Source organism: Phyllobates terribilis, unplaced genomic scaffold (assembly GCF_046119375.1).
Source record: "Phyllobates terribilis strain yellow unplaced genomic scaffold, ASM4611937v1 Scaffold_10__3_contigs__length_209671492, whole genome shotgun sequence".
In the NCBI taxonomy this organism is placed as follows: Eukaryota; Metazoa; Chordata; class Amphibia; order Anura; family Dendrobatidae; genus Phyllobates; species Phyllobates terribilis.
In genome coordinates, this window is record NW_027362770.1 from 19,630,035 (window position 1) to 19,701,812 (window position 71,778).

Consider the following 71,778-nt stretch of genomic DNA (forward strand, 5'->3'; position numbering starts at 1 on the left):
ACTAGGGTTAGCGTCAGGACAACTAGGGTTAGCGTCAGGACAACTAGGGTTAGCGTCAGGACAACTAGGGTTAGCGTCAGGACAAGTAGGGTTAGCGTCAGGACAACTAGGGTTAGCGTCAGGAAAACTAGGGTTAGCGTCAGGACAAGTAGAGTAAGCGTCAGGACAAGTAGGGTTAGCGTCAGGACAACTAGGGTTAGCGTCAGGACAAGTAGGGTTAGCGTCAGGACAACTAGGGTTAGCGTCAGGACAAGTAGGGTTAGCGTCAGGACAAGTTGGGTTAGCGTCAGGACAAGTAGGGTTAGCGTCAGGACAACTAGGGTTAGCGTCAGGACAACTAGGGTTAGCATCAGGACAACTAGGGTTAGCGTCAGGACAGCTAGGGTTAGCGTAAGGACAACTAGGGTTAGCGTCAGGACAACTAGGGTTAGCGTCAGGACAACTAGGGTTAGCGTCAGGACAAGTAGGGTTAGAGTCAGGACAACTAGGGTTAGGATCAGGACAACTAGGGTTAGCGTCAGGACAAGTAGGGTTAGCGTCAGGACAACTAGGGTTAGCGTCAGGACAACTAGGGTTAGCGTCAGGACAACTAGGGTTACCATCATGACAACTAGGGTTAGCGTCAGGACAACTAGGGTTAGCGTCAGGACAAGTAGGGTTAGCGTCAGGACAACCAGGGTTAGCGTCAGGACAAGTAGGGTTAGCGTCAGGACATCTAGGGTTAGCATCAGGACAACTAGGGTTAGCGTCAGGACAACTAGGGTTAGCGTCAGGACAACTAGGGTTAGCGTCAGGACAACTAGGGTTAGCGTCAGGATAACTAGGGTTAGCGTCAGGACAACTAGGGTTAGGATCAGGACAACTAGGGTTAGCGTCAGGACAAGTAGGGTTAGCGTCAGGACAACTAGGGTTAGCGTCAGGACAACTAGGGTTAGCGTCAGGATAAGTAGGGTTAGCGTCAGGACAACTAGGGTTAGCGTCAGGACAAGTAGGGTTAGCGTCAGGACAACTAGGGTTAGCGTCAGGACAAGTAGGGTTAGCGTCAGGACAACTAGGGTTAGCGTCAGGACAACTAGGGTTAGCGTCAGGACAACTAGGGTTAGCGTCAGGACAACTAGGGTTAGCGTCAGGACAAATAGGGTTAGCGTCAGGACAACTAGGGTTAGCATCAGGACAACTAGGGTTAGCGTCAGGACAAGTAGGGTTAGCATCAGGACAAGTAGGGTTAGCGTCAGGACAAGTAGGGTTAGCGTCAGGACAACTTTGGTTAGCGTCAGGACAACTAGGGTTAGCGTCAGGACAACTAGGGTTAGCGTCAGGACAACTAGGGTTAGCGTCAGGACAAGTAGGGTTAGCGTCAGGACAACTAGGGTTATCGTCAGGACAACTAGGGTTAGCGTCAGGACAACTAGGGTTATCGTCAGGACAACTAGGGTTAGCGTCAGGACAAGTAGGGTTAGCGTCAGGACAACTAGGGTTAGGGTCAGGACAACTAGGATTAGCGTAAGGACAACTAGGGTTAGCGTCAGGGCAACTAGGGTTAGCGTCAGGACAAGTAGGGTTAGCGTCAGGACAACTAGGGTTAGCGTCAGGACAACTAGGGTTAGCGTCAGGACAACTAGGGTTAGCGTCAGGACAAGTAGGGTTAGCGTCAGGACAACTAGGGTTAGCGTCAGGACAAGTAGGGTTAGCGTCAGGACAAGTAGGGTTAGCGTCAGGACAACTAGGGTTAGCGTCAGGACAACTAGGGTTAGCGTCAGGACAACTAGGGTTAGCGTCAGGACAAGTAGGGTTAGCGTCAGGACAACTATGGTTAGCGTCAGGACAAGTAGAGTAAGCGTCAGGACAACTAGGGTTAGCGTCAGGACAACTAGGGTTAGCGTCAGGACAACTAGGGTTAGCGTCAGGACAACTAGGGTTAGCGTCAGGACAAGTAGGTTTAGCGTCAGGACAAGTAGGGTTAGCGTCAGGACAACTAGGGTTAGCGTCAGGACAACTAGGGTTAGCGTCAGGACAACTAGGGTTAGCGTCAGGACAGCTAGGGTTAGCGTCAGGACAACTAGGGTTAGCGTCAGGACAACTAGGGTTAGCGTCAGGACAAGTAGGGTTAGCGTCAGGACAACTAGGGTTAGCGTCAGGACAAGTAGGTTTAGCGTCAGGACAACTAGGGTTAGCGTCAGGACAACTAGGGTTAGCGTCAGGACAACTAGGGTTAGCATCAGGACAACTAGGGTTAGCGTCAGGACAGCTAGGGTTAGCGTCAGGACAACTAGGGTTAGCATCAGGACAAGTAGGGTTAGCGTCAGGACAACTAGGGTTAGCGTCAGGACAACTAGGGTTAGCATCAGGACAAGTAGGGTTAGCGTCAGGACAAGTAGGGTTAGCGTCAGGACAAGTAGGGTTAGCATCAGGACAACTAGGGTTAGCGTCAGGACAACTAGGGTTAGCGTCAGGACAACTAGGGTTAGCGTCAGGACAACTATGGTTAGCGTCAGGACAACTAGGGTTAGCGTCAGGACAACTAGGGTTAGCATCAGGACAACTAGGGTTAGAATCAGGACAACTAGGGTTAGCATCAGGACAACTAGGGTTAGCGTCAGGACAACTAGGGTTAGCGTCAGGACAACTAGGGTTAGCGTCAGGACAACTAGGGTTAGCGTCAGGACAAGTAGGGTTAGCGTCAGGACAAGCAGGGTTAGCGTCAGGACAAGTAGGGTTAGCGTCAGGACAACTAGGGTTAGCGTCAGGACAAGTAGGGTTAGCGTCAGGACAACTAGGGTTAGCGTCAGGACATGTAGGGTTAGGGCAGGACAACTAGAGTTAGCGTCAGGACAACTAGGGTTAGCGTCAGGACAACTAGAGTTAGCGTCAGGACAAGTAGGGTTAGCGTCAGGACAAGTAGGGTTAGCGTCAGGACAACTAGGGTTAGCGTCAGGACAACTAGGGTTAGCGTCAGGACAAGTAGGGTTAGCGTCAGGACAACTAGGGTTAGCGTCAGGACAACTAGGGTTAGCGTCAGGACAACTAGGGTTAGCGTCAGGACAACTAGGGTTAGCATCAGGACAACTAGGGTTAGAGTCAGGACAACTAGGGTTAGCATCAGGACAACTAGGGTTAGCGTCAGGACAACTAGGGTTAGCGTCAGGACAACTAGGGTTAGCGTCAGGACAACTAGGGTTAGCGTCAGGACAAGTAGGGTTACCGTCAGGACAAGCAGGGTTAGCGTCAGGATAAGTAGTGTTAGAGTCAGGACAACTAGGGTTAGCGTCAGGACAAGTAGGGTTAGCGTCAGGACAACTAGGGTTAGCGTCAGGACATGTAGGGTTAGGGCAGGACAACTAGAGTTAGCGTCAGGACAACTAGGGTTAGCGTCAGGACAACTAGAGTTAGCGTCAGGACAAGTAGGGTTAGCGTCAGGACAAGTAGGGTTAGCGTCAGGACAACTAGGGTTAGCGTCAGGACAACTAGGGTTAGCGTCAGGACAAGTAGGGTTAGCGTCAGGACAACTAGGGTTAGCGTCAGGACAACTAGGGTTAGCGTCAGGACAAGTAGGGTTAGCGTCAGGACAACTAGGGTTAGCGTCAGGACAACAAGGGTTAGCGTCAGGACAACTAGGGTTAGCGTCAGGACAACTAGGGTTGGCGTCAGGACAACTAGGGTTAGCGTCAAGACAACTAGGGTTGGCGTCAGGACAACTAGGGTTGGCGTCAGGACAACTAGGGTTGGCGTCAGGACAACTAGGGTAGGCGTCAGGACAACTAGGGTTAGCGTCAGGACAACTAGGGTTAACGTCAGGACAACTAGGGTTAGCGTCAGGACAACTAGGGATAGCGTCAGGACAACTAGGGTTGGCGTCAGGACAACTAGGGTTAGCGTCAGGACAACTAGGGTTAGCGTCAAGACAACTAGGGTTGGCGTCAGAACAACTAGGGTAGGCGTCAGGACAACTAGGGTTGGCGTCAGGACAAGTAGGGTTAGCGTCAGGACAAGTAGGGTTAGCGTCAGGACAACTAGGGTTAGCGTCAGGACAAGTAGGGTTAGCGTCAGGACAACTAGGGTTAGCGTCAGGACAACTAGGGTTAGCGTCAGGACAACTAGGGTTAGCGTCAGGACAACTAGGGTTAGCATCAGGACAACTAGGGTTAGCGTCAGGACAACTAGGGTTAGCGTCAGGACAAATAGGGTTAGCGTCAGGACAACTAGGGTTAGCATCAGGACAACTAGGGTTAGCGTCAGGACAAGTAGGGTTAGCGTCAGGACAAGTAGGGTTAGCGTCAGGACAAGTAGGGTTAGCGTCAGGACAACTTTGGTTAGCGTCAGGACAACTAGGGTTAGCGTCAGGACAACTAGGGTTAGCGTCAGGACAACTAGGGTTAGCGTCAGGACAACTAGGGTTAGCGTCAGGACAAGTAGGGTTAGCGTCAGGACAACTAGGGTTAGCGTCAGGACAACTAGGGTTAGCGTCAGGACAACTAGGGTTAGCGTCAGGATAACTAGGGTTAGCGTCAGGACAACTAGGGTTAGCATCAGGACAACTAGGGTTAGCGTCAGGACAACTAGGGTTAGCGTCAGGATAAGTAGGGTTAGCGTCAGGACAACTAGGGTTAGCGTCAGGACAAGTAGGGTTAGCGTCAGGACAACTAGGGTTAGCGTCAGGACAAGTAGGGTTAGCATCAGGACAACTAGGGTTAGCGTCAGGACAAGTAGGGTTAGCGTCAGGACAAGTAGGGTTAGCGTCAGGACAACTTTGGTTAGCGTCAGGACAACTAGGGTTAGCGTCAGGACAACTAGGGTTAGCGTCAGGACAACTAGGGTTAGCGTCAGGACAACTAGGGTTAGCGTCAGGACAACTAGGGTTAGCGTCAGGACAACTATGGTTATCGTCAGGACAACTAGGGTTAGCGTCAGGACAACTAGGGTTAGCGTCAGGACAAGTAGGGTTAGCGTCAGGACAACTAGGGTTATCGTCAGGACAACTAGGGTTAGCGTCAGGACAAGTAGGGTTAGCGTCAGGACAACTAGGGTTAGGGTCAGGACAACTAGGATTAGCGTCAGGACAAATAGGGTTAGCGTCAGGGCAACTAGGTTTAGCGTCAGGACAAGTAGGGTTAGCTTCAGGACAACTAGGGTTAGCGTCAGGACAACTAGGGTTAGCATCAGGACAAGTAGGGTTAGCGTCAGGACAAGTAGGGTTAGCGTCAGGACAAGTAGGGTTAGCGTCATTATAAGTAGGGTTAACGTCAGGACAAGTAGGGTTAGCGTCAGGACAACTAGGGTTAGCGTCAGGACAACTAGGGTTAGCGTCAGGACCACTAGGGTTAGCGTCAGGACAACTAGGGTTAGCGTCAGGACAACTAGGGTTAGCGTCAGGACAACTAGGGTTAGCGTCAGGACAACTAGGGTTAGCGTCAGGACAACTAGGGTTAGCGTCAGGACAAGTAGGGTTAGCGTCAGGACAAGTAGGGTTAGCATCAGGACAACTAGGGTTACTAGGGTTAGCGTCAGGACAACTAGGGTTAGCGTCAGGACAACTAGGGTTAGCGTCAGGACAACTAGGGTTAGCGTCAGGACAAGTAGGGTTAGCGTCAGGACAACTAGGGTTAGCGTCAGGACAACTAGGGTTAGCGTCAGGACAAGTAGGGTTAGCGTCAGGACAAGTAGGGTTAGAGTCAGGACAACTAGGGTTAGCATCAGGACAACTAGGGTTAGCGTCAGGACAAGTAGGGTTAGCGTCAGGACAACTAGGGTTAGCGTCAGGACAACTAGGGTTAGCGTCAGGACAACTAGGGTTAGCGTCAGGACAACTAGGGTTAGCGTCAGGACAACTAGGGTTAGCGTCAGGACAACTAGGGTTAGCATCAGGACAACTAGGGTTAGCGTCAGGACAAGTAGGGTTAGCGTCAGGACAACTAGGGTTAGCGTCAGGACAACTAGGGTTAGCGTCAGGACAAGTAGGGTTAGCGTCAGGACAACTAGGGTTAGCGTCAGGACAACTAGGGTTAGCATCAGGACAACTAGGGTTAGCGTCAGGACAACTAGGGTTAGCGTCAGGACAAGTAGGGTTAGCGTCAGGACAACTAGGGTTAGCGTCAGGAAAACTAGGGTTAGCGTCAGGACAAGTAGAGTAAGCGTCAGGACAAGTAGGGTTAGCGTCAGGACAACTAGGGTTAGCGTCAGGACAAGTAGGGTTAGCGTCAGGACAACTAGGGTTAGCGTCAGGACAAGTAGGGTTAGCGTCAGGACAAGTTGGGTTAGCGTCAGGACAAGTAGGGTTAGCGTCAGGACAACTAGGGTTAGCGTCAGGACAACTAGGGTTAGCATCAGGACAACTAGGGTTAGCGTCAGGACAGCTAGGGTTAGCGTAAGGACAACTAGGGTTAGCGTCAGGACAACTAGGGTTAGCGTCAGGACAACTAGGGTTAGCGTCAGGACAAGTAGGGTTAGAGTCAGGACAACTAGGGTTAGGATCAGGACAACTAGGGTTAGCGTCAGGACAAGTAGGGTTAGCGTCAGGACAACTAGGGTTAGCGTCAGGACAACTAGGGTTACCATCATGACAACTAGGGTTAGCGTCAGGACAACTAGGGTTAGCGTCAGGACAAGTAGGGTTAGCGTCAGGACAACCAGGGTTAGCGTCAGGACAAGTAGGGTTAGCGTCAGGACATCTAGGGTTAGCGTCAGGACAACTAGGGTTAGCGTCAGGACAACTAGGGTTAGCGTCAGGACAACTAGGGTTAGCGTCAGGATAACTAGGGTTAGCGTCAGGACAACTAGGGTTAGGATCAGGACAACTAGGGTTAGCGTCAGGACAAGTAGGGTTAGCGTCAGGACAACTAGGGTTAGCGTCAGGACAACTAGGGTTAGCGTCAGGATAAGTAGGGTTAGCGTCAGGACAACTAGGGTTAGCATCAGGACAAGTAGGGTTAGCGTCAGGACAACTAGGGTTAGCGTCAGGACAAGTAGGGTTAGCGTCAGGACAACTAGGGTTAGCGTCAGGACAACTAGGGTTAGCGTCAGGACAACTAGGGTTAGCGTCAGGACAACTAGGGTTAGCGTCAGGACAACTAGGGTTAGCGTCAGGACAAATAGGGTTAGCGTCAGGACAACTAGGGTTAGCATCAGGACAACTAGGGTTAGCGTCAGGACAAGTAGGGTTAGCATCAGGACAAGTAGGGTTAGCGTCAGGACAAGTAGGGTTAGCGTCAGGACAACTTTGGTTAGCGTCAGGACAACTAGGGTTAGCATCAGGACAACTAGGGTTAGCGTCAGGACAACTAGGGTTAGCGTCAGGACATGTAGGGTTAGCGTCAGGACAACTAGGGTTATCGTCAGGACAACTAGGGTTAGCGTCAGGAGAACTAGGGTTATCGTCAGGACAACTAGGGTTAGCGTCAGGACAAGTAGGGTTAGCGTCAGGACAACTAGGGTTAGGGTCAGGACAACTAGGATTAGCGTCAGGGCAACTAGGGTTAGCGTCAGGGCAACTAGGGTTAGCGTCAGGACAAGTAGGGTTAGCGTCAGGACAACTAGGGTTAGCGTCAGGGCAACTAGGGTTAGCGTCAGGACAAGTAGGGTTAGCGTCAGGACAACTAGGGTTAGCGTCAGGACAACTAGGGTTAGCGTCAGGACAAGTAGGGTTAGCGTCAGGACAACTAGGGTTAGCGTCAGGACAAGTAGGGTTAGCGTCAGGACAAGTAGGGTTAGCGTCAGGACAACTAGGGTTAGCGTCAGGACAACTAGGGTTAGCGTCAGGACAACTAGGGTTAGCGTCAGGACAACTAGGGTTAGCGTCAGGACAAGTAGGGTTAGCGTCAGGACAACTATGGTTAGCGTCAGGACAAGTAGAGTAAGCGTCAGGACAAGTAGGGTTAGCGTCAGGACAACTAGGGTTAGCGTCAGGACAACTAGGGTTAGCGTCAGGACAACTAGGGTTAGCGTCAGGACAACTAGGGTTAGCGTCAGGACAAGTAGGTTTAGCGTCAGGACAAGTAGGGTTAGCGTCAGGACAACTAGGGTTAGCGTCAGGACAACTAGGGTTAGCGTCAGGACAACTAGGGTTAGCGTCAGGACAGCTAGGGTTAGCGTCAGGACAACTAGGGTTAGCGTCAGGACAACTAGGGTTAGCGTCAGGACAAGTAGGGTTAGCGTCAGGACAACTAGGGTTAGCGTCAGGACAAGTAGGTTTAGCGTCAGGACAACTAGGGTTAGCGTCAGGACAACTAGGGTTAGCGTCAGGACAACTAGGGTTAGCATCAGGACAACTAGGGTTAGCGTCAGGACAGCTAGGGTTAGCGTCAGGACAACTAGGGTTAGCATCAGGACAAGTAGGGTTAGCGTCAGGACAACTAGGGTTAGCGTCAGGACAACTAGGGTTAGCATCAGGACAAGTAGGGTTAGCGTCAGGACAAGTAGGGTTAGCGTCAGGACAAGTAGGGTTAGCATCAGGACAACTAGGGTTAGCGTCAGGACAACTAGGGTTAGCGTCAGGACAACTAGGGTTAGCGTCAGGACAACTATGGTTAGCGTCAGGACAACTAGGGTTAGCGTCAGGACAACTAGGGTTAGCATCAGGACAACTAGGGTTAGAATCAGGACAACTAGGGTTAGCGTCAGGACAACTAGGGTTAGCGTCAGGACAACTAGGGTTAGCGTCAGGACAACTAGGGTTAGCGTCAGGACAAGTAGGGTTAGCGTCAGGACAAGCAGGGTTAGCGTCAGGATAAGCAGGGTTAGCGTCAGGACAAGTAGGGTTAGCGTCAGGACAACTAGGGTTAGCGTCAGGACAACTAGGGTTAGCGTCAGGACAACTAGGGTTAGCATCAGGACAACTAGGGTTAGAGTCAGGACAACTAGGGTTAGCATCAGGACAACTAGGGTTAGCGTCAGGACAACTAGGGTTAGCGTCAGGACAACTAGGGTTAGCGTCAGGACAACTAGGGTTAGCGTCAGGACAACTAGGGTTAGCGTCAGGACAACTAGGGTTATCGTCAGGACAAGCAGGGTTAGCGTCAGGACAAGTAGGGTTAGCGTCAGGACAACTAGGGTTAGCGTCAGGACAAGTAGGGTTAGCGTCAGGACAAGTAGGGTTAGAGTCAGGGCAACTAGGGTTAGCATCAGGACAAGTAGGGTTAGGGCAGGACAACTAGAGTTAGCGTCAGGACAACTAGGGTTAGCGTCAGGACAACTAGGGTTAGCGTCAGGACAACTAGGGTTAGCGTCAGGACAAGTAGGGTTAGCGTCAGGACAAGCAGGGTTAGCGTCAGGACAACTAGGGTTAGCGTCAGGACAAGTAGGGTTAGCGTCAGGACAACTAGGGTTAGCGTCAGGACAACTAGGGTTAGCGTCAGGACAACTAGGGTTAGCCTCAGGACAACTAGGGTTAGCGTCAGGACAACTAGGGTTAGCGTCAGGACAACTAGGGTTAGCGTCAGTACAGGTAGGGTTAGCGTCAGGACAAGTAGGGTTAGCGTCAGGACAACTAGGGTTAGCGTCAGGACAACTAGGGTTAGCGTCAGGACAACTAGGGTTAGCGTCAGGACAACTAGGGTTAGCGTCAGGACAACTAGGGTTATCGTCAGGACAACTAGGGTTAGCGTCAGGACAACTAGGGTTAGCGTCAGGACAACTAGGGTTAGCATCAGGACAACTAGGGTTAGCGTCAGGACAACTAGGGTTAGGGTCAGGACAACTAGGGTTAGCATCAGGACAACTAGGGTTAGCATCAGGACAACTAGGGTTAGTGTCAGGACAAGTAGGGTTAGCGTCAGGACAAGCAGGGTTAGCGTCAGGACAAGTAGGGTTAGCGTCAGGACAACTAGGGTTAGCGTCAGGACAAGTAGGGTTAGCGTCAGGACAAGTAGGGTTAGAGTCAGGGCAACTAGGGTTAGCGTCAGGACAAGTAGGGTTAGGGCAAGACAACTAGAGTTAGCGTCAGGACAACTAGGGTTAGCGTCAGGACAACTAGGGTTAGCGTCAGGACAACTAGGGTTAGCGTCAAGACAACTAGGGTTGGCGTCAGGACAACTAGGGTTGGCGTCAGGACAACTAGGGTTAGCGTCAGGACAAGTAGGGTTAGCGTCAGGACAAGCAGGGTTAGCGTCAGGACAACTAGGGTTAGCGTCAGGACAAGTAGGGTTAGCGTCAGGACAACTAGGGTTAGCGTCAGGACAACTAGGGTTAGCGTCAGGACAACTAGGGTTAGCCTCAGGACAACTAGGGTTAGCGTCAGGACAACTAGGGTTAGCGTCAGGACAACTAGGGTTAGCGTCAGTACAGGTAGGGTTAGCGTCAGGACAAGTAGGGTTAGCGTCAGGACAAGTAGGGTTAGCGTCAGGACAACTAGGGTTAGCGTCAGGACAACTAGGGTTAGCGTCAGGACAACTAGGGTTAGCGTCAGGACAACTAGGGTTATCGTCAGGACAACTAGGGTTAGCGTCAGGACAACTAGGGTTAGCGTCAGGACAACTAGGGTTAGCATCAGGACAACTAGGGTTAGCGTCAGGACAACTAGGGTTAGGGTCAGGACAACTAGGGTTAGCATCAGGACAACTAGGGTTAGCATCAGGACAACTAGGGTTAGCGTCAGGACAAGTAGGGTTAGCGTCAGGACAAGCAGGGTTAGCGTCAGGACAAGTAGGGTTAGCGTCAGGACAACTAGGGTTAGCGTCAGGACAAGTAGGGTTAGCGTCAGGACAAGTAGGGTTAGAGTCAGGGCAACTAGAGTTAGCGTCAGGACAAGTAGGGTTAGGGCAGGACAACTAGAGTTAGCGTCAGGACAACTAGGGTTAGCGTCAGGACAACTAGGGTTAGCGTCAGGACAACTAGGGTTAGCGTCAGGACAAGTAGGGTTAGCGTCAGGACAAGCAGGGTTAGCGTCAGGACAACTAGGGTTAGCGTCAGGACAAGTAGGGTTAGCGTCAGGACAACTAGGGTTAGCGTCAGGACAACTAGGGTTAGCGTCAGGACAACTAGGGTTAGCCTCAGGACAACTAGGGTTAGCGTCAGGACAAGTAGGGTTAGCGTCAGGACAAGTAGGGTTAGCGTCAGGACAAGTAGGGTTAGCGTCAGGACAACTAAGGTTAGCGTCAGGACAACTAGGGTTAGCGTCAGGACAACTAGGGTTAGCGTCAGGACAAGTAGGGTTAGCGTCAGGACAAGTAGGGTTAGCGTCAGGACAACTAGGGTTAGCGTCAGGACAACTAGGGTTAGCGTCAGGACAACTAGGGTTAGCGTCAGGACAACTAGGTTTAGCGTCATTACAACTAGGGTTAGCATCAGGACACCTAGGGTTAGCGTCAGGACAACTAGTGTTAGCGTCAGGACAACTAGGGTTAGCGTCAGGACAAGTAGGGTTAGCGTCAGGACAAGTAGGGTTAGCGTCAGGACAAGTAGGGTTAGCGTCAGGACAACTAGGGTTAGCGTCAGGACAACTAGGGTTAGCGTCAGGACAACTAGGGTTAGAGTCAGGACAACTAGGGTTAGCGTCAGGACAACTAGGGTTAGCGTCAGGACAACTAGGGTTAGCGTCAGGACAAGTAGGGTTAGCGTCAGGACAACTAGGGTTAGCGTCAGGACAACTAGGGTTAGCGTCAGTACAGGTAGGGTTAGCGTCAGGACAAGTAGGGTTAGCGTCAGGACAAGTAGGGTTAGCGTCAGGACAACTAGGGTTAGCGTCAGGACAACTAGGGTTAGCGTCAGGACAACTAGGGTTAGCGTCAGGACAACTAGGGTTATCGTCAGGACAACTAGGGTTAGCGTCAGGACAACTAGGGTTAGCGTCAGGACAACTAGGGTTAGCATCAGGACAACTAGGGTTAGCGTCAGGACAACTAGGGTTAGGGTCAGGACAACTAGGGTTAGCATCAGGACAACTAGGGTTAGCATCAGGACAACTAGGGTTAGCGTCAGGACAAGTAGGGTTAGCGTCAGGACAAGCAGGGTTAGCGTCAGGACAAGTAGGGTTAGCGTCAGGACAACTAGGGTTAGCGTCAGGACAAGTAGGGTTAGCGTCAGGACAAGTAGGGTTAGAGTCAGGGCAACTAGAGTTAGCGTCAGGACAAGTAGGGTTAGGGCAGGACAACTAGAGTTAGCGTCAGGACAACTAGGGTTAGCGTCAGGACAACTAGGGTTAGCGTCAGGACAACTAGGGTTAGCGTCAGGACAAGTAGGGTTAGCGTCAGGACAAGCAGGGTTAGCGTCAGGACAACTAGGGTTAGCGTCAGGACAAGTAGGGTTAGCGTCAGGACAACTAGGGTTAGCGTCAGGACAACTAGGGTTAGCGTCAGGACAACTAGGGTTAGCCTCAGGACAACTAGGGTTAGCGTCAGGACAAGTAGGGTTAGCGTCAGGACAAGTAGGGTTAGCGTCAGGACAAGTAGGGTTAGCGTCAGGACAACTAAGGTTAGCGTCAGGACAACTAGGGTTAGCGTCAGGACAACTAGGGTTAGCGTCAGGACAAGTAGGGTTAGCGTCAGGACAAGTAGGGTTAGCGTCAGGACAACTAGGGTTAGCGTCAGGACAACTAGGGTTAGCGTCAGGACAACTAGGGTTAGCGTCAGGACAACTAGGTTTAGCGTCATTACAACTAGGGTTAGCATCAGGACACCTAGGGTTAGCGTCAGGACAACTAGTGTTAGCGTCAGGACAACTAGGGTTAGCGTCAGGACAAGTAGGGTTAGCGTCAGGACAAGTAGGGTTAGCGTCAGGACAAGTAGGGTTAGCGTCAGGACAACTAGGGTTAGCGTCAGGACAACTAGGGTTAGCGTCAGGACAACTAGGGTTAGAGTCAGGACAACTAGGGTTAGCGTCAGGACAACTAGGGTTAGCGTCAGGACAACTAGGGTTAGCGTCAGGACAAGTAGGGTTAGCGTCAGGACAAGTAGGGTTAGCGTCAGGACAACTAGGGTTAGCGTCAGGACAAGTAGGGTTAGCGTCAGGACAAGTAGGGTTAGCGTCAGGACAACTAGGGTTAGCATCAGAACAACTAGGGTTAGCGTCAGGACTGCTAGGGTTAGCGTCAGGACAACTAGGGTTAGCGTCAGGACAACTAGGGTTAGCGTCAGGACAAGTAGGGTTAGCGTCAGGACAACTAGGGTTAGCGTCAGGACAAGTAGGGTTAGCGTCAGGACAACTAAGGTTAGCGTCAGGACAACTAGGGTTAGCGTCAGGACAACTAGGGTTAGCGTCAGGACAAGTAGGGTTAGCGTCAGGACAAGTAGGGTTAGCGTCAGGACAACTAGGGTTAGCGTCAGGACAACTAGGGTTAGCGTCAGGACAACTAGGGTTAGCGTCAGGACAACTAGGTTTAGCGTCATTACAACTAGGGTTAGCATCAGGACAACTAGGGTTAGCGTCAGGACAACTAGGGTTAGCGTCAGGACAAGTAGGGTTAGCGTCAGGACAAGTAGGGTTAGCGTCAGGACAAGTAGGGTTAGCGTCAGGACAACTAGGGTTAGCGTCAGGACAACTAGGGTTAGCGTCAGGACAACTAGGGTTAGAGTCAGGACAACTAGGGTTAGCGTCAGGACAACTAGGGTTAGCGTCAGGACAAGTAGGGTTAGCGTCAGGACAAGTAGGGTTAGCGTCAGGACAACTAGGGTTAGCGTCAGGACAAGTAGGGTTAGCGTCAGGACAACTAGGGTTAGCATTAAAACAACTAGGGTTAGCGTCAGGACTGCTAGGGTTAGCGTCAGGACAACTAGGGTTAGCGTCAGGACAACTAGGGTTAGCATCAGGACAAGTAGGGTTAGCGTCAGGACAACTAGGGTTAGCGTCAGGACAACTAGGGTTAGCGTCAGGACAACTAGGGTTAGCGTCAGGACAACTAGGGTTAGCGTCAGGACAAGTAGGGTTAGCGTCAGGACAAGTAGGGTTAGCGTCAGTACAACTAGGGTTAGCGTCAGGACAACTAGGGTTAGCGTCAGGACAACTAGGGTTAGCGTCAGGACAAGTAGGGTTAGCGTCAGGACAACTAGGGTTAGCGTCAGGACAAGTAGCGTTAGCGTCAGGACAAGTAGGGTTAGCGTCAGGACAACTAGGGTTAGCGTCAGGACAAGTAGGGTTAGCGTCAGGACAAGTAGGGTTAGCGTCAGGACAACTAGGGTTAGCGTCAGGACAAGTAGGGTTAGCATCAGGACAAGTAGGGTTAGCGTCAGGACAACTAGGGTTAGCGTCAGGACAACTAGGGTTAGCGTCAGGACAACTAGGGTAAGCGTCAGGACAACTAGGGTTAGCGTCAGGACAACTAAGGTTAGCGTCAGGACAACTAGGGTTAGCGTCAGGACAACTAGGGTTAGCGTCAGGACAACTGGGGTTAGCGTCAGGACAACTGGGGTTAGAGTCTGGACAACTAGGGTTAGCGTCAGGACAACTAGGGTTAGCATCAGGACAACTAGGGTTAGCGTCAGGACAACTAGGGTTAGCATCAGGACAACTAGGGTAAGCGTCAGGACAACTAGGGTTAGCGTCAGGACAACTAAGGTTAGCGTCAGGACAACTAGGGTTAGCGTCAGGACAACTAGGGTTAGCGTCAGGACAACTAGGGTTAGCGTCAGGACAACTGGGGTTAGCGTCAGGACAACTGGGGTTAGAGTCTGGACAACTAGGGTTAGCGTCAGGACAACTAGTGTTAGCGTCAGGACAACTAGGGTTAGCGTCAGGACAACTAGGGTTAGCGCCAGGACAACTAGGGTTAGCGCCAGGACAACTAGGGTTAGCGCCAGGACAACTAGGGTTAGCGCCAGGACAACTAGGGTTAGCGCCAGGACAACAAGGGTTAGCGTCAGGACAACTAGGGTTAGCGTCAGGACAACTAGGGTTAGCGTCAGGACAACTAGGGTTAGCGTCAGGACAACTAGGGTTAGCGTCAGGACAACTAGGGTAAGCGTCAGGACAACTAGGGTTAGCGTCAGGACAACTAGGGTTAGCGTCAGGACAACTAGGGTTAGCGTCATTACAACTAGGGTTAGCGTTAGGACAACTAGGGTTAGCGTCAGGACAACTAGGGCTAGCGTCAGGACAACTAGGGTTAGCGTCAGGACAACTAGGGTTAGCGTCAGGACAACTAGGTTTAGCGTCAGGACAACTAGGGTTAGCGTCAGTACAACTAGGGTTAGCGTCAGGACAACTAGGGTTAGCGCCAGGACAAATAGGGTTAGCGCCAGGACAACTAGGGTTAGCGCCATTACAACTAGGGTTAGCGCCAGGAGAACTAGGGTTAGCGCCAGGACAACTAGGGTTAGCGCCAGGACAACTAGTGTTAGCGCCAGGACAACTAGGGTTAGCGCCAGGACAATTAGGGTTAGCGCCAGGACAACTAGGGTTAGCGCCAGGACAACTAGGGTTAGTGCCAGGACAACTAGGGTTAGCGCCAGGACAACTAGGATTAGCGCCAGGACAACTAGGGTTAGTGCCAGGACAACTAGGGTTAGCATCAGGACAACTAGGGTTAGCGTCAGGACAACTAGGGTTAGCATCAGGACAACTAGGGTAAGCGTCAGGACAACTAGGGTTAGCGTCAGGACAACTAAGGTTAGCGTCAGGACAACTAGGGTTAGCGTCAGGACAACTAGGGTTAGCGTCAGGACAACTAGGGTTAGCGTCAGGACAACTGGGGTTAGCGTCAGGACAACTGGGGTTAGAGTCTGGACAACTAGGGTTAGCGTCAGGACAACTAGTGTTAGTGTCAGGACAACTAGGGTTAGCGTCAGTACAACTAGGGTTAGCGCCAGGACAACTAGGGTTAGCGCCAGGACAACTAGGGTTAGCGCCAGGACAACTAGGGTTAGCGCCAGGACAACTAGGGTTAGCGCCAGGACAACAAGGGTTAGCGTCAGGACAACTAGGGTTAGCGTCAGGACAAATAGGGTTAGCGTCAGGACAACTAGGGTTAGCGTCAGGACAACTAGGGTTAGCGTCAGGACAACTAGGGTTAGCGTCAGGACAACTAGGGTAAGCGTCAGGACAACTAGGGTTAGCGTCAGGACAACTAGGGTTAGCGTCAGGACAACTAGGGTTAGCGTCATTACAACTAGGGTTAGCGTTAGGACAACTAGGGTTAGCGTCAGGACAACTAGGGCTAGCGTCAGGACAACTAGGGTTAGCGTCAGGACAACTAGGGTTAGCGTCAGGACAACTAGGTTTAGCGTCAGGACAACTAGGGTTAGCGTCAGTACAACTAGGGTTAGCGTCAGGACAACTAGGGTTAGCGCCAGGACAAATAGGGTTAGCGCCAGGACAACTAGGGTTAGCGCCATTACAACTAGGGTTAGCGCCAGGACAACTAGGGTTAGCGCCAGGACAACTAGGGTTAGCGCCAGGACAACTAGGGTTAGCGCCAGGACAATTAGGGTTAGCGCCAGGACAACTAGGGTTAGCGCCAGGACAACTAGGGTTAGTGCCAGGACAACTAGGGTTAGCGCCAGGACAACTAGGATTAGCGCCAGGACAACTAGGGTTAGTGCCAGGACAACTAGGGTTAGCGTCAGGACAACTAGGGTTAGCGTCAGGACAACTAGGGTTAGCGTCAGGACAACTAGGGTTAGCGTCAGGACAACAAGGGTTAGCGTCAGGACAACTAGGGTTAGCGTCAGGACAACTAGGGTTAGCGTCAGGACAACTAGGGTTAGCGTCAGGACAACTAGGGTTAGCGTCAGGACAACTAGGGTAAGCGTCAGGACAACTAGGGTTAGCGTCAGGACAACTAGGGTTAGCGTCAGGACAACTAGGGTTAGCGTCATTACAACTAGGGTTAGCGTTAGGACAACTAGGGTTAGCGTCAGGACAACTAGGGCTAGCGTCAGGACAACTAGGGTTAGCGTCAGGACAACTAGGATTAGCGCCAGGACAACTAGGGTTAGTGCCAGGACAACTAGGGTTAGCATCAGGACAACTAGGGTTAGCGTCAGGACAACTAGGGTTAGCATCAGGACAACTAGGGTAAGCGTCAGGACAACTAGGGTTAGCGTCAGGACAACTAAGGTTAGCGTCAGGACAACTAGGGTTAGCGTCAGGACAACTAGGGTTAGCGTCAGGACAACTAGGGTTAGCGTCAGGACAACTGGGGTTAGCGTCAGGACAACTGGGGTTAGAGTCTGGACAACTAGGGTTAGCGTCAGGACAACTAGTGTTAGTGTCAGGACAACTAGGGTTAGCGTCAGTACAACTAGGGTTAGCGCCAGGACAACTAGGGTTAGCGCCAGGACAACTAGGGTTAGCGCCAGGACAACTAGGGTTAGCGCCAGGACAACTAGGGTTAGCGCCAGGACAACAAGGGTTAGCGTCAGGACAACTAGGGTTAGCGTCAGGACAAATAGGGTTAGCGTCAGGACAACTAGGGTTAGCGTCAGGACAACTAGGGTTAGCGTCAGGACAACTAGGGTTAGCGTCAGGACAACTAGGGTAAGCGTCAGGACAACTAGGGTTAGCGTCAGGACAACTAGGGTTAGCGTCAGGACAACTAGGGTTAGCGTCATTACAACTAGGGTTAGCGTTAGGACAACTAGGGTTAGCGTCAGGACAACTAGGGCTAGCGTCAGGACAACTAGGGTTAGCGTCAGGACAACTAGGGTTAGCGTCAGGACAACTAGGTTTAGCGTCAGGACAACTAGGGTTAGCGTCAGTACAACTAGGGTTAGCGTCAGGACAACTAGGGTTAGCGCCAGGACAAATAGGGTTAGCGCCAGGACAACTAGGGTTAGCGCCATTACAACTAGGGTTAGCGCCAGGACAACTAGGGTTAGCGCCAGGACAACTAGGGTTAGCGCCAGGACAACTAGGGTTAGCGCCAGGACAATTAGGGTTAGCGCCAGGACAACTAGGGTTAGCGCCAGGACAACTAGGGTTAGTGCCAGGACAACTAGGGTTAGCGCCAGGACAACTAGGATTAGCGCCAGGACAACTAGGGTTAGTGCCAGGACAACTAGGGTTAGCGTCAGGACAACTAGGGTTAGCGTCAGGACAACTAGGGTTAGCGTCAGGACAACTAGGGTTAGCGTCAGGACAAGTAGGGTTAGCGTCAGGACAAGTAGGGTTAGCGTCAGGACAAGTAGGGTTAGCGTCAGGACAACTAGGGTTAGCGTCAGGACAACTAGGGTTAGCGTCAGGACAACTAGGGTTAGAGTCAGGACAACTAGGGTTAGCGTCAGGACAACTAGGGTTAGCGTCAGGACAACTAGGGTTAGCGTCAGGACAAGTAGGGTTAGCGTCAGGACAACTAGGGTTAGCGTCAGGACAACTAGGGTTAGCGTCAGGACAAGTAGGGTTAGCGTCAGGACAAGTAGGGTTAGCGTCAGGACAACTAGGGTTAGCATTAAAACAACTAGGGTTAGCGTCAGGACTGCTAGGGTTAGCGTCAGGACAACTAGGGTTAGCGTCAGGACAACTAGGGTTAGCGTCAGGACAAGTAGGGTTAGCGTCAGGACAACTAGGGTTAGCGTCAGGACAACTAGGGTTAGCGTCAGGACAACTAGGGTTAGCGTCAGGACAACTAGGGTTAGCGTCAGGACACGTAGGGTTAGCGTCAGGACAAGTAGGGTTAGCGTCAGTACAACTAGGGTTAGCGTCAGGACAACTAGGGTTAGCGTCAGGACAACTAGGGTTAGCGTCAGGACAAGTAGGGTTAGCGTCAGGACAACTAGGGTTAGCGTCAGGACAAGTAGCGTTAGCGTCAGGACAAGTAGGGTTAGCGTCAGGACAACTAGGGTTAGCGTCAGGACAAGTAGGGTTAGCGTCAGGACAAGTAGGGTTAGCGTCAGGACAAGTAGGGTTAGCGTCAGGACAAGTAGGGTTAGCATCAGGACAAGTAGGGTTAGCGTCAGGACAACTAGGGTTAGCGTCAGGACAACTAGGGTTAGCGTCAGGACAACTAGGGTAAGCGTCAGGACAACTAGGGTTAGCGTCAGGACAACTAAGGTTAGCGTCAGGACAACTAGGGTTAGCGTCAGGACAACTAGGGTTAGCGTCAGGACAACTGGGGTTAGCGTCAGGACAACTGGGGTTAGAGTCTGGACAACTAGGGTTAGCGTCAGGACAACTAGGGTTAGCATCAGGACAACTAGGGTTAGCGTCAGGACAACTAGGGTTAGCATCAGGACAACTAGGGTAAGCGTCAGGACAACTAGGGTTAGCGTCAGGACAACTAAGGTTAGCGTCAGGACAACTAGGGTTAGCGTCAGGACAACTAGGGTTAGCGTCAGGACAACTAGGGTTAGCGTCAGGACAACTAGGGTTAGCGTCAGGACAACTGGGGTTAGCGTCAGGACAACTGGGGTTAGAGTCTGGACAACTAGGGTTAGCGTCAGGACAACTAGTGTTAGCGTCAGGACAACTAGGGTTAGCGTCAGGACAACTAGGGTTAGCGCCAGGACAACTAGGGTTAGCGCCAGGACAACTAGGGTTAGCGCCAGGACAACTAGGGTTAGCGCCAGGACAACTAGGGTTAGCGCCAGGACAACAAGGGTTAGCGTCAGGACAACTAGGGTTAGCGTCAGGACAACTAGGGTTAGCGTCAGGACAACTAGGGTTAGCGTCAGGACAACTAGGGTTAGCGTCAGGACAACTAGGGTAAGCGTCAGGACAACTAGGGTTAGCGTCAGGACAACTAGGGTTAGCGTCAGGACAACTAGGGTTAGCGTCATTACAACTAGGGTTAGCGTTAGGACAACTAGGGTTAGCGTCAGGACAACTAGGGCTAGCGTCAGGACAACTAGGGTTAGCGTCAGGACAACTAGGGTTAGCGTCAGGACAACTAGGTTTAGCGTCAGGACAACTAGGGTTAGCGTCAGTACAACTAGGGTTAGCGTCAGGACAACTAGGGTTAGCGCCAGGACAAATAGGGTTAGCGCCAGGACAACTAGGGTTAGCGCCATTACAACTAGGGTTAGCGCCAGGACAACTAGGGTTAGCGCCAGGACAACTAGGGTTAGCGCCAGGACAACTAGTGTTAGCGCCAGGACAACTAGGGTTAGCGCCAGGACAATTAGGGTTAGCGCCAGGACAACTAGGGTTAGCGCCAGGACAACTAGGGTTAGTGCCAGGACAACTAGGGTTAGCGCCAGGACAACTAGGATTAGCGCCAGGACAACTAGGGTTAGTGCCAGGACAACTAGGGTTAGCATCAGGACAACTAGGGTTAGCGTCAGGACAACTAGGGTTAGCATCAGGACAACTAGGGTAAGCGTCAGGACAACTAGGGTTAGCGTCAGGACAACTAAGGTTAGCGTCAGGACAACTAGGGTTAGCGTCAGGACAACTAGGGTTAGCGTCAGGACAACTAGGGTTAGCGTCAGGACAACTGGGGTTAGCGTCAGGACAACTGGGGTTAGAGTCTGGACAACTAGGGTTAGCGTCAGGACAACTAGTGTTAGCGTCAGGACAACTAGGGTTAGCGTCAGTACAACTAGGGTTAGCGCCAGGACAACTAGGGTTAGCGCCAGGACAACTAGGGTTAGCGCCAGGACAACTAGGGTTAGCGCCAGGACAACTAGGGTTAGCGCCAGGACAACAAGGGTTAGCGTCAGGACAACTAGGGTTAGCGTCAGGACAAATAGGGTTAGCGTCAGGACAACTAGGGTTAGCGTCAGGACAACTAGGGTTAGCGTCAGGACAACTAGGGTTAGCGTCAGGACAACTAGGGTAAGCGTCAGGACAACTAGGGTTAGCGTCAGGACAACTAGGGTTAGCGTCAGGACAACTAGGGTTAGCGTCATTACAACTAGGGTTAGCGTTAGGACAACTAGGGTTAGCGTCAGGACAACTAGGGCTAGCGTCAGGACAACTAGGGTTAGCGTCAGGACAACTAGGGTTAGCGTCAGGACAACTAGGTTTAGCGTCAGGACAACTAGGGTTAGCTTCAGTACAACTAGGGTTAGCGTCAGGACAACTAGGGTTAGCGCCAGGACAAATAGGGTTAGCGCCAGGACAACTAGGGTTAGCGCCATTACAACTAGGGTTAGCGCCAGGACAACTAGGGTTAGCGCCAGGACAACTAGGGTTAGCGCCAGGACAACTAGGGTTAGCGCCAGGACAATTAGGGTTAGCGCCAGGACAACTAGGGTTAGCGCCAGGACAACTAGGGTTAGTGCCAGGACAACTAGGGTTAGCGCCAGGACAACTAGGATTAGCGCCAGGACAACTAGGGTTAGTGCCAGGACAACTAGGGTTAGCGTCAGGACAACTAGGGTTAGCGTCAGGACAACTAGGGTTAGCGTCAGGACAACTAGGGTTAGCGTCACGACAACTAGGGTTAGCGTCAGGACAACTAGGGTTAGCGTCAGGACAACTAGGGTTAGCGTCACAACTAGGGTTAGCGACAGGAGAACTAGGGTTAGCGTCACAACAACTAGGGTTAGCGTCAGGACAACTAGGGTTAGCGTCAGGACAACTAGGGTTAGCGTCAGGACAACTAGGGTTAGCGTCAGAACAACTAGGGTTAGCGTCAGGACAACTAGGGTTAGCGTCAGGACAACTAGGGTTAGAGTCAGGACAACTAGGGTTAGCGTCAGGACAACTAGGGTTAGCGCCAGGACAACTAGGGTTAGCGCCATTACAACTAGGGTTAGCGCCAGGACAACTAGGGTTAGCGCCAGGACAACTAGGGTTAGCGCCATTACAACTAGGGTTAGCGCCAGGACAACTAGGGTTAGCGCCAGGACAACTAGGGTTAGCACCAGGACAACTAGGGTCAGCGCCAGGACAACTAGGGTTAGCGCCACGACAACTAGGGTTAGCGCCAGGACAACTAGGGTTAGCATCTGGACAACTAGGGTTAGCGCCAGGACAACTAGGGTTAGCACCAGGACAACTAGGGTTAGAGCCAGGACAACTAGGGTTAGCGCCAGGACAACTAGGGTTAGCGCCAGGACAACTAGGGTTAGCGCCAGGACAACTAGGGTTAGCACCAGGACAACTAGGGTTAGCGTCAGGACAACTAGGGTTAGCGCCAGGACAACTAGGGTTAGCGTCAGGACAACTAGGGTTAGCGTCAGGACAACTAGGGTTAGCGCCAGGACAACTAGGGTTAGCGCCAGTACAGCTAGGGTTAGCGTCAGGACAACTAGGGTTAGCGTCAGGACAGCTAGGATTAGCGTCAGGACAGCTAGGGTTAGCGTCAGGACAACTAGGGTTAGCGTCAGGACAACTAGGGTTAGCGTCAGGACAACTAGGGTTAGCGTCAGGACAACTAGGGTTTGCGTCAGGACAACTAGGCTTAGTGTCAGGACAACTAGGGTTAGCGTCAGGACAACTAGGGTTAGCATCAGGACAACTAGGGTAAGCGTCAGGACAACTAGGGTTAGCGTCAGGACAACTAAGGTTAGCGTCAGGACAACTAGGGTTAGCGTCAGGACAACTAGGGTTAGCATCAGGACAACTAGGGTTAGCGTCAGGACAACTGGGGTTAGCGTCAGGACAACTGGGGTTAGCGTCTGGACAACTAGGGTTAGCGTCAGGACAACTAGTGTTAGCGTCAGGACAACTAGGGTTAGCGTCAGGACAACTAGGGTTAGCGCCAGGACAACTAGGGTTAGCGCCAGGACAACTAGGGTTAGCGCCAGGACAACTAGGGTTAGCGCCAGGACAACTAGGGTTAGCGCCAGGACAACTAGGGTTAGCGCCATTACAACTAGGGTTAGCGCCAGGACAACTAGGGTTAGCGCCAGGACAACTAGGGTTAGCGCCAGGAAAACTAGGGTTAGCGCCAGGACAACTAGGGTTAGCGCCAGGACAACTAGGGTTAGCGTCAGGACAACTGGGGTTAGCGTCAGGACAACTGGGGTTAGCGTCTGGACAACTAGGGTTAGCGTCAGGACAACTAGTGTTAGCGTCAGGACAACTAGGGTTAGCGTCAGGACAACTAGGGTTAGCGCCAGGACAACTAGGGTTAGCGTCACGACAACTAGGGTTAGCGTCAGGACAACTAGGGTTAGCGTCAGGACAACTAGTGTTAGCGTCACAACTAGGGTTAGCGTCAGGACAACTAGGGTTAGCGCCAGGACAACTAGGGTTAGCGCCAGGACAACTAGGGTTAGCGCCAGGACAACTAGGGTTAGCGCCAGGACAACTAGGGTTAGCGCCAGGACAACTAGGGTTAGCGCCAGGACAACTACGGTTAGCGCCAGGACAACTAGGGTTAGCGCCAGGACAACTAGGGTTAGCGCCAGCACAACTAGGGTTAGCGCCAGGACAACTAGGGTTAGCGCCAGGACAACTAGGGTTAGCGCCAGGACAACTAGGGTTAGCGCCAGGACAACTAGGGTTAGCGCCAGGACAACTAGGGTTAGCGCCAGGACAACTAGGGTTAGCGCCAGGACAACTAGGGTTAGCGTCAGGACAACTAGGGTTAGCGCCAGGACAACTAGGGTTAGTGTCAGGACAACTAGGGTTAGCGTCAGGACAACTAGGGTTAGCGCCAGGACAACTAGGGTTAGCGCCAGGACAGCTAGGGATAGCGTCAGGACAACTAGGGTTAGCGTCAGGACAACTAGGGTTAGCGTCAGGACAACTAGGGTTAGAGTCAGGACAACTAGGGTTAGCGTCAAGAGAACTAGGGTTAGCGCCAGGACAACTAGGGTTAGCGCCAGGACAACTAGGGTTAGCGCCAGGACAACTAGGGTTAGCGCCAGGACAACTAGGGTTAGAGCCAGGACAACTATGGTTAGCGCCAGGACAACTAGGGATAGCGCCAGGACAACTAGGGTTAGCGCCAGGACAACTAGGGTTAGTGTCAGGACAACTAAGGTTAGCGCCAGGACAACTAGGGTTAGCGCCAGGACAACTAGGGTTAGAGCCAGGACAACTAGGGTTAGCGCCAGGACAACTAGGGTTAGCGCCAGGACAACTAGGGTTAGCGTCAGGACAACTAGGGTTAGCGCCAGGACAACTAGGGTTAGCGTCAGGACAACTAGGGTTAGCGTCAGGACAACTAGGGTTAGCGCCAGGACAACTAGGGTTAGCGCCAGGACAGCTAGTTTTAGCGTCAGGACAACTAGGGTTAGCGTCAGGACAACTAGGGTTAGCGTCAGGACAACTAGGGTTAGCGTCAGGACAACTAGGGTTTGCGTCAGGACAACTAGGGTTAGCGTCAGGACAACTAGGGTTAGCGTCAGGACAACTAGGGTAAGCGTCAGGACAACTAGGGTTAGCGCCATTACAACTAGGGTTAGCGCCAGGACAACTAGGGTTAGCGCCAGGACAACTAGGGTTAGCGCCAGGACAACTAGGGTTAGCGCCAGGACAACTAGGGTTAGCGCCAGGACAACTAGGGTTAGCGCCAGGACAACTAGAGTTAGCGCCAGGACAACTAGGGTTAGCGCCAGGACAACTAGGGTTAGCGCCAGGACAACTAGAGTTAGCGCCAGGACAACTAGGGTTAGCGTCAGGACAACTAGGGTTAGCGCCAGGACAACTAGGGTTAGCGCCAGGACAACTAGGGTTAGAGCCAGGACAACTAGGGTTAGCGCCAGGACAACTAGGGTTAGCGCCAGGACAACTAGGGTTAGCGTCAGGACAACTAGGGTTAGCGCCAGGACAACTAGGGTTAGCGTCAGGACAACTAGGGTTAGCGTCAGGACAACTAGGGTTAGCGCCAGGACAACTAGGGTTAGCGCCAGGACAGCTAGGGTTAGCGTCAGGACAACTAGGGTTAGCGTCAGGACAACTAGGGTTAGCGTCAGGACAGCTAGGGTTAGCGTCAGGACAGCTAGGGTTAGCATCAGGACAACTAGGGTTAGCGTCAGGACAACTAGGGTTAGCGTCAGGACAACTAGGGTTTGCGTCAGGACAACTAGGGTTAGCGTCAGGACAACTAGGGTTAGCGTCAGGACAACTAGGGTTAGCGTCAGGACAACTAGGGTTAGCGTCAGTACAACTAGGGTAAGCGTCAGGACAACTAGGGTTCGCGTCAGGACAACTAGGGTTAGCGTCAGGACAACTAGGGTTAGCGTCAGGACAACTGGGGTTAGCATCAGGACAACTTTGGTTAGCGTCTGGACAACTAGGGTTAGCGTCAGGACAACTAGTGTTAGCGTCAGGACAACTAGGGTTAGCGTCAGGACAACTAGGGTTAGCGCCAGGACAACTAGGGTTAGCGCCAGGACAACTAGGGTTAGCGCCAGGACAACTAGGGTTAGCGCCAGGACAACTAGGGTTAGCGCCAATACAACTAGGGTTAGCGCCAGGACAACTAGGGTTAGCGCCAGGACAACTAGGGTTAGCGCCAGGACAAGTAGGGTTAGCGCCAGGACAACTAGGGTTAGCGCCAGGACAATTAGAGTTAGCGCCAGGACAACTAGGGTTAGCGCCAGGACAACTAGGGTTAGCGCCAGGACAACTAGGGTTAGCGCCAGGACAACTAGGGTAAGCGTCAGGACAACTAGGGTTAGCGCCAGGACAACTAGGGTTAGCGCCAGGACAACTAGGGTTAGAGCCAGGACAACTAGGGTTAGCGCCAGGACAACTAGGGTTAGCGCCAGGACAACTAGGGTTAGCGTCAGGACAACTAGGGTTAGCGCCAGGACAACTAGGGTTAGCGCCAGGACAACTAGGGTTAGCGTCAGGACAACTAGGGTTAGCGTCAGGACAACTAGTGTTAGCGTCAGGACAACTAGGGTTAGCGTCAGGACAACTAGGGTTAGCGTCAGGACAACTAGTGTTAGCGTCAGGACAACTAGGGTTAGCATCAGGACAACTAGGGTAAGCGTCAGGACAACTAGGGTTAGCGTCAGGACAACTAAGGTTAGCGTCAGGACAACTAGGGTTAGCGTCAGGACAACTAGGGTTAGCGTCAGGACAACTAGGGTTAGCGTCAGGGCAACTGGGGTTAGCGTCAGGACAACTGGGGTTAGCGTCTGGACAACTAGGGTTAGCGTCAGGACAACTAGTGTTAGCGTCAGGACAACTAGGGTTAGCGCCAGGACAACTAGGGTTAGCGCCAGGACAACTAGGGTTAGCGCCAGGACAACTAGGGTTAGCGCCATTACAACTAGGGTTAGCGCCAGGACAACTAGGGTTAGCGCCAGGACAACTAGGGTTAGCGCCAGGACAACTAGGGTTAGCGCCAGGACAACTAGAGTTAGCGCCAGGACAACTAGGGTTAGCGCCAGGACAACTAGGGTTAGCACCAGGACAACTAGGGTTAGCGCCAGGACAACTAGGGTTAGCGCCAGGACAACTAGGGTTAGCGCCAGGACAACTAGGGTTAGCGTCAGGACAACTAGGGTTAGCGTCAGGACAACTAGGGTTAGCGCCAGGACAACTAGGGTTAGCGCCAGGACAACTAGGGTTAGCGCCAGGACAACTAGGGTTAGCGCCAGGACAACTAGGGTTAGCGCCAGGACAACTAGGGTTAGCGCCAGGACAACTAGTGTTAGCGCCAGGACAACTAGGGTTAGCGCCAGGACAATTAGGGTTAGCGCCAGGACAACTAGGGTTAGCGCCAGGACAACTAGGGATAGTGCCAGGACAAATAGGGTTAGCGCCAGGACAACTAGGGTTAGCGCCAGGACAACTAGGGTTAGTGCCAGGACAACTAGGGTTAGCGTCAGGACAACTAGGGTTAGCATCAGGACAACTAGGGTTAGCGTCAGGACAACTAGGGTTAGCGTCACGACAACTAGGGTTAGCGTCAGGACAACTAGGGTTAGCGTCAGGACAACTAGGGTTAGCGTCACAACTAGGGTTAGCGTCAGGAGAACTAGGGTTAGCGTCACAACAACTAGGGTTAGCGTCAGGACAACTAGGGTTAGCGTCAGGACAACTAGGGTTAGCGTCAGGACAACTAGGGTTAGCGTCAGAACAACTAGGGTTAGCGTCAGGACAACTAGGGTTAGCGTCAGGACAACTAGGGTTAGAGTCAGGACAACTAGGGTTAGCGTCAGGACAACTAGGGTTAGCGCCAGGACAACTAGGGTTAGCGCCATTACAACTAGGGTTAGCGCCAGGACAACTAGGGTTAGCGCCAGGACAACTAGGGTTAGCGCCAGGACATCTAGGGTTAGCGCCAGGACAACTAGGGTTAGCGCCAGGACAACTAGGGTTAGCGCCAGGACAATTAGGGTTAGCGCCAGGACAACTAGGGTTAGCGCCAGGACAACTAGGGTTAGTGCCAGGACAACTAGGGTTAGCGCCAGGACAACTAGGGTTAGCGAGAGGACAACTAGGGTTAGCGCCAGGACAACTAGGGTTAGCGTCAGGACAACTAGGGTTAGCGTCAGAACAACTAGGGTTAGCGTCAGGACAACTAGGGTTAGCGTCAGGACAATTAGGGTTAGCGTCAGGACAACTAGGGTTAGCGTCAGGACAACTAGGGTTAGCGTCAGGACAACTAGGGTTAGCGTCACGACAACTAGGGTTAGCGTCAGGACAACTAGGGTTAGCGTCAGGACAACTAGGGTTAGCATCAGGACAACTAGGGTTAGCGTCAGGACAACTAGGGTTAGCGTCAGGACAACTAGGGTTAGCGTCACGACAACTAGGGTTAGAATCACGACAACTAGGGTTAGCGTCAGGACACCTAGGGTTAGCGTCACGACAACTAGGGTTAGCGTCAGGGCAACTAGGGTTAGCGTCAGGACAACTAGGGTTAGCGTCAGGACAACTAGGGTTAGCGTCAGGACAGCTAGGGTTAGCATCAGGACAACTAGGTTTTGCGTCAGGACAACTAGGGTTAGCGTCAGGACAACTAGGGTTAGCGTCAGGACAACTAGGGTTAGCGTCAGGACAACTAGGGTAAGCGTCAGGACAACTAGGGTTAGCGTCAGGACAACTAGGGTTAGCGTCAGGACAACTAGGGTTAGCGTCATTACAACTAGGGTTAGCGTCAGGACAACTAGGGTTAGCGTCAGGACAACTAGGGCTAGCGTCAGGACAACTAGGGTTAGCGTCAGGACAACTAGGGTTAGCGTCAGGACAACTAGGTTTAGCGTCAGGACAACTAGGGTTAGCATCAGGACAACTAGGGTTAGCGCCAGGACAACTAGGGTTAGCGCCAGGACAACTAGGGTTAGCACCATTACAACTAGGGTTAGCGCCATTACAACTAGGGTTAGCACCAGGACAACTAGGGTTAGCGCCAGGACAACTAGGGTTAGCGCCAGGACAACTAGGGTTAGCGCCAATACAACTAGGGTTAGCGCCAGGACAACTAGGGTTAGCGCCAGGACAACTAGGGTTAGCGCCAGGACAACTAGGGTTAGCGCCAGGACAAGTAGGGTTAGCGCCAGGACAACTAGGGTTAGCGCCAGGACAATTAGAGTTAGCGCCAGGACAACTAGGGTTAGCGCCAGGACAACTAGGGTTAGCGCCAGGACAACTAGGGTTAGCGCCAGGACAACTAGGGTAAGCGTCAGGACAACTAGGGTTAGCGCCAGGACAACTAGGGTTAGCGCCAGGACAACTAGGGTTAGAGCCAGGACAACTAGGGTTAGCGCCAGGACAACTAGGGTTAGCGCCAGGACAACTAGGGTTAGCGTCAGGACAACTAGGGTTAGCGCCAGGACAACTAGGGTTAGCGCCAGGACAACTAGGGTTAGCGTCAGGACAACTAGGGTTAGCGTCAGGACAACTAGTGTTAGCGTCAGGACAACTAGGGTTAGCGTCAGGACAACTAGGGTTAGCGTCAGGACAACTAGTGTTAGCGTCAGGACAACTAGGGTTAGCATCAGGACAACTAGGGTAAGCGTCAGGACAACTAGGGTTAGCGTCAGGACAACTAAGGTTAGCGTCAGGACAACTAGGGTTAGCGTCAGGACAACTAGGGTTAGCGTCAGGACAACTAGGGTTAGCGTCAGGACAACTGGGGTTAGCGTCAGGACAACTGGGGTTAGCGTCTGGACAACTAGGGTTAGCGTCAGGACAACTAGTGTTAGCGTCAGGACAACTAGGGTTAGCGTCAGGACAACTAGGGTTAGCACCAGGACAACTAGGGTTAGCGCCAGGACAACTAGGGTTAGCGCCATTACAACTAGGGTTAGCGCCAGGACAACTAGGGTTAGCGCCAGGACAACTAGGGTTAGCGCCAGGACAACTAGGGTTAGCGCCAGGACAACTAGGGTTAGCGCCAGGACAACTAGGGTTAGCGCCATTACAACTAGGGTTAGCGCCAGGACAACTAGGGTTAGCGCCAGGACAACTAGGGTTAGCGCCAGGACAACTAGGGTTAGCGCCAGGACAACTAGAGTTAGTGCCAGGACAACTAGGGTTAGCGCCAGGACAACTAGGGTTAGCACCAGGACAACTAGGGTTAGCGCCAGGACAACTAGGGTTAGCGCCAGGACAACTAGGGTTAGCACCAGGACAACTAGGGTTAGCGCCAGGACAACTAGGGTTAGCGTCAGGACAACTAGGGTTAGCGCCAGGACAACTAGGGTTAGCGCCAGGACAACAAGGGTTAGCATCAGGACAACTAGGGTTAGCGTCAGGACAAATAGGGTTAGCGTCAGGACAAATAGGGTTAGCGTCAGGACAACTAGGGTTAGCGTCAGGACAACTAGGGTTAGCGTCAGGACAACTAGGGTAAGCGTCAGGACAACTAGGGTTAGCGTCAGGACAACTAGGGTTAGCGTCAGGACAACTAGGGTTAGCGTCATTACAACTAGGGTTAGCGTTAGGACAACTAGGGTTAGCGTCAGGACAACTAGGGCTAGCGTCAGGACAACTAGGGTTAGCATCAGGACAACTAGGGTTAGCGTCAGGACAACTAGGTTTAGCGTCAGGACAACTAGGGTTAGCGTCAGGACAACTAGGGTTAGCGTCAGGACAACTAGGGTTAGCGCCAGGACAACTAGGGTTAGCGCCAGGACAACTAGGGTTAGCGCCAGGACAACTAGGGTTAGCGCCAGGACAACTAGGGTTAGCGCCAGGACAACTAGGGTTAGCGCCAGGACAACTAGGGTTAGCGCCAGGACAACTAGGGATAGTGCCAGGACAACTAGGGTTAGCGCCAGGACAACTAGGGTTAGTGCCAGGACAACTAGGGTTAGCGTCAGGACAACTAGGGTTAGCGTCAGGACAACTAGGGTTAGCGTCAGGACAACTAGGGTTAGCGTCACGACAACTAGGGTTAGCGTCAGGACAACTAGGGTTAGCGTCAGGACAACTAGGGTTAGCGTCACAACTAGGGTTAGCGTCAGGAGAACTAGGGTTAGCGTCACAACAACTAGGGTTAGCGTCAGGACAACTAGGGTTAGCGTCAGGACAACTAGGGTTAGCGTCAGGACAACTAGGGTTAGCGTCAGAACAACTAGGGTTAGCGTCAGGACAACTATGGTTAGCGTCAGGACAACTAGGGTTAGAGTCAGGACAACTAGGGTTAGCGTCAGGACAACTAGGGTTAGCGCCAGGACAACTAGGGTTAGCGCCATTACAACTAGGGTTAGCGCCAGGACAACTAGAGTTAGCGCCAGGACAACTAGGGTTAGCGCCAGGACATCTAGGGTTAGCGCCAGGACAACTAGGGTTAGCGCCAGGACAACTAGGGTTAGCGCCAGGACAATTAGGGTTAGCGCAAGGACAACTAGGGTTAGCGCCAGGACAACTAGGGTTAGTGCCAGGACAACTAGGGTTAGCGCCAGGACAACTAGGGTTAGCGAGAGGACAACTAGGGTTAGCGCCAGGACAACTAGGGTTAGCGCCAGGACAACTAGGGTTAGCGTCAGGACAACTAGGGTTAGCGTCAGAACAACTAGGGTTAGCGTCAGGACAACTAGGGTTAGCGTCAGGACAATTAGGGTTAGCGTCAGGACAACTAGGGTTAGCGTCAGGACAACTAGGGTTAGCGTCAGGACAACTAGGGTTAGCGTCACGACAACTAGGGTTAGCGTCAGGACAACTAGGGTTAGCGTCAGGACAACTAGGGTTAGCATCAGGACAACTAGGGTTAGCGTCAGGACAACTAGGGTTAGCGTCAGGACAACTAGGGTTAGCGTCACGACAACTAGGGTTAGAATCACGACAACTAGGGTTAGCGTCAGGACACCTAGGGTTAGCGTCACGACAACTAGGGTTAGCGTCAGGGCAACTAGGGTTAGCGTCAGGACAACTAGGGTTAGCGTCAGGACAGCTAGGGTTAGCATCAGGACAACTAGGTTTTGCGTCAGGACAACTAGGGTTAGCGTCAGGACAACTAGGGTTAGCGTCAGGACAACTAGGGTTAGCGTCAGGACAACTAGGGTAAGCGTCAGGACAACTAGGGTTAGCGTCAGGACAACTAGGGTTAGCGTCAGGACAACTAGGGTTAGCGTCATTACAACTAGGGTTAGCGTCAGGACAACTAGGGTTAGCGTCAGGACAACTAGGGCTAGCGTCAGGACAACTAGGGTTAGCGTCAGGACAACTAGGGTTAGCGTCAGGACAACTAGGTTTAGCGTCAGGACAACTAGGGTTAGCATCAGGACAACTAGGGTTAGCGCCAGGACAACTAGGGTTAGCGCCAGGACAACTAGGGTTAGCACCATTACAACTAGGGTTAGCGCCATTACAACTAGGGTTAGCACCAGGACAACTAGGGTTAGCGCCAGGACAACTAGGGTTAGCGCCAGGACAACTAGGGTTAGCGCCAGGACAACTAGGGTTAGCGCCTGGACAACTAGGGTTAGCGCCAGGACAACTAGGGTTAGCGCCAGGACAACTAGGGTTAGCGCCAGGACAACTAGGGTTAGCGCCAGGACAATTAGGGTTAGCGCCAGGACAATTAGGGTTAGCGTCAGGACAACTAGGGTTAGCGTCAGGACAACTAGAGTTAGCGTCAGGACAACTAGGGTTAGCGTCATTACAACTAGGGTTAGCGTCAGGACAACTAGGGTTAGCGTCAGGACAACTAGGGCTAGCGTCAGGACAACTAGGGTTAGCGTCAGGACAACTAGGGTTAGCGTCAGGACAACTAGGTTTAGCGTCAGGACAACTAGGGTTAGCGTCAGGACAACTAGGGTTAGCGCCAGGACAACTAGGGTTAGCGCCAGGACAACTAGGGTTAGCACCATTACAACTAGGGTTAGCGCCATTACAACTAGGGTTAGCGCCAGGACAACTAGGGTTAGCGCCAGGACAACTAGGGTTAGCGCCAGGACAACTAGGGTTAGCGCCTGGACAACTAGGGTTAGCGCCAGGACAACTAGGGTTAGCGCCAGGACAACTAGGGTTAGAGCCAGGACAACTAGGGTTAGCGCCAGGACAATTAGGGTTAGCGCCAGGACAATTAGGGTTAGCGCCAGGACAACTAGGGTTAGTGCCAGGACAACTAGGGTTAGCGCCAGGACAACTAGGGGTAGCGCCAGGACAACTAGGGTTAGTGCCAGGACAACTAGGGTTAGCGCCAGGACAACTAGGGTTAGCGTCAGGACAACTAGGGTTAGCGCCAGGACAACTAGGGTTAGCGTAAGGTCAACTAGGGTTAGCGTCAGGACAACTAGGGTTAGTATCAGAACAACTAGGGTTAGCGTCAGGACAACTAGGGTTAGCGTCAGGACAACTGGGGTTAGAGTCAGGACAACTAGGGTTAGCGTCAGGAGAAGTACGATTAGCATCAGGACAACTAGGGTTAGCATCAGGACAACTAGGGTTAGCGTCAGGACAACTAGGGTTAGCGTCAGGACAACTAGGGTTAGTGTCACAACTAGGGTTAGCGTCAGGACAACTAGGGTTAGCGTCACAACAACTAGGGTTAGTGTCAGAACAACTAGGGTTAGCGTCAGGACAACTAGGGTTAGCGTCACGACAACTAGGGTTAGCGTCACGACAACTAGGGTTAGCGTCAGGACAACTAGGGTAAGCGTCAGGACAACTAGGGTTAGCGTCAGGACAACTAAGGTTAGCGTCAGGACAACTAGGGTTAGCGTCAGGACAACTAGGGTTAGCGTCAGGACAACTAGGGTTAGCGTCAGGACAACTGGGGTTAGCGTCAGGACAACTGGGGTTAGCGTCTGGACAACTAGGGTTAGCGTCAGGACAACTAGTGTTAGCGTCAGGACAACTAGGGTTAGCGTCAGGACAACTAGGGTTAGCACCAGGACAACTAGGGTTAGCGCCAGGACAACTAGGGTTAGCGCCATTACAACTAGGGTTAGCGCCAGGACAACTAGGGTTAGCGCCAGGACAACTAGGGTTAGCGCCAGGACAACTAGGGTTAGCGCCAGGACAACTAGGGTTAGCGCCAGGACAACTAGGGTTAGCGCCATTACAACTAGGGTTAGCGCCAGGACAACTAGGGTTAGCGCCAGGACAACTAGGGTTAGCGCCAGGACAACTAGGGTTAGCGCCAGGACAACTAGAGTTAGTGCCAGGACAACTAGGGTTAGCGCCAGGACAACTAGGGTTAGCACCAGGACAACTAGGGTTAGCGCCAGGACAACTAGGGTTAGCGCCAGGACAACTAGGGTTAGCACCAGGACAACTAGGGTTAGCGCCAGGACAACTAGGGTTAGCGTCAGGACAACTAGGGTTAGCGCCAGGACAACTAGGGTTAGCGCCAGGACAACAAGGGTTAGCATCAGGACAACTAGGGTTAGCGTCAGGACAAATAGGGTTAGCGTCAGGACAAATAGGGTTAGCGTCAGGACAACTAGGGTTAGCGTCAGGACAACTAGGGTTAGCGTCAGGACAACTAGGGTAAGCGTCAGGACAACTAGGGTTAGCGTCAGGACAACTAGGGTTAGCGTCAGGACAACTAGGGTTAGCGTCATTACAACTAGGGTTAGCGTTAGGACAACTAGGGTTAGCGTCAGGACAACTAGGGCTAGCGTCAGGACAACTAGGGTTAGCATCAGGACAACTAGGGTTAGCGTCAGGACAACTAGGTTTAGCGTCAGGACAACTAGGGTTAGCGTCAGGACAACTAGGGTTAGCGTCAGGACAACTAGGGTTAGCGCCAGGACAACTAGGGTTAGCGCCAGGACAACTAGGGTTAGCGCCAGGACAACTAGGGTTAGCGCCAGGACAACTAGGGTTAGCGCCAGGACAACTAGGGTTAGCGCCAGGACAACTAGGGATAGTGCCAGGACAACTAGGGTTAGCGCCAGGACAACTAGGGTTAGTGCCAGGACAACTAGGGTTAGCGTCAGGACAACTAGGGTTAGCGTCAGGACAACTAGGGTTAGCGTCAGGACAACTAGGGTTAGCGTCACGACAACTAGGGTTAGCGTCAGGACAACTAGGGTTAGCGTCAGGACAACTAGGGTTAGCGTCACAACTAGGGTTAGCGTCAGGAGAACTAGGGTTAGCGTCACAACAACTAGGGTTAGCGTCAGGACAACTAGGGTTAGCGTCAGGACAACTAGGGTTAGCGTCAGGACAACTAGGGTTAGCGTCAGAACAACTAGGGTTAGCGTCAGGACAACTATGGTTAGCGTCAGGACAACTAGGGTTAGAGTCAGGACAACTAGGGTTAGCGTCAGGACAACTAGGGTTAGCGCCAGGACAACTAGGGTTAGCGCCATTACAACTAGGGTTAGCGCCAGGACAACTAGAGTTAGCGCCAGGACAACTAGGGTTAGCGCCAGGACATCTAGGGTTAGCGCCAGGACAACTAGGGTTAGCGCCAGGACAACTAGGGTTAGCGCCAGGACAATTAGGGTTAGCGCAAGGACAACTAGGGTTAGCGCCAGGACAACTAGGGTTAGTGCCAGGACAACTAGGGTTAGCGCCAGGACAACTAGGGTTAGCGAGAGGACAACTAGGGTTAGCGCCAGGACAACTAGGGTTAGCGCCAGGACAACTAGGGTTAGCGTCAGGACAACTAGGGTTAGCGTCAGAACAACTAGGGTTAGCGTCAGGACAACTAGGGTTAGCGTCAGGACAATTAGGGTTAGCGTCAGGACAACTAGGGTTAGCGTCAGGACAACTAGGGTTAGCGTCAGGACAACTAGGGTTAGCGTCACGACAACTAGGGTTAGCGTCAGGACAACTAGGGTTAGCGTCAGGACAACTAGGGTTAGCATCAGGACAACTAGGGTTAGCGTCAGGACAACTAGGGTTAGCGTCAGGACAACTAGGGTTAGCGTCACGACAACTAGGGTTAGAATCACGACAACTAGGGTTAGCGTCAGGACACCTAGGGTTAGCGTCACGACAACTAGGGTTAGCGTCAGGGCAACTAGGGTTAGCGTCAGGACAACTAGGGTTAGCGTCAGGACAGCTAGGGTTAGCATCAGGACAACTAGGTTTTGCGTCAGGACAACTAGGGTTAGCGTCAGGACAACTAGGGTTAGCGTCAGGACAACTAGGGTTAGCGTCAGGACAACTAGGGTAAGCGTCAGGACAACTAGGGTTAGCGTCAGGACAACTAGGGTTAGCGTCAGGACAACTAGGGTTAGCGTCATTACAACTAGGGTTAGCGTCAGGACAACTAGGGTTAGCGTCAGGACAACTAGGGCTAGCGTCAGGACAACTAGGGTTAGCGTCAGGACAACTAGGGTTAGCGTCAGGACAACTAGGTTTAGCGTCAGGACAACTAGGGTTAGCATCAGGACAACTAGGGTTAGCGCCAGGACAACTAGGGTTAGCGCCAGGACAACTAGGGTTAGCACCATTACAACTAGGGTTAGCGCCATTACAACTAGGGTTAGCACCAGGACAACTAGGGTTAGCGCCAGGACAACTAGGGTTAGCGCCAGGACAACTAGGGTTAGCGCCAGGACAACTAGGGTTAGCGCCTGGACAACTAGGGTTAGCGCCAGGACAACTAGGGTTAGCGCCAGGACAACTAGGGTTAGCGCCAGGACAACTAGGGTTAGCGCCAGGACAATTAGGGTTAGCGCCAGGACAATTAGGGTTAGCGTCAGGACAACTAGGGTTAGCGTCAGGACAACTAGAGTTAGCGTCAGGACAACTAGGGTTAGCGTCATTACAACTAGGGTTAGCGTCAGGACAACTAGGGTTAGCGTCAGGACAACTAGGGCTAGCGTCAGGACAACTAGGGTTAGCGTCAGGACAACTAGGGTTAGCGTCAGGACAACTAGGTTTAGCGTCAGGACAACTAGGGTTAGCGTCAGGACAACTAGGGTTAGCGCCAGGACAACTAGGGTTAGCGCCAGGACAACTAGGGTTAGCACCATTACAACTAGGGTTAGCGCCATTACAACTAGGGTTAGCGCCAGGACAACTAGGGTTAGCGCCAGGACAACTAGGGTTAGCGCCAGGACAACTAGGGTTAGCGCCTGGACAACTAGGGTTAGCGCCAGGACAACTAGGGTTAGCGCCAGGACAACTAGGGTTAGAGCCAGGACAACTAGGGTTAGCGCCAGGACAATTAGGGTTAGCGCCAGGACAATTAGGGTTAGCGCCAGGACAACTAGGGTTAGTGCCAGGACAACTAGGGTTAGCGCCAGGACAACTAGGGGTAGCGCCAGGACAACTAGGGTTAGTGCCAGGACAACTAGGGTTAGCGCCAGGACAACTAGGGTTAGCGTCAGGACAACTAGGGTTAGCGCCAGGACAACTAGGGTTAGCGTAAGGTCAACTAGGGTTAGCGTCAGGACAACTAGGGTTAGTATCAGAACAACTAGGGTTAGCGTCAGGACAACTAGGGTTAGCGTCAGGACAACTGGGGTTAGAGTCAGGACAACTAGGGTTAGCGTCAGGAGAAGTACGATTAGCATCAGGACAACTAGGGTTAGCATCAGGACAACTAGGGTTAGCGTCAGGACAACTAGGGTTAGCGTCAGGACAACTAGGGTTAGTGTCACAACTAGGGTTAGCGTCAGGACAACTAGGGTTAGCGTCACAACAACTAGGGTTAGTGTCAGAACAACTAGGGTTAGCGTCAGGACAACTAGGGTTAGCGTCACGACAACTAGGGTTAGCGTCACGACAACTAGGGTTAGCGTCAGGACAACTAGGGTTAGCGTCACAACAACTAGGGTTAGCGTCAGGACAACTAGGGTTAGCGTCAGGACAACTAGGGTTAGCGTCAGGACAACTAGGGTTAGCATCAGGACAACTAGGGTTAGCGTCAGGACAACTAGGGTTAGCGTCAGGACAACTAGGGTTAGCGTCACGACAACTAGGGTTAGCGTCAGGACAACTAGGGTTAGCGTCAGGACAACTAGGGTTAGCGTCAGGACAACTAGGTTTAGCATCAGGACAACTAGGGTTAGCGTCAGGACAACTAGGGTTAGCGTAAGGACAACTAGGGTTAGCGTTACGACAACTAGGGTTAGCGTCAGGACAACTAGGGTTAGCGTCAGGACAACTAGGGTTACCGTCAGGACAACTAGGGTTAGCGTGAGGACAACTAGGGTTAGCGTCAGGACAACTAGGGTTAGCGTCAGGACAACTAGGGTTAGCGTCACGACAACTAGGGTTAGCGTCAGGACAACTAGGGTTAGCGTCAGGACAACTAGGGTTAGCGTCAGGACAACTAGGGTTAGCATCTGGACAACTAGGGTTAGCGTCAGGACAACTAGGGTTAGCGTCAGGACAACTAGGGTTAGCGTCACGACAACTAGGGTTAGCGTCAGGACACCTAGGGTTAGCGTCACGACAACTAGGGTTAGCGTCAGGGCAACTAGGGTTACCGTCAGGACAACTAGGGTTAGCGTCACGACAACTAGGGTTAGCGTCAGGACAACTAGGGTTAGCGTCAGGACAACTAGGGTTAGCGTCACGACAACTTGGGTTAGCGTCAGGACAACTAGGGTTAGCGTCAGGACAACTAGGGTTAGCATCAGGACAACTAGGGTTAGCGTCATGACAACTAGGGTTAGCGTCACGACAACTAGGGTTAGCGTCAGGACAACTAGGGTTAGCATCAGGACAACTAGGGTTAGCGTCAGGACAACTAGGGTTAGCGTCAGGACAATTAGGGTTAGCGTCAGGACAACTAGGGTTAGCGTCAGGACAACTAGGGTTAGCATCAGGACAACTAGGGATAGCGTCAGGACAACTAGGGTTAGCGTCAGGACAACTAGGGTTAGCGTCAGGACAACTAGGGTTAGCGTCAGGACAACTAGGGTTAGCCTCGGGACAACTAGGGTTAGCATCAGGACAACTAGGGTTAGCGTCAGGACAACTAGGGTTAGCGTCAGGACAACTAGGGTTAGCGTCAGGACAACTAGGGTTAGCGTCAGGACAAGTACGGTTAGCGTCAGGACAACTAGGGTTAGCATCAGGACAACTAGGGTTAGCGTCAGGACAACTAGGGTTAGCGTCACTACAACTAGGGTTAGCGTCAGGACAACTAGGGTTAGCGTCAGGACAACTAGGGTTAGCGTCAGGACAACTAGGGTTAGCGTCAGGACAACTAGGGTTAGCGTCACAACTAGGGTTAGCGTCAGGACAACTAGGGTTAGCGTCACAACAACTAGGGTTAGCGTCAGAACAACTAGGGTTAGCGTCAGGACAACTAGGGTTAGCGTCACGACAACTAGGGTTAGCGTCAGGACAACTAGGGTTAGCGTCACGACAACTAGGGTTAGCGTCAGGACAACTGGGGTTAGCGTCACGACAACTAGGGTTAGCGTCAGGACAACTAGGGTTAGCGTCACGACAACTAGGGTTAGCGTCAGGACAACTAGGGTTAGCGTCAGGACAACTAGGGTTAGCGTCAGGACAACTAGGGTTAGCGTCAGGACAACTAGGGTTAGCGTCACGACAACTAGGGTTAGCGTCAGGACAACTAGGGTTAGCGTCAGGACAACTAGGGTTAGCGTCAGGACAACTAGGGTTAGCGTCACGACAACTAGGGTTAGCGTCAGGACAACTAGGGTTAGCGTCAGGACAACTAGGGTTACCGTCAGGACAACTAGGGTTAGCGTCAGGACAACTAGGGTTAGCGTCAGGACAACTAGGGTTAGCGTCATGACAACTAGGGTTAGCGTCAGGACAACTGGGGTTAGCGTCAGGACAACTAGGGTTAGCGTCAGGACAACTAGGGTTAGCGTCAGGACAACTAGGGTTAGCGCCACGACAACTAGGGTTAGCGTCAGGACAACTAGGATTAGCGTCAGGACAACTAGGGTTAGCGTCAGGACAACTAGGGTTAGCGTCTGGACAACTAGGGTTAGCGTCAGGACAATTAGGGTTAGCGTCAGGACAACTAGGGTTAGCGTCAGGACAACTAGGGTTAGCGTCAGGACAACTAGGGATAGCGTCAGGACAACTAGGGTTAGCGTCAGGACAACTAGGGTTAGCGTCAGGACAACTAGGGTTAGCGTCAGGACAACTAGGGTTAGCCTCGGGACAACTAGGGTTAGCATCAGGACAACTAGGGTTAGCGTCAGGACAACTAGGGTTAGCGTCAGGACAACTAGGGTTAGCGTCAGGACAAGTACGGTTAGCGTCAGGACAACTAGGGTTAGCATCAGGACAACTAGGGTTAGCGTCAGGACAACTAGGGTTAGCGTCACTACAACTAGGGTTAGCGTCAGGACAACTAGGGTTAGCATCAGGACAACTAGGGTTAGCGTCAGGACAACTAGGGTTAGCGTCACAACTAGGGTTAGCGTCACAACAACTAGGGTTAGCGTCACAACAACTAGGGTTAGCGTCAGAACAACTAGGGTTAGCGTCAGGACAACTAGGGTTAGCGTCACGACAACTAGGGTTAGCGTCAGGACAACTAGGGTTAGCGTCACGACAACTAGGGTTAGCGTCAGGACAACTGGGGTTAGCGTCACGACAACTAGGGTTAGCGTCAGGACAACTAGGGTTAGCGTCACGACAACTAGGGTTAGCGTCAGGACAACTAGGGTTAGCGTCAGGACAACTAGGGTTAGCGTCAGGACAACTAGGGTTAGCGTCACGACAACTAGGGTTAGCGTCAGGACAACTAGGGTTAGCGTCAGGACAACTAGGGTTAGCGTCAGGACAACTAGGGTTAGCGTCACGACAACTAGGGTTAGCGTCAGGACAACTAGGGTTAGCGTCAGGACAACTAGGGTTACCGTCAGGACAACTAGGGTTAGCGTCAGGACAACTAGGGTTAGCGTCAGGACAACTAGGGTTAGCGTCATGACAACTAGGGTTAGCGTCAGGACAACTGGGGTTAGCGTCAGGACAACTAGGGTTAGCGTCAGGACAACTAGGGTTAGCGTCAGGACAACTAGGGTTAGCGCCACGACAACTAGGGTTAGCGTCTGGACAACTAGGGTTAGCGTCAGGACAACTAGGGTTAGCGTCAGGACAACTAGGGTTAGCGTCTGGACAACTAGGGTTAGCGTCACGACAACTAGGATTAGCGTCAGGACAACTAGGGTTAGCATCAGGACAACTAGGGTTAGCGTCAGGACAACTAGGGTTCGCGTCACGACAACTAGGGTTAGCGTCAGGACAACTAGGGTTAGCGTCACGACAACTAGGGTTAGCGTCAGGACAACTAGGGTTAGCGTCAGGACAACTAGGGTTAGCGTCAGGACAACTAGGGTTAGCGTCAGGACAACTAGGGTTAGCGTCACGACAACTAGGGTTAGCGTCAGGACAACTAGGGTTAGCGTCAGGACAACTAGGGTTAGCGTCAGGACAACTAGGGTTAGCGTCACGACAACTAGGGTTAGCGTCAGGACAACTAGGGTTAGCGTCAGGACAACTAGGGTTACCGTCAGGACAACTAGGGTTAGCGTCAGGACAACTAGGGTTAGCGTCAGGACAACTAGGGTTAGCGTCATGACAACTAGGGTTAGCGTCAGGACAACTGGGGTTAGCGTCAGGACAACTAGGGTTAGCGTCAGGACAACTAGGGTTAGCGTCAGGACAACTAGGGTTAGCGCCACGACAACTAGGGTTAGCGTCAGGACAACTAGGATTAGCGTCAGGACAACTAGGGTTAGCGTCAGGACAACTAGGGTTAGCGTCTGGACAACTAGGGTTAGCGTCAGGACAATTAGGGTTAGCGTCAGGACAACTAGGGTTAGCGTCAGGACAACTAGGGTTAGCGTCAGGACAACTAGGGATAGCGTCAGGACAACTAGGGTTAGCGTCAGGACAACTAGGGTTAGCGTCAGGACAACTAGGGTTAGCGTCAGGACAACTAGGGTTCGCCTCGGGACAACTAGGGTTAGCATCAGGACAACTAGGGTTAGCGTCAGGACAACTAGGGTTAGCGTCAGGACAACTAGGGTTAGCGTCAGGACAAGTACGGTTAGCGTCAGGACAACTAGGGTTAGCATCAGGACAACTAGGGTTAGCGTCAGGACAACTAGGGTTAGCGTCACTACAACTAGGGTTAGCGTCAGGACAACTAGGGTTAGCATCAGGACAACTAGGGTTAGCGTCAGGACAACTAGGGTTAGCGTCACAACTAGGGTTAGCGTCACAACAACTAGGGTTAGCGTCACAACAACTAGGGTTAGCGTCAGAACAACTAGGGTTAGCGTCAGGACAACTAGGGTTAGCGTCACGACAACTAGGGTTAGCGTCAGGACAACTAGGGTTAGCGTCACGACAACTAGGGTTAGCGTCAGGACAACTGGGGTTAGCGTCACGACAACTAGGGTTAGCGTCAGGACAACTAGGGTTAGCGTCACGACAACTAGGGTTAGCGTCAGGACAACTAGGGTTAGCGTCAGGACAACTAGGGTTAGCGTCAGGACAACTAGGGTTAGCGTCACGACAACTAGGGTTAGCGTCAGGACAACTAGGGTTAGCGTCAGGACAACTAGGGTTAGCGTCAGGACAACTAGGGTTAGCGTCACGACAACTAGGGTTAGCGTCAGGACAACTAGGGTTAGCGTCAGGACAACTAGGGTTAGCGTCAGGACAACTAGGGTTAGCGTCAGGACAACTGTCTTCGAGGGTTAGCGTCATGACAACTAGGGTTAGCGTCAGGACAACTGGGGTTAGCGTCAGGACAACTAGGGTTAGCGTCAGGACAACTAGGGTTAGCGTCAGGACAACTAGGGTTAGCGCCACGACAACTAGGGTTAGCGTCTGGACAACTAGGGTTAGCGTCAGGACAACTAGGGTTAGCGTCAGGACAACTAGGGTTAGCGTCTGGACAACTAGGGTTAGCGTCACGACAACTAGGATTAGCGTCAGGACAACTAGGGTTAGCATCAGGACAACTAGGGTTAGCGTCAGGACAACTAGGGTTCGCGTCACGACAACTAGGGTTAGCGTCAGGACACCTAGGGTTAGCGTCACGACAACTAGGGTTAGCGTCAGGGCAACTAGGGTTAGCGTCAGGACAACTAGGGTTAGCGTCACGACAACCAGGGTTAGCGTCACGACAACTAGGGTTAGCGTCAGGACAACTAGGGTTAGCGTCAGGACAACTAGGGTTAGCGTCAGGACAACTAGGGTTAGCATCACGACAACTTGGGTTAGCGTCAGGACAACTAGGGTTAGCGTCAGGACAACTAGGGTTAGCGTCAGGACAACTAGGGTTAGCATCACGACAACTAGGGTTAGCGTCACGACAACTAGGGTTAGCGTCAGGACAACTAGGGTTAGCATCAGGACAACTAGGGTTAGCGTCAGGACAACTAGGGTTAGCGTCAGGACAACTAGGGTTAGCGTTAGGACAACTAGGGTTAGCGTCAGGACAACTAGGGTTAGCGTCAGGACAACTAGGGTTAGCGTCAGGACAACTAGGGATAGCGTCAGGACAACTAGGGTTAGCGTCAGGACAACTAGGGTTAGCGTCAGGACAACTAGGGTTAGCGTCACTACAACTAGGGTTAGCGTCAGGACAACTAGGGTTAGCATCAGGACAACTAGGGTTAGCGTCAGGACATCTAGGGTTAGCGTCAGGACAACTCGGGTTAGCGTCAGGACAACTAGGGTTAGCGTCAGGACAACTAGGGTTAGCGTCAGGACAACTAGGATTAGCGTCACGACAACTAGGGTTAGCGTCAGGACACCTAGGGTTAGCGTCACGACAACTAGGGTTAGCGTCAGGGCAACTAGGGTTAGCGTCAGGACAACTAGGGTTAGCGTCAGGACAACTAGGGTTAGCGTCAGGACAACTAGGGTTAGCGTCACGACAACTAGGGTTAGCGTCAGGACAACTAGGGTTAGCGTCAGGACAACTAGGGTTAGCGTCACGACAACTAGGGTTAGCGTCAGGACACCTAGGGTTAGCGTCACGACAACTAGGGTTAGCGTCAGGGCAACTAGGGTTAGCGTCAGGACAACTAGGGTTAGCGTCACGACAACTAGGGTTAGCGTCAGGACAACTAGGGTTAGCGTCACGACAACTAGGGTTAGCGTCAGGACAACTAGGGTTAGCGTCAGGACAACTAGGGTTAGCGTCAGGACAACTAGGGTTAGAGTCACGACAACTTGGGTTAGCGTCAGGACAACTAGGGTTAGCGTCAGGACAACTAGGGTTAGCGTCAGGACAACTAGGGTTAGCGTCACGACAACTAGGGTTAGCGTCACGACAACTAGGGTTAGCGTCAGGACAACTAGGGTTAGCATCAGGACAACTAGGGTTAGCGTCAGGACAACTAGGGTTAGCGTCAGGACAACTAGGGTTAGCGTTAGGACAACTAGGGTTAGCGTCAGGACAACTAGGGTTAGCGTCAGGACAACTAGGGATAGCGTCAGGACAACTAGGGTTAGCGTCAGGACAACTAGGGTTAGCGTCAGGACAACTAGGGTTAGCGTCGGGACAACTAGGGTTAGCGTCGGGACAACTAGGGTTAGCATCAGGACAACTAGGGTTAGCGTCAGGACAACTAGGGTTAGCGTCACGACAACTAGGGTTAGCGTCACGACAACTAGGGTTAGCGTCAGGACAACTCGGGTTAGCGTCAGGACAACTAGGGTTAGCGTCAGGACAACTAGGGTTAGCGTCACGACAACTAGGGTTAGCGTCACGACAACTAGGGTTAGCGTCAGGACAACTAGGGTTAGCGTCAGGACAACTAGGGTTAGCGTCACGACAACTAGGGTTAGCGTCAGGATAACTAGGGTTAGCGTCAGGACAACTAGGGTTAGCGTCAGGACAACTAGGGTTAGAGTCAGGACAACTAGGGTTAGCGTCAGGACAACTAGGGTTAGCGTGAGGACAACTAGGGTTAGCGTCAGGACAACTAGGGTTAGCATCAGGACAACTAGGGTTAGCGTCAGGACAAGTACGGTTAGCGTCAGGACAACTAGGGTTAGCATCAGGACAACTAGGGTTAGCGTCAGGACAACTAGGGTTAGCGTCACGACAACTAGGGTTAGCGTCAGGACAACTAGGGTTAGCGTCAGGACAGCTAGGGTTAGCGTCACAACTAGGGTTAGCGTCAGGACAACTAGGGTTAGCGTCACAACAACTAGGGTTAGCGTCAGAACAACTAGGGTTAGCGTCAGGACAACTAGGGTTAGCGTCACGACAACTAGGGTTAGCGTCAGGACAACTAGGGTTAGCGTCAGGACAACTAGGGTTACCGTCAGGACAACTAGGGTTAGCGTCAGGACAACTAGGGTTAGCGTCAGGACAACTAGGGTTAGCGTCATGACAACTAGGGTTAGCGTCAGGACAACTGGGGTTAGCGTCAGGACAACTAGGGTTAGCGTCAGGACAACTAGGGTTAGCGTCAGGACAACTAGGGTTAGCGCCACGACAACTAGGGTTAGCGTCAGGACAACTAGGGTTAGCGTCAGGACAACTAGGGTTAGCGTCAGGACAACTAGGGTTAGCGTCTGGACAACTAGGGTTAGCGTCACGACAACTAGGGTTAGCGTCAGGACAACTAGGGTTAGCATCAGGACAACTAGGGTTAGCGTCAGGACAACTAGGGTTCGCGTCACGACAACTAGGGTTAGCGTCAGGACACCTAGGGTTAGCGTCACGACAACTAGGGTTAGCGTCAGGGCAACTAGGGTTAGCGTCAGGACAACTAGGGTTAGCGTCACGACAACCAGGGTTAGCGTCACGACAACTAGGGTTAGCGTCAGGACAACTAGGGTTAGCGTCAGGACAACTAGGGTTAGCGTCAGGACAACTAGGGTTAGCGTCACGACAACTTGGGTTAGCGTCAGGACAACTAGGGTTAGCATCACGACAACTAGGGTTAGCGTCACGACAACTAGGGTTAGCGTCAGGACAACTAGGGTTAGCATCAGGACAACTAGGGTTAGCGTCAGGACAACTAGGGTTAGCGTCAGGACAACTAGGGTTAGCGTTAGGACAACTAGGGTTAGCGTCAGGACAACTAGGGTTAGCGTCAGGACAACTAGGGTTAGCGTCAGGACAACTAGGGATAGCGTCAGGACAACTAGGGTTAGCGTCAGGACAACTAGGGTTAGCGTCAGGACAACTAGGGTTAGCGTCAGGACAACTAGGGTTAGCGTCGGGACAACTAGGTTTAGCGTCAGGACAACTAGGGTTAGCGTCACGACAACTAGGGTTAGCGTCACGACATCTAGGGTTAGCGTCAGGACAACTCGGGTTAGCGTCAGGACAACTAGGGTTAGCATCAGGACAACTAGGGTTAGCGTCAGGACAACTAGGATTAGCGTCACGACAACTAGGGTTAGCGTCAGGACACCTAGGGTTAGCGTCACGACAACTAGGGTTAGCGTCAGGGCAACTAGGGTTAGCGTCAGGACAACTAGGGTTAGCGTCAGGACAACTAGGGTTAGCGTCAGGACAACTAGGGTTAGCGTCACGACAACTAGGGTTAGCGTCAGGACAACTAGGGTTAGCGTCAGGACAACTAGGGTTAGCGTCACGACAACTAGGGTTAGCGTCAGGACACCTAGGGTTAGCGTCACGACAACTAGGGTTAGCGTCAGGGCAACTAGGGTTAGCGTCAGGACAACTAGGGTTAGCGTCACGACAACTAGGGTTAGCGTCAGGACAACTAGGGTTAGCGTCACGACAACTAGGGTTAGCGTCAGGACAACTAGGGTTAGCGTCAGGACAACTAGGGTTAGCGTCAGGACAACTAGGGTTAGCGTCACGACAACTTGGGTTAGCGTCAGGACAACTAGGGTTAGCGTCAGGACAACTAGGGTTAGCGTCAGGACAACTAGGGTTAGCGTCAGGACAACTAGGGTTAGCGTCACGACAACTAGGGTTAGCGTCAGGACAACTAGGGTTAGCATCAGGACAACTAGGGTTAGCGTCAGGACAACTAGGGTTAGCGTCAGGACAACTAGGGTTAGCGTCAGGACAACTAGGGTTAGCGTCAGGACAACTAGGGTTAGCGTCAGGACAACTAGGGTTAGCGTCAGGACAACTAGGGATAGCGTCAGGACAACTAGGGTTAGCGTCAGGACAACTAGGGTTAGCGTCAGGACAACTAGGGTTAGCGTCAGGACAACTAGGGTTAGCGTCGGGACAACTAGGGTTAGCATCAGGACAACTAGGGTTAGCGTCAGGACAACTAGGGTTAGCGTCACGACAACTAGGGTTAGCGTCACGACAACTAGGGTTAGCGTCAGGACAACTCGGGTTAGCGTCAGGACAACTAGGGTTAGCGTCAGGACAACTAGGGTTAGCGTCAGGACAACTAGGGTTAGCGTCACGACAACTAGGGTTAGCGTCACGACAACTAGGGTTAGCGTCAGGACAACTAGGGTTAGCGTCAGGACAACTAGGGTTAGCGTCACGACAACTAGGGTTAGCGTCAGGATAACTAGGGTTAGCGTCAGGACAACTAGGGTTAGCGTCAGGACAACTAGGGTTAGAGTCAGGACAACTAGGGTTAGCGTCAGGACAACTAGGGTTAGCGTGAGGACAACTAGGGTTAGCGTCAGGACAACTAGGGTTAGCATCAGGACAACTAGGGTTAGCGTCAGGACAAGTACGGTTAGCGTCAGGACAACTAGGGTTAGCATCAGGACAACTAGGGTTAGCGTCAGGACAACTAGGGTTAGCGTCACGACAACTAGGGTTAGCGTCAGGACAACTAGGGTTAGCGTCAGGACAGCTAGGGTTAGCGTCACAACTAGGGTTAGCGTCAGGACAACTAGGGTTAGCGTCCCAACAACTAGGGTTAGCGTCAGAACAACTAGGGTTAGCGTCAGGACAACTAGGGTTAGCGTCACGACAACTACGGTTAGCGTCAGGACAACTAGGGTTAGCGTCACGACAACTAGGGTTAGCGTCAGGACAACTCGGGTTAGCGTCACGACAACTAGGGTTAGCGTCAGGACAACTAGGGTTCGCGTCACGACAACTAGGGTTAGCGTCAGGACACCTAGGGTTAGCGTCACGACAACTAGGGTTAGCGTCAGGACAACTAGGGTTAGCGTCACGACAACTTGGGTTAGCGTCAGGACAACTAGGGTTAGCGTCAGGACAACTAGGGTTAGCGTCACGACAACTTGGGTTAGCGTCAGGACAACTAGGGTTAGCGTCAGGACAACTAGGGTTAGCGTAAGGACAACTAGGGTTAGCGTCACGACAACTAGGGTTAGCGTCAGGACAACTAGGGTTAGCATCAGGACAACTAGGGTTAGCGTCAGGACAACTAGGGTTAGCCTCAGGACAACTAGGGTTAGCGTTAGGACAACTAGGGTTAGCGTCAGGACAACTAGGGTTAGCGTCAGGACAACTAGTGTTAGCGTCAGGACAACTAGGGATAGCGTCAGGACAACTAGGGTTAGCGTCAGGACAACTAGGGTTAGCGTCAGGACAACTAGGGTTAGCGTCAGGACAACTAGGGTTAGCGTCGGGACAACTAGGGTTAGCGTCAGGACAACTAGGGTTAGCATCAGGACAACTAGGGTTAGCGTCAGGACAACTAGGGTTAGCGTCAGGACAACTAGGGTTAGCGTCACGACAACTAGGGTTAGCGTCACGACAACTAGGGTTAGCGTCAGGACAACTCGGGTTAGCGTCAGGACAACTAGGGTTAGCGTCAGGACAACTAGGGTTAGCGTCACGACAACTAGGGTTAGCGTCACGACAACTAGGGTTAGCGTCAGGGCAACTAGGGTTAGCGTCAGGACAACTAGGGTTAGCGTCACGACAACTAGGGTTAGCGTCAGGACAACTAGGGTTAGCGTCAGGACAACTAGGGTTAGCGTCAGGACAACTAGGGTTAGCGACAGGACAACTAGGGTTAGCGTCAGGATAACTAGGGTTAGCGTCAGGACAACTAGGGTTAGCGTCAGGACAACTAGGGTTAGCGTCAGGACAACTAGGGTTAGCGCCACGACAACTAGGGTTAGCGTCAGGACAACTAGGGTTAGCGTCAGGACAACTAGGGTTAGCGTCACGACAACTAGGGTTAGCGTCAGGACAACTAGGGTTAGCGTCAGGACAACTAGGGTTAGCGTCAGGACAACTACGGTTAGCGTCACGACAACTAGTGTTAGCGTCAGGACAACTAGGGTTAGCGTCAGGACAACTAGGGTTAGCGTCAGGACAACTAGGGTTAGCGTCAGGACAACTAGGGTTAGCGCCACGACAACTAGGGTTAGCGTCAGGACAACTAGGGTTAGCGTCAGGACAACTAGGGTTAGCGTCACGACAACTAGGGTTAGCGTCAGGACAACTAGGGTTAGCGTCAGGACAACTAGGGTTAGCGTCAGGACAACTACGGTTAGCGTCACGACAACTAGTGTTAGCGTCAGGACAACTAGGGTTAGCGTCAGGACAACTAGGGTTAGCGTCAGGACAACTAGGGTTAGCGTCAGGACAACTAGGGTTAGCGTCAGGACAACTAGGGTTAGCGTCAGGACAACTAGGGTTAGCGTCAGGACAACTAGGGTTAGCGTCAGGACAACTACGGTTAGCGTCACGACAACTAGTGTTAGCGTCAGGACAACTAGGGTTAGCGTCAGGACAACTAGGGTTAGCGTCAGGACAACTAGGGTTAGCGTCAGGACAACTAGGGTTAGCGTCAGTACAACTAGGGTTAGCGTCAGGACAACTAGGGTTAGCGTCAGGACAACTAGGGTTACCGTCAGGACAACTAGGGTTAGAGTCAGGACAACTAGGGTTAGCGTCAGGACAACTAGGGTTAGCGTCAGGACAACTAGGGTTAGCGTCAGGACAACTAGGGTTAGCGTCACGACAACTAGGGTTAGCGTCAGGACAACTAGGGTTAGCGTCACGACAACTAGGGTTAGCGTCAGGACAACTAGGGTTAGCGTCAGGACAACTAGGGTTAGCGTCAGGACAACTAGGGTTAGCATCAGGACAACTAGGGTTAGCATCACGACAACTAGGGTTAGCGTCAGGACAACTAGGGTTAGCGTCACGACAATTAGGGTTAGCGTCAGGACAACTAGGGTTAGCGTCAGGACAACTAGGGTTAGCGTCAGGACAACTAGGGTTAGCGTCACGACAACTAGGGTTAGCGTCAGGACAACTAGGGTTAGCGTCAGGACAACTAGGGTTAGAGTCAGGACAACTAGGGTTAGCGTCAGGACAACTAGGGTTAGCGTCAGGACAACTAGGGTTAGCGTCAGGACAACTAGGGTTAGTGTCAGGACAACTAGGGTTAGCGTCAGGACAACTAGGGTTAGCGTCAGGATAACTAGGGTTAGCGTCAGGACAACTAGGGTTAGCGTCAGGACAACTAGGGTTAGCGTCACGACAACTAGGGTTAGCGTCAGGACAACTAGGGTTAGCGCCACGACAACTAGGGTTAGCGTCAGGACAACTAGGGTTAGCATCAGGACAACTAGGGTTAGCGTCAGGACAACTAGGGTTAGCGTCACGACAACTAGGGTTAGCGTCACGACAACTAGGGTTAGCGTCAGGACAACTAGGGTTAGCGTCAGGACAACTAGGGTTAGCGTCAGGACAACTACGGTTAGCGTCACGACAACTAGTGTTAGCGTCAGGACAACTAGGGTTAGCGTCAGGACAACTAGGGTTAGCGTCACGACAACTAGGGTTAGCGTCAGGACAACTAGGGTTAGCGTCAGTACAACTAGGGTTAGCGTCAGGACAACTAGGGTTAGCGTCAGGACAACTAGGGTTACCGTCAGGACAACTAGGGTTAGAGTCAGGACAACTAGGGTTAGCGTCAGGACAACTAGGGTTAGCGTCAGGACAACTAGGGTTAGCGTCAGGACAACTAGGGTTAGCGTCAGGACAACTAGGGTTAGCGTCAGGACAACTAGGGTTAGCGTCAGGACAACTAGGGTTAGCGTCAGGACAACTAGGGTTAGCGTCGGGACAACTAGGGTTAGCATCAGGACAACTAGGGTTAGCGTCAGGACAACTAGGGTTAGCGTCACGACAACTAGGGTTAGCGTCACGACAACTAGGGTTAGCGTCAGGACAACTCGGGTTAGCGTCAGGACAACTAGGGTTAGCGTCAGGACAACTAGGGTTAGCGTCAGGACAACTAGGGTTAGCGTCACGACAACTAGGGTTAGCGTCACGACAACTAGGGTTAGCGTCAGGACAACTAGGGTTAGCGTCAGGACAACTAGGGTTAGCGTCACGACAACTAGGGTTAGCGTCAGGATAACTAGGGATAGCGTCAGGACAACTAGGGTTAGCGTCAGGACAACTAGGGTTAGAGTCAGGACAACTAGGGTTAGCGTCAGGACAACTAGGGTTAGCGTGAGGACAACTAGGGTTAGCGTCAGGACAACTAGGGTTAGCATCAGGACAACTAGGGTTAGCGTCAGGACAAGTACGGTTAGCGTCAGGACAACTAGGGTTAGCATCAGGACAACTAGGGTTAGCGTCAGGACAACTAGGGTTAGCGTCACGACAACTAGGGTTAGCGTCAGGACAACTAGGGTTAGCGTCAGGACAGCTAGGGTTAGCGTCACAACTAGGGTTAGCGTCAGGACAACTAGGGTTAGCGTCACAACAACTAGGGTTAGCGTCAGAACAACTAGGGTTAGCGTCAGGACAACTAGGGTTAGCGTCACGACAACTACGGTTAGCGTCAGGACAACTAGGGTTAGCGTCACGACAACTAGGGTTAGCGTCAGGACAACTCGGGTTAGCGTCACGACAACTAGGGTTAGCGTCAGGACAACTAGGGTTCGCGTCACGACAACTAGGGTTAGCGTCAGGACACCTAGGGTTAGCGTCACGACAACTAGGGTTAGCGTCAGGACAACTAGGGTTAGCGTCACGACAACTTGGGTTAGCGTCAGGACAACTAGGGTTAGCGTCAGGACAACTAGGGTTAGCGTCACGACAACTTGGGTTAGCGTCAGGACAACTAGGGTTAGCGTCAGGACAACTAGGGTTAGCGTAAGGACAACTAGGGTTAGCGTCACGACAACTAGGGTTAGCGTCAGGACAACTAGGGTTAGCATCAGGACAACTAGGGTTAGCGTCAGGACAACTAGGGTTAGCCTCAGGACAACTAGGGTTAGCGTTAGGACAACTAGGGTTAGCGTCAGGACAACTAGGGTTAGCGTCAGGACAACTAGTGTTAGCGTCAGGACAACTAGGGATAGCGTCAGGACAACTAGGGTTAGCGTCAGGACAACTAGGGTTAGCGTCAGGACAACTAGGGTTAGCGTCAGGACAACTAGGGTTAGCGTCGGGACAACTAGGGTTAGCGTCAGGACAACTAGGGTTAGCATCAGGACAACTAGGGTTAGCGTCAGGACAACTAGGGTTAGCGTCAGGACAACTAGGGTTAGCGTCACGACAACTAGGGTTAGCGTCACGACAACTAGGGTTAGCGTCAGGACAACTCGGGTTAGCGTCAGGACAACTAGGGTTAGCGTCAGGACAACTAGGGTTAGCGTCACGACAACTAGGGTTAGCGTCACGACAACTAGGGTTAGCGTCAGGGCAACTAGGGTTAGCGTCAGGACAACTAGGGTTAGCGTCACGACAACTAGGGTTAGCGTCAGGACAACTAGGGTTAGCGTCAGGACAACTAGGGTTAGCGTCAGGACAACTAGGGTTAGCGACAGGACAACTAGGGTTAGCGTCAGGATAACTAGGGTTAGCGTCAGGACAACTAGGGTTAGCGTCAGGACAACTAGGGTTAGCGTCAGGACAACTAGGGTTAGCGCCACGACAACTAGGGTTAGCGTCAGGACAACTAGGGTTAGCGTCAGGACAACTAGGGTTAGCGTCACGACAACTAGGGTTAGCGTCAGGACAACTAGGGTTAGCGTCAGGACAACTAGGGTTAGCGTCAGGACAACTACGGTTAGCGTCACGACAACTAGTGTTAGCGTCAGGACAACTAGGGTTAGCGTCAGGACAACTAGGGTTAGCGTCAGGACAACTAGGGTTAGCGTCAGGACAACTAGGGTTAGCGTCAGTACAACTAGGGTTAGCGTCAGGACAACTAGGGTTAGCGTCAGGACAACTAGGGTTACCGTCAGGACAACTAGGGTTAGAGTCAGGACAACTAGGGTTAGCGTCAGGACAACTAGGGTTAGCGTCAGGACAACTAGGGTTAGCGTCAGGACAACTAGGGTTAGCGTCACGACAACTAGGGTTAGCGTCAGGACAACTAGGGTTAGCGTCACGACAACTAGGGTTAGCGTCAGGACAACTAGGGTTAGCGTCAGGACAACTAGGGTTAGCGTCAGGACAACTAGGGTTAGCATCAGGACAACTAGGGTTAGCATCACGACAACTAGGGTTAGCGTCAGGACAACTAGGGTTAGCGTCACGACAATTAGGGTTAGCGTCAGGACAACTAGGGTTAGCGTCAGGACAACTAGGGTTAGCGTCAGGACAACTAGGGTTAGCGTCACGACAACTAGGGTTAGCGTCAGGACAACTAGGGTTAGCGTCAGGACAACTAGGGTTAGAGTCAGGACAACTAGGGTTAGCGTCAGGACAACTAGGGTTAGCGTCAGGACAACTAGGGTTAGCGTCAGGACAACTAGGGTTAGTGTCAGGACAACTAGGGTTAGCGTCAGGACAACTAGGGTTAGCGTCAGGATAACTAGGGTTAGCGTCAGGACAACTAGGGTTAGCGTCAGGACAACTAGGGTTAGCGTCACGACAACTAGGGTTAGCGTCAGGACAACTAGGGTTAGCGCCACGACAACTAGGGTTAGCGTCAGGACAACTAGGGTTAGCATCAGGACAACTAGGGTTAGCGTCAGGACAACTAGGGTTAGCGTCACGACAACTAGGGTTAGCGTCACGACAACTAGGGTTAGCGTCAGGACAACTAGGGTTAGCGTCAGGACAACTAGGGTTAGCGTCAGGACAACTACGGTTAGCGTCACGACAACTAGTGTTAGCGTCAGGACAACTAGGGTTAGCGTCAGGACAACTAGGGTTAGCGTCACGACAACTAGGGTTAGCGTCAGGACAACTAGGGTTAGCGTCAGTACAACTAGGGTTAGCGTCAGGACAACTAGGGTTAGCGTCAGGACAACTAGGGTTACCGTCAGGACAACTAGGGTTAGAGTCAGGACAACTAGGGTTAGCGTCAGGACAACTAGGGTTAGCGTCAGGACAACTAGGGTTAGCGTCAGGACAACTAGGGTTAGCGTCAGGACAACTAGGGTTAGCGTCACGACAACTAGGGTTAGCGTCAGGACAACTAGGGTTAGCGTCAGGACAACTAGGGTTAGCGTCAGGACAACTAGGGTTAGCGTCACGACAACTAGGGTTAGCGTCAGGACAACTAGGGTTAGCGTCACGACAATTAGGGTTAGCGTCAGGACAACTAGGGTTAGCGTCAGGACAACTAGGGTTAGCGTCAGGACAACTAGGGTTAGCGTCAGGACAACTAGGGTTAGCGTCACGACAACTAGGGTTAGCGTCAGGACAACTAGGGTTAGCGTCAGGACAACTAGGGTTAGAGTCAGGACAACTAGGGTTAGCGTCAGGACAACTAGGGTTAGCGTCAGGACAACTAGGGTTAGCGTCAGGACAACTAGGGTTAGTGTCAGGACAACTAGGGTTAGCGTCAGGACAACTAGGGTTAGCGTCACGACAACTAGGGTTAGCGTCAGGACAACTAGGGTTAGCGTCAGGACAACTAGGGTTAGCGTCAGGACAACTAGGGTTAGCGTCACAACTAGGGTTAGCGTCAGGACAACTAGGGTTAGCGTCACAACAACTAGGGTTAGCGTCAGAACAACTAGGGTTAGCGTCAGGACAACTAGGGTTAGCGTCAGGACAACTAGGGTTAGATTTAGGACAACTAGGGTTAGCGTCAGGACAACTAGGGTTAGCGTCAGGACAACTAGGGTTAGTGCCAGGACAACTAGGGTTAGCGCCATTACAACTAGGGTTAGCGCCAGGACAACTAGGGTTAGCGCCAGGACAACTAGGGTTAGCGCCAGGACAACTAGGGTTAGCGCCAGGACAATTAGGGTTAGCGCCAGGACAACTAGGGTTAGCGCCAGGACAACTAGGGTTAGCGCCAGGACAATTAGGGTTAGCGCCAGGACAACTAGGGTTAGCGCCAGGACAATTAGGGTTAGCGCCAGGACAACTAGGGTTAGTGCCAGGACAACTAGGGTTAGCGTCACAACTAGGGTTAGCGTCAGGACAACTAGGGTTAGCATCACAACAACTAGGGTTAGCGTCAGAACAACTAGGGTTAGCGTCAGGACAACTAGGGTTAGCGTCAGGACAACTAGGGTTAGCGTCACGACAACTAGGGTTAGCGTCAGGACATCTAGGGTTAGCGTCACGACAACTAGGGTTAGCGTCAGGACAACTAGGGTTAGCGTCACGACAACTAGGGTTAGCGTCAGGACAACTAGGGTTAGCATCACGACAACTAGGGTTAGCGTCAGGACAACTAGGGTTAGCGTCAGGACAACTAGGGTTAGCATCAGGACAACTAGGGTTAGCGTCACGACAACTAGGGTTAGCGTCAGGACAACTAGGGTTAGCGTCAGGACAACTAGGGTTAGCGTCAGGACAACTAGGGTTAGCGTCAGGACAACTAGGGTTAGCGTCAGGACAACTAGGGTTAGCGTCAGGACAACTAGGGTTAGCGTCACGACAACTAGGGTTAGCGTCAGGACAACTAGGGTTAGCGTCAGGACAACTAGGGTTAGCATCAGGACAACTAGGGTTAGCGTCACGACAACTAGGGTTAGCGTCAGGACAACTAGGGTTAGCGTAAGGACAACTAGGGTTAGCGTCAGGACAACTAGGGTTAGCGTCAGGACAACTAGGGTTAGCGTCAGGACAACTAGGGTTAGCGTCAGGACAACTAGGGTTAGCGTCACGACAACTAGGGTTAGCGTCAGGACAACTAGGGTTAGCGTCAGGACAACTAGGGTTAGCGTCAGGACAACTAGGGATAGCGTCAGGACAACTAGGGTTAGCGTCAGGACAACTAGGGTTAGGGTCAGGACAACTAGGGTTAGCGTCAGGACAACTAGGGTTAGCGTCGGGACAACTAGGGTTAGCGTCAGGACAACTAGGGTTAGCGTCAGGACAACTAGGGTTAGCGTCAGGACAACTAGGGTTAGCGTCAGGACAACTAGGGTTAGCCTCACAACAACTAGGGTTAGCGTCAGGACAACTAGGGTTAGCGTCACGACAACTAGGGTTAGCGTCAGGACAACTAGGGTTAGCGTCAGGACAACTAGGGTTAGCGTCACGACAACTAGGGTTAGCGTCACGACAACTAGGGTTAGCGTCAGGACAACTCGGGTTAGCGTCAGGACAGCTAGGGTTAGCGTCAGGACAACTAGGGTTAGCGTCAGGACTACTAGGGTTAGCGTCACGACCACTAGGGTTATCGTCAGGACAACTAGGGTTAGCATCAGGACAACTAGGGTTAGCGTCAGGACAAGTACGGTTAGCGTCAGGACAACTAGGGTTAGCATCAGGACAACTAGGGTTAGCGTCAGGACAACTAGGGTTAGCGTCACGACAACTAGGGTTAGCGTCAGGACAACTAGGGTTAGCGTCAGGACAGCTAGGGTTAGCGTCACAACTAGGGTTAGCGTCAGGACAACTAGGGTTAGCGTCACAACAACTAGGGTTAGCGTCAGAACAACTAGGGTTAGCGTCAGGACAACTAGGGTTAGCGTCACGACAACTAGTGTTAGCGTCAGGACAACTAGGGTTAGCGTCACGACAACTAGGGTTAGCGTCAGGACAACTCGGGTTAGCGTCACGACAACTAGGGTTAGCGTCAGGACAACTAGGGTTAGCGTCACGACAACTAGGGTTAGCGTCAGGACAACTAGGTTTAGCGTCAGGACAACTAGGGTTAGCGTCAGCACAACTAGGGTTAGCGTCAGGACAACTAGGGTTAGCGTCAGGACAACTAGGGTTAGCGTCACGACAACTAGGGTTAGCGTCAGGACAACTACTGTTAGCGTCAGGACAACTAGGGTTAGCGTCAGGACAACTAGGGTTAGCGTCACGACAACTAGGGTTAGCGTCAGGACAACTAGGGTTAGCGTCAGGACAACTAGGGTTAGCGTCAGGACAACTAGGGTTAGCGTCACGACAACTAGGGTTAGCGTCAGGACAACTAGGGTTAGCGTCAGGACAACTAGGGTTACCGTCAGGACAACTAGGGTTAGCGTCAGGACAACTAGGGTTAGCGTCAGGACAACTAGGGTTATCGTCACGACAACTAGGGTTAGCGTCAGGACAACTAGGGTTAGCGTCAGGACAACTAGGGTTAGCGTCAGGACAACTAGGGTTAGCGTCAGGACAACTAGGGTTAGCGTCTGGACAACTAGGGTTAGCGTCACGACAACTAGGGTTAGCGTCAGGACAACTAGGGTTAGCGTCAGGACAACTAGGGTTAGCGTCAGGACAACTAGGGTTCGCGTCACCACAACTAGGGTTAGCGTCAGGACACCTAGGGTTAGCGTCACGACAACTAGGGTTAGCGTCAGGGCAACTAGGGTTAGCGTCAGGACAACTAGGGTTAGCGTCACGACAACTAGGGTTAGCGTCACGACAACTAGGGTTAGCGTCAGGACAACTAGGGTTAGCATCAGGACAACTAGGGTTAGCGTCAGGACAAGTACGGTTAGCGTCAGGACAACTAGGGTTAGCGTCAGGACAAGTACGGTTAGCGTCAGGACAACTAGGGTTAGCATCAGGACAACTAGGGTTAGCGTCAGGACAACTAGGGTTAGCGTCACGACAACTAGGGTTAGCGTCAGGACAACTAGGGTTAGCGTCAGGACAGCTAGGGTTAGCGTCACAACTAGGGTTAGCGTCAGGACAACTAGGGTTAGCGTCACAACAACTAGGGTTAGCGTCAGAACAACTAGGGTTAGCGTCAGGACAACTAGGGTTAGCGTCACGACAACTAGGGATAGCGTCAGGACAACTCGGGTTAGCGTCACGACAACTAGGGTTAGCGTCAGGACAACTAGGGTTAGCGTCACGACAACTAGGGTTAGCGTCAGGACAACTAGGGTTAGCATCAGCACAACTAGGGTTAGCGTCAGGACAACTAGGGTTAGCGTCAGGACAACTAGGGTTAGCGTCACGACAACTAGGGTTAGCGTCAGGACAACTACTGTTAGCGTCAGGACAACTAGGGTTAGCGTCAGGACAACTAGGGTTAGCGTCACGACAACTAGGGTTAGCGTCAGGACAACTAGGGTTAGCGTCAGGACAACTAGGGTTAGCGTCAGGACAACTAGGGTTAGCGTCACGACAACTAGGGTTAGCGTCAGGACAACTAGGGTTAGCGTCAGGACAACTAGGGTTACCGTCAGGACAACTAGGGTTAGCGTCAGGACAACTAGGGTTAGCGTCAGGACAACTAGGGTTATCGTCACGACAACTAGGGTTAGCGTCAGGACAACTAGGGTTAGCGTCAGGACAACTAGGGTTAGCGTCAGGACAACTAGGGTTAGCGTCAGGACAACTAGGGTTAGCGTCAGGACAACTAGGGTTAGCGTCTGGACAACTAGGGTTAGCGTCACGACAACTAGGGTTAGCGTCAGGACAACTAGGGTTAGCGTCAGGACAACTAGGGTTAGCGTCAGGACAACTAGGGTTCGCGTCACGACAACTAGGGTTAGCGTCAGGACACCTAGGGTTAGCGTCACGACAACTAGGGTTAGCGTCAGGGCAACTAGGGTTAGCGTCAGGACAACTAGGGTTAGCGTCACGACAACTAGGGTTAGCGTCACGACAACTAGGGTTAGCGTCAGGACAACTAGGGTTAGCGTCAGGACAACTAGGGTTAGCGTCAGGACAACTAGGGTTAGCGTCACGACAACTTGGGTTAGCGTCAGGACAACTAGGGTTAGCGTCAGGACAACTAGGGTTAGCGTAAGGACAACTAGGGTTAGCGTCACGACAACTAGGGTTAGCGTCAGGACAACTAGGGTTAGCTTCAGGACAACTAGGGTTAGCGTCAGGACAACTAGGGTTAGCGTCAGGACAACTAGGGTTAGCGTTAGGACAACTAGGGTTAGCGTCACGACAACTAGGGTTAGCGTCAGGACAACTACTGTTAGCGTCAGGACAACTAGGGTTAGCGTCAGGACAACTAGGGTTAGCGTCACGACAACTAGGGTTAGCGTCAGGACAACTAGGGTTAGCGTCAGGACAACTAGGGTTAGCGTCACGACAACTAGGGTTAGCGTCAGGACAACTAGGGTTAGCGTCAGGACAACTAGGGTTACCGTCAGGACAACTAGGGTTAGCGTCAGGACAACTAGGGTTAGCGTCAGGACAACTAGGGTTATCGTCACGACAACTAGGGTTAGCGTCAGGACAACTAGGGTTAGCGTCAGGACAACTAGGGTTAGCGTCAGGACAACTAGGGTTAGCGTCAGGACAACTAGGGTTAGCGTCTGGACAACTAGGGTTAGCGTCACGACAACTAGGGTTAGCGTCAGGACAACTAGGGTTAGCGTCAGGACAACTAGGGTTAGCGTCAGGACAACTAGGGTTCGCGTCACGACAACTAGGGTTAGCGTCAGGACACCTAGGGTTAGCGTCACGACAACTAGGGTTAGCGTCAGGGCAACTAGGGTTAGCGTCAGGACAACTAGGGTTAGCGTCACGACAACTAGGGTTAGCGTCACGACAACTAGGGTTAGCGTCAGGACAACTAGGGTTAGCGTCAGGACAACTAGGGTTAGCGTCAGGACAACTAGGGTTAGCGTCACGACAACTTGGGTTAGCGTCAGGACAACTAGGGTTAGCGTCAGGACAACTAGGGTTAGCGTAAGGACAACTAGGGTTAGCGTCACGACAACTAGGGTTAGCGTCAGGACAACTAGGGTTAGCTTCAGGACAACTAGGGTTAGCGTCAGGACAACTAGGGTTAGCGTCAGGACAACTAGGGTTAGCGTTAGGACAACTAGGGTTAGCGTCAGGACAACTAGGGTTAGCGTCAGGACAACTAGGGTTAGCGTCAGGACAACTAGGGATAGCGTCAGGACAACTAGGGTTAGCGTCAGGACAACTAGGGTTAGCGTCAGGACAACTAGGGTTAGCGTCGGGACAACTAGGGTTAGCGTCAGGACAACTAGGGTTAGCGTCAGGACAACTAGGGTTAGCGTCAGGACAACTAGGGTTAGCGTCAGGACAACTAGGGTTAGCGTCACGACAACTAGGGTTAGCGTCACGACAACTAGGGTTAGCGTCAGGACAACTCGGGTTAGCGTCAGGACAACTAGGGTTAGCGTCAGGGCAACTAGGGATAGCGTCAGGACAACTAGGGTTAGCGTCAGGGCAACTAGGGTTAGCGTCAGGACAACTAGGGTTAGCGTCACGACAACTAGGGTTAGCGTCAGGACAACTAGGGTTAGCGTCAGGACAACTAGGGTTAGCGTCAGGACAACTAGGGTTAGCGTCAGGATAACTAGGGTTAGCGTCAGGACAACTAGGGTTAGCGTCACGACAACTAGGGTTAGCGTCAGGACAACTAGGGTTAGCGTCACGACAACTAGGGTTAGCGTCAGGACAACTAGGGTTAGCGTCAGGACAACTAGGGTTAGCGTCACGACAACTAGGGTTAGCGTCACGACAACTAGGGTTAGCGTCACGACAACTAGGGTTAGCGTCAGGACAACTAGGGTTAGCGTCAGGACAACTAGGGTTAGAGTCAGGACAACTAGGGTTAGCGTCAGGACAACTAGGGTTAGCGTCAGGACAACTAGGGTTAGTGTCAGGACAACTAGGGTTAGCGTCACGACAACTAGGGTTAGCGTCACGACAACTAGGGTTAGCGTCAGGACAACTAGGGTTAGCGTCAGGACAACTAGGGTTAGCGTCACAACTAGGGTTAGCGTCAGGACAACTAGGGTTAGCGTCACAACAACTAGGGTTAGCGTCAGGACAACTAGGGTTAGCGTCAGGACAACTAGGGTTAGCGTCAGGACAACTAGGGTTAGCGCCAGGACAATTAGGGTTAGCGTCACGACAACTAGGGTTAGCGTCAGGACAACTAGGGTTAGCGTCAGAACAACTAGGGTTAGCGTCAGGACAACTAGGGTTAGCGTCAGGACAACTAGGGTTAGATTTAGGACAACTAGGGTTAGCGTCAGGACAACTAGGGTTAGCGTCAGGACAACTAGGGTTAGTGCCAGGACAACTAGGGTTAGCGCCATTACAACTAGGGTTAGCGCCAGGACAACTAGGGTTAGCGCCAGGACAACTAGGGTTAGCGCCAGGACAACTAGGGTTAGCGCCAGGACAACTAGGGTTAGCGCCAGGACAATTAGGGTTAGCGCCAGGACAACTAGGGTTAGCGCCAGGACAACTAGGGTTAGCGCCAGGACAATTAGGGTTAGCGCCAGGACAACTAGGGTTAGCGCCAGGACAACTAGGGTTAGCGCCAGGACAATTAGGGTTAGCGCCAGGACAACTAGGGTTAGTGCCAGGACAACTAGGGTTAGCGTCACAACTAGGGTTAGCGTCAGGACAACTAGGGTTAGCGTCACAACAACTAGGGTTAGCGTCAGAACAACTAGGGTTAGCGTCAGGACAACTAGGGTTAGCGTCAGGACAACTAGGGTTAGCGTCACGACAACTAGGGTTAGCGTCAGGACAACTAGGGTTAGCGTCACGACAACTAGGGTTAGCGTCAGGACAACTAGGGTTAGCGTCACGACAACTAGGGTTAGCGTCAGGACAACTAGGGTTAGCGTCAGGACAACTAGGGTTAGCGTCAGGACAACTAGGGTTAGCGTCAGGACAACTAGGGTTAGCATCAGGACAACTAGGGTTAGCGTCACGACAACTAGGGTTAGCGTCAGTACAACTAGGGTTAGCGTCAGGACAACTAGGGTTAGCGTCACGACAACTAGGGTTAGCGTCAGGACAACTAGGGTTAGCGTCAGGACAACTAGGGTTAGCGTCAGGACAACTAGGGTTAGCGTCACGACAACTAGGGTTAGCGTCAGGACAACTAGGGTTAGCGTCAGGACAACTAGGGTTAGCGTCAGGACAACTAGGGTTAGCGTCACGACAACTAGGGTTAGCGTCAGGACAACTAGGGTTAGCGTCAGGACAACTAGGGTTAGCGTCAGGACAACTAGGGATAGCGTCAGGACAACTAGGGTTAGCGTCAGGACAACTAGGGTTAGGGTCAGGACAACTAGGGTTAGCGTCAGGACAACTAGGGTTAGCGTCGGGACAACTAGGGTTAGCGTCAGGACAACTAGGGTTAGCGTCAGGACCACTAGGGTTAGCGTCAGGACAACTACGGTTAGCGTCAGGACAACTAGGGATAGCGTCAGGACAACTAGGGTTAGCGTCAGGACAACTAGGGTTAGGGTCAGGACAACTAGGGTTAGGGTCAGGACAACTAGGGTTAGCGTCAGGACAACTAGGGTTAGCGTCGGGACAACTAGGGTTAGCGTCAGGACAACTAGGGTTAGCGTCAGGACAACTAGGGTTAGCGTCAGGACAACTAGGGTTAGCGTCAGGACAACTAGGGTTAGCGTCAGGACAACTAGGGTTAGCGTCACGACAACTAGGGTTAGCGTCAGGACAACTAGGGTTAGCGTCAGGACAACTAGGGTTAGCGTCAGGACAACTAGGGTTAGCGTCACGACAACTAGGGTTAGCGTCAGGACAACTAGGGTTAGCGTCAGGACAACTAGGGTTAGCGTCAGGACAACTAGGGTTAGCGTCACGACAACTAGGGTTAGCGTCACGACAACTAGGGTTAGCGTCAGGACAACTAGGGTTAGCGTCAGGACAACTAGGGTTAGCGTCAGGACAACTACGGTTAGCGTCACGACAACTAGTGTTAGCGTCAGGACAACTAGGGTTAGCGTCAGGACAACTAGGGTTAGCGTCAGGACAACTAGGGTTAGCGTCAGTACAACTAGGGTTAGCGTCAGGACAACTAGGGTTAGCGTCAGGACAACTAGGGTTACCGTCAGGACAACTAGGGTTAGAGTCAGGACAACTAGGGTTAGCGTCAGGACAACTAGGGTTAGCGTCAGGACAACTAGGGTTAGCGTCAGGACAACTAGGGTTAGCGTCAGGACAACTAGGGTTAGCGTCAGGACAACTAGGGTTAGCGTCACGACAACTAGGGTTAGCGTCAGGACAACTAGGGTTAGCGTCAGGACAACTAGGGTTAGCGTCAGGACAACTAGGGTTAGCATCAGGACAACTAGGGTTAGCATCACGACAACTAGGGTTAGCGTCAGGACAACTAGGGTTAGCGTCACGACAATTAGGGTTAGCGTCAGGACAACTAGGGTTAGCGTCAGGACAACTAGGGTTAGCGTCAGGACAACTAGGGTTAGCGTCACGACAACTAGGGTTAGCGTCACGACAACTAGGGTTAGCGTCAGGACAACTAGGGTTAGCGTCAGGACAACTAGGGTTAGAGTCAGGACAACTAGGGTTAGCGTCAGGACAACTAGGGTTAGCGTCAGGACAACTAGGGTTAGTGTCAGGACAACTAGGGTTAGCGTCAGGACAACTAGGGTTAGCGTCACGACAACTAGGGTTAGCGTCAGGACAACTAGGGTTAGCATCAGGACAATTAGGGTTAGAGTCAGGACAACTAGGGTTAGCGTCACAACTAGGGTTAGCGTCAGGACAACTAGGGTTAGCGTCACAACAACTAGGGTTAGCGTCAGGACAACTAGGGTTAGCATCAGCACAACTAGGGTTAGCGTCAGGACAACTAGGGTTAGCGCCAGGACAACTAGGGTTAGCGTCAGGACAACTAGGGTTAGCGTCAGGACAACTAGGGTTAGCGTCAGAACAACTAGGGTTAGCGTCAGGACAACTAGGGTTAGCGTCAGGACAACTAGGGTTAGATTTAGGACAACTAGGGTTAGCGTCAGGACAACTAGGGTTAGCGTCACGACAACTAGGGTTAGCGTCAGGACAACTAGGGTTAGCGTCACGACAACTAGGGTTAGCGTCAGGACAACTAGGGTTAGCATCAGGACAACTAGGGTTAGCATCACGACAACTAGGGTTAGCGTCAGGACAACTAGGGTTAGCGTCACGACAATTAGGGTTAGCGTCAGGACAACTAGGGTTAGCGTCAGGACAACTAGGGTTAGCGTCAGGACAACTAGGGTTAGCGTCACGACAACTAGGGTTAGCGTCACGACAACTAGGGTTAGCCTCAGGACAACTAGGGTTAGCGTCAGGACAACTAGGGTTAGAGTCAGGACAACTAGGGTTAGCGTCAGGACAACTAGGGTTAGCGTCAGGACAACTAGGGTTAGCGTCAGGACAACTAGGGTTAGCGTCAGGACAACTAGGGTTAGAGTCACGACAACTAGGGTTAGCGTCAGGACAACTAGGGTTAGCGTCAGGACAATTAGGGTTAGAGTCAGGACAACTAGGGTTAGCGTCACAACTAGGGTTAGCGTCAGGACAACTAGGGTTAGCGTCACAACAACTAGGGTTAGCGTCAGGACAACTAGGGTTAGCATCAGCACAACTAGGGTTAGCGTCAGGACAACTAGGGTTAGCGCCAGGACAACTAGGGTTAGCGTCAGGACAACTAGGGTTAGCGTCAGAACAACTAGGGTTAGCGTCAGGACAACTAGGGTTAGCGTCAGGACAACTAGGGTTAGATTTAGGACAACTAGGGTTAGCGTCAGGACAACTAGGGTTAGCGTCAGGACAACTAGGGTTAGTGCCAGGACAACTAGGGTTAGCGCCATTACAACTAGGGTTAGCGCCAGGACAACTAGGGTTAGCGCCAGGACAACTAGGGTTAGCGCCAGGACAACTAGGGTTAGCGCCAGGACAATTAGGGTTAGCGCCAGGACAACTAGGGTTAGCGCCAGGACAACTAGGGTTAGCGCCAGGACAACTAGTGTTAGCGCCAGGACAATTAGGGTTAGCGCCAGGACAACTAGGGTTAGCGCCAGGACAACTAGGGTTAGCGCCAGGACAATTAGGGTTAGCGCCAGGACAACTAGGGTTAGTGCCAGGACAACTAGGGTTAGCGTCACAACTAGGGTTAGCGTCAGGACAACTAGGGTTAGCGTCACAACAACTAGGGTTAGCGTCAGAACAACTAGGGTTAGCGTCAGGACAACTAGGGTTAGCGTCAGGACAACTAGGGTTAGCGTCACGACAACTAGGGTTAGCGTCAGGACAACTAGGGTTAGCGTCACGACAACTAGGGTTAGCGTCACGACAACTAGGGTTAGCGTCAGGACAACTAGGGTTAGCATCACGACAACTAGGGTTAGCGTCAGGACAACTAGGGTTAGTGTCAGGACAACTAGGGTTAGCATCAGGACAACTAGGGTTAGCGTCACGACAACTAGGGTTAGCGTCAGGACAACTAGGGTTAGCGTCAGGACAACTAGGGTTAGCGTCAGGACAACTAGGGTTAGCGTCAGGACAACTAGGGTTAGCGTCAGGACAACTAGGGTTAGCGTCAGGACAACTAGGGTTAGCGTCACGACAACTAGGGTTAGCGTCAGGACAACTAGGGTTAGCGTCAGGACAACTAGGGTTAGCGTCAGGACAACTAGGGTTAGCGTCAGGACAACTAGGGTTAGCGTCACGACAACTAGGGTTAGCGTCAGGACAACTAGGGTTAGCGTAAGGACAACTAGGGTTAGCGTCAGGACAACTAGGGTTAGCGTCAGGACAACTAGGGTTAGCGTCAGGACAACTAGGGTTAGCGTCAGGACAACTAGGGTTAGCGTCACGACAACTAGGGTTAGCATCAGGACAACTAGGGTTAGCGTCAGGACAACTAGGGTTAGCGTCAGGACAACTAGGGATAGCGTCAGGACAACTAGGGTTAGCGTCAGGACAACTAGGGTTAGGGTCAGGACAACTAGGGTTAGCGTCAGGACAACTAGGGTTAGCGTCGGGACAACTAGGGTTAGCGTCAGGACAACTAGGGTTAGCGTCAGGACAACTAGGGTTAGCGTCAGGACAACTAGGGTTAGCGTCAGGACAACTAGGGATAGCGTCAGGACAACTAGGGTTAGGGTCAGGACAACTAGGGTTAGCGTCAGGACAACTAGGGTTAGCGTCAGGACAACTAGGGTTAGCGTCAGGACAACTAGGGTTAGCGTCGGGACAACTAGGGTTAGCGTCAGGACAACTAGGGTTAGCGTCAGGACAACTAGGGTTAGCGTCAGGACAACTAGGGTTAGCGTCAGGACAACTAGGGTTAGCGTCATGACAACTAGGGTTAGCCTCACGACAACTAGGGTTAGCGTCAGGACAACTAGGGTTAGCGTCACGACAACTAGGGTTAGCGTCAGGACAACTAGGGTTAGCGTCAGGACAACTAGGGTTAGCGTCACGACAACTAGGGTTAGCGTCACGACAACTAGGGTTAGCGTCAGGACAACTTGGGTTAGCGTCAGGACAACTAGGGTTAGCGTCAGGACAACTAGGGTTAGCGTCAGGACTACTAGGGTTAGCGTCACGACCACTAGGGTTAGCGTCACGACAACTAGGGTTAGCGTCAGGACAACTAGGGTTAGCGTCAGGACAACTAGGGTTAGCGTCACGACAACTAGGGTTAGCGTCACGACAACTAGGGTTAGCGTCAGGACAACTAGGGTTAGCGTCAGGACAACTAGGGTTAGCGTCAGGACAACTAGGGTTAGCGTCAGGACAACTAGGGTTAGCGTCACGACAACTAGGGTTAGCGTCAGGACAACTAGGGTGAGCGTCAGGACAACTAGGGTTAGCGTCAGGACAACTAGGGTTAGCGTCACGACAACTAGGGTTAGCGTCAGGACAACTAGGGTTAGCGTCACGACAACTAGGGTTAGCGTCAGGACAACTAGGGTTAGCGTCAGGACAACTAGGGTTAGCGTCAGGACAACTAGGGTTAGCGTCACGACAACTAGGGTTAGCGTCAGGACAACTAGGGTTAGCGTCAGGACAACTAGGGTTAGCGTCACGACAACTAGGGTTAGCGTCACGACAACTAGGGTTAGCGTCAGGACAACTAGGGTTAGCGTCAGGACAACTAGGGTTAGAGTCAGGACAACTAGGGTTAGAGTCAGGACAACTAGGGTTAGCGTCAGGACAACTAGGGTTAGCGTCAGGACAACTAGGGTTAGCGTCAGGACAACTAGGGTTAGCGTCAGGACAACTAGGGTTAGCGTCAGGACAACTAGGGTTAGCGTCAGGACAACTAGGGTTAGCGTCACGACAACTAGGGTTAGCGTCAGGACAACTAGGGTTAGCGTCACGACAACTAGGGTTAGCGTCAGGACAACTAGGGTTAGCGTCAGGACAACTAGGGTTATCTTCAGGACAACTAGGGTTAGCGTCACGACAACTAGGTTTAGCGTCAGGACAACTAGGGTTAGCGTCAGGACAACTAGGCTTAGTGTCAGGACAACTAGGGTTAGCGTCACGACAACTAGGGTTAGCGTCAGGACAACTAGGGTTAGCGTCAGGACAACTAGGGTTAGCGTCAGGACAACTAGGGTTAGCGTCACGACAACTAGGGTTAGCGTCAGGACAACTAGAGTTAGCATCACGACAACTAGGGTTAGCGTCAGGACAACTAGGGTTAGCGTCAGGACAACTAGGGTTAGCGTCACGACAACTAGGGTTAGTGTCAGGACAACTAGGGTTAGCGTCAGGACAACTAGGGTTAGCGTCGGGACAACTAGGGTTAGCGTCAGGACAACTAGGGTTAGCGTCACGACAACTAGGGTTAGCGTCAGGACAACTAGGGTTAGCCTCACGACAACTAGGGTTAGCGTCAGGACAACTAGGGTTAGCGTCAGGACAACTAGGGTTAGCGTCAGGACAACTAGGGTTAGCGTCACGACAACTAGTTTTAGCGTCAGGACAACTAGGGTTAGCGTCAGGACAACTAGGCTTAGTGTCAGGACAACTAGGGTTAGCGTCACGACAACTAGGGTTAGCGTCAGGACAACTAGGGTTAGCGTCAGGACAACTAGGGTTAGCGTCACGACAACTAGGGTTAGCGTCAGGACAACTAGGGTTAGCATCACGACAACTAGGGTCAGCGTCAGGACAACTAGGGTTAGCATCAGGACAACTAGGGTTAGCGTCACGACAACTAGGGTTAGCGTCAGGACAACTAGGGTTAGCGTCAGGACAACTAGGGTTAGCTTCAGGACAACTAGGGTTAGCGTCAGGACAACTAGGGTTAGCGTCAGGACAACTAGGGTTAGCGTCACGACAACTAGGGTTAGCGTCAGGACAACTAGGGTTAGCGTCACGACAACTAGGGTTAGCGTCACGACAACTAGGGTTAGCGTCAGGACAACTAGGGTTAGCGTCAGGACAACTAGGGTTAGCGTCAGGACAACTAGGGTTAGCGTCACGACAACTAGGGTTAGCGTCAGGACAACTAGGGTTAGCGTCACGACAACTAGGGTTAGCGTCAGGACAACTAGGGTTAGCGTCAGGACAACTAGGGTTAGCTTCAGGACAACTAGGGTTAGCGTCACGACAACTAGGTTTAGCGTCAGGACAACAAGGGTTAGCGTCAGGACAACTAGGCTTAGTGTCAGGACAACTAGGGTTAGCATCACGACAACTAGGGTTAGCGTCAGGACAACTAGGGTTAGCGTCAGGACAACTAGGGTTAGCGTCAGGACAACTAGGGTTAGCGTCACGACAACTAGGGTTAGCGTCAGGACAACTAGAGTTAGCATCACGACAACTAGGGTTAGCGTCAGGACAACTAGGGTTAGCGTCAGGACAACTAGGGTTAGCGTCACGACAACTAGGGTTAGCGTCAGGACAACTAGGGTTAGCGTCAGGACAACTAGGGTTAGCGTCGGGACAACTAGGGTTAGCGTCAGGACAACTAGGGTTAGCGTCACGACAACTAGGGTTAGCGTCAGGACAACTAGGGTTAGCCTCACGACAACTAGGGTTAGCGTCAGGACAACTAGGGTTAGCGTCAGGACAACTAGGGTTAGCGTCACGACAACTAGTTTTAGCGTCAGGACAACTAGGGTTAGCGTCAGGACAACTAGGCTTAGTGTCAGGACAACTAGGGTTAGCGTCACGACAACTAGGGTTAGCGTCAGGACAACTAGGGTTAGCCTCACGACAACTAGGGTTAGCGTCAGGACAACTAGGGTTAGCGTCACGACAACTAGTTTTAGCGTCAGGACAACTAGGGTTAGCGTCAGGACAACTAGGCTTAGTGTCAGGACAACTAGGGTTAGCGTCACGACAACTAGGGTTAGCGTCAGGACAACTAGGGTTAGCATCACGACAACTAGGGTTAGCGTCAGGACAACTAGGGTTAGCGTCAGGACAACTAGGGTTAGCGTCACGACAACTAGGGTTAGCGTCAGGACAACTAGGGTTAGCGTCAGGACAACTAGGGTTAGCGTCAGGACAACTAGGGTTAGCGTCAGGACAACTAGGGTTAGCTTCAGGACAACTAGGGTTAGCGTCAGGACAACTAGGGTTAGCGTCAGGACAACTAGGGTTAGCGTCACGACAACTAGGGTTAGCGTCAGGACAACTAGGGTTAGCGTCACGACAACTAGGGTTAGCGTCACGACAACTAGGGTTAGCGTCAGGACAACTAGGGTTAGCGTCAGGACAACTAGGGTTAGCGTCAGGACAACTAGGGTTAGCGTCACGACAACTAGGGTTAGCGTCAGGACAACTAGGGTTAGCGTCACGACAACTAGGGTTAGCGTCAGGACAACTAGGGTTAGCGTCAGGACAACTAGGGTTAGCTTCAGGACAACTAGGGTTAGCGTCACGACAACTAGGTTTAGCGTCAGGACAACTAGGGTTAGCGTCAGGACAACTAGGCTTAGTGTCAGGACAACTAGGGTTAGCATCACGACAACTAGGGTTAGCGTCAGGACAACTAGGGTTAGCGTCAGGACAACTAGGGTTAGCGTCAGGACAACTAGGGTTAGCGTCACGACAACTAGGGTTAGCGTCAGGACAACTAGAGTTAGCATCACGACAACTAGGGTTAGCGTCAGGACAACTAGGGTTAGCGTCAGGACAACTAGGGTTAGCGTCACGACAACTAGGGTTAGCGTCAGGACAACTAGGGTTAGCGTCAGGACAACTAGGGTTAGCGTCGGGACAACTAGGGTTAGCGTCAGGACAACTAGGGTTAGCGTCACGACAACTAGGGTTAGCGTCAGGACAACTAGGGTTAGCCTCACGACAACTAGGGTTAGCGTCAGGACAACTAGGGTTAGCGTCAGGACAACTAGGGTTAGCGTCACGACAACTAGTTTTAGCGTCAGGACAACTAGGGTTAGCGTCAGGACAACTAGGCTTAGTGTCAGGACAACTAGGGTTAGCGTCACGACAACTAGGGTTAGCGTCAGGACAACTAGGGTTAGCCTCACGACAACTAGGGTTAGCCTCACGACAACTAGGGTTAGCGTCAGGACAACTAGGGTTAGCGTCACGACAACTAGTTTTAGCGTCAGGACAACTAGGGTTAGCGTCAGGACAACTAGGCTTAGTGTCAGGACAACTAGGGTTAGCGTCACGACAACTAGGGTTAGCGTCAGGACAACTAGGGTTAGCATCACGACAACTAGGGTTAGCGTCAGGACAACTAGGGTTAGCGTCAGGACAACTAGGGTTAGCGTCACGACAACTAGGGTTAGCGTCAGGACAACTAGGGTTAGCGTCAGGACAACTAGGGTTAGCGTCAGGACAACTAGGGTTAGCTTCAGCACAACTAGGGTTAGCGTCAGGACAACTAGGGTTAGCGTCAGGACAACTAGGGTTAGCGTCATGACAACTAGGGTTAGCGTCAGGACAACTAGGGTTAGCGTCACGACAACTAGGGTTAGCGTCAGGACAACTAGGGTTAGCGTCAGGACAACTAGGGTTAGCGTCAGGACAACTAGGGTTAGCGTCACGACAACTAGGGTTAGCGTCAGGACAACTAGGGTTAGCGTCACGACAACTAGGGTTAGCGTCAGGACAACTAGCTTTAGCGTCAGGACAACTAGGGTTAGCGTCAGGACAACTAGGGTTAGCGTCACGACAACTAGGGTTAGCGTCAGGACAACTAGGGTTAGCGTTAGGACAACTAGGGTTAGCGTCACGACAACTAGGGTTAGCGTCACGACAACTAGGGTTAGCGTGAGGACAACTAGGGTTACCGTCAGGACAACTAGGGTTAGAGTCAGGACAACTAGGGTTAGCGTCAGGACAACTAGGGTTAGCGTCAGGACAACTAGGGTTAGCGTCAGGACAGCTAGGGTTAGCGTCACGACAACTAGGGTTAGCATCAGGACAACTAGGGTTAGCGTCAGGACAACTAGGGTTAGCGTCAGGACAACTAGGGTTAGCGTCAGGACAACTAGGGTTAGCGTCACGACAACTAGGGTTAGCGTCAGGACAACTAGGGTTAGCGTCAGGACAACTAGGGTTAGCGTCAGGACAACTAGGGTTAGCGTCAGGACAACTAGGGTTAGCGTCAGGACAACTAGGGTTAGCGTCACGACAACTAGGGTTAGCGTCAGGACAACTAGGGTTAACGTCAGGACAACTAGGGTTAGCGTCGGGACAACTAGGGTTAGCGTCGGGACAACTAGGGTTAGCGTCAGGACAACTAGGGTTAGCGTCAGGACAACTAGGGTTAGCGTCAGGACAACTAGGGTTAGCGTCAGGACAACTAGGGATAGCGTCAGGACAACTAGGGTTAGCGTCAGGACAACTAGGGTTAGGGTCAGGACAACTAGGGTTAGCGTCAGGATAACTAGGGTTAGCGTCGGGACAACTAGGGTTAGCGTCAGGACAACTAGGGTTAGCGTCAGGACAACTAGGGTTAGCATCAGGACAACTAGGGTTAGCGTCAGGACAACTAGGGTTAGCGTCAGGACAACTAGGGTTAGCGTCAGGACAACTAGGGTTAGCCTCACGACAACTAGGGTTAGCGTCAGGACAACTAGGGTTAGCGTCACGACAACTAGGGTTAGCGTCAGGACAACTAGGGTTAGCGTCACGACAACTAGGGTTAGCGTCATGACAACTAGGGTTAGCGTCAGGACAACTAGGGTTAGCGTCACGACAACTAGGGTTAGCGTCAGGACAACTAGGGTTAGCGTCACGACAACTAGGTTTAGCGTCAGGACAACTAGGGTTAGCGTCAGGACAACTAGGCTTAGTGTCAGGACAACTAGGGTTAGCGTCACGACAACTAGGGTTAGCGTCAGGACAACTAGGGTTAGCGTCAGGACAACTAGGGTTAGCGTCAGGACAACTAGGGTTAGCGTCACGACAACTAGGGTTAGCGTCAGGACAACTAGAGTTAGCATCACGACAACTAGGGTTAGCGTCACGACAACTAGGGTTAGCGTCAGGACAACTAGGGTTAGCGTCACGACAACTAGGGTTAGCGTCAGGACAACTAGGGTTAGCGTCAGGACAACTAGGGTTAGCGTCGGGACAACTAGGGTTAGCGTCAGGACAACTAGGGTTAGCGTCACGACAACTAGGGTTAGCGTCAGGACAACTAGGGTTAGCGTCACGACAACTAGGGTTAGCGTCAGGACAACTAGGGTTAGCGTCAGGACAACTAGGGTTAGCGTCAGGACAACTAGGGTTAGCGTCACGACAACTAGGGTTAGCGTCAGGACAACTAGGGTTAACGTCAGGACAACTAGGGTTAGCGTCAGGACAACTAGGGTTAGCGT